The sequence below is a fragment of the Dipodomys spectabilis genome, unplaced genomic scaffold, assembly GCF_019054845.1.
Source record: "Dipodomys spectabilis isolate Male_0828 unplaced genomic scaffold, ASM1905484v1 ptg000096l, whole genome shotgun sequence".
Classification (NCBI taxonomy): domain Eukaryota; kingdom Metazoa; phylum Chordata; class Mammalia; order Rodentia; family Heteromyidae; genus Dipodomys; species Dipodomys spectabilis.
Window position 1 is genome coordinate 23,393,913 of NW_024870773.1, and position 72,089 is coordinate 23,466,001.

General features: G+C 37.7%; 1 long non-coding RNA gene across 1 annotated transcript; it reads right to left on the reverse strand.

Annotated features, from left to right (window-relative positions):
* Positions 1-23,250: 23,250 nt before the first annotated feature.
* LOC122113070 lies at positions 23,251-33,975 on the reverse strand. Its single transcript, XR_006148371.1, has 4 exons — positions 33,964-33,975; positions 29,376-29,378; positions 28,338-28,349; positions 23,251-23,324 (listed from the first exon to the last, which is right to left on the reverse strand). It is a non-coding gene; the product is annotated as an uncharacterized LOC122113070 (long non-coding RNA).
* Between the last annotated feature and the right edge of the window lie 38,114 nt (positions 33,976-72,089).

A 72,089-nucleotide genomic window follows, 5' to 3' on the forward strand; every position in this document is an offset into this window, starting at 1 on the left:
AGAAAAGAAAAAAAAAATAGATCCAGAAATAAAACAGCTGACACATCACATCTATTGAATCTGTGAAACCTTCAAAGTGGATAACTTATGAATTCTCCTCCTTAACAATGGTATTGTCTGAATGTTGCTAGACTTGTCAGGGATGCATAACAGAACAGATACTCCTGTTTAATGACAATATGTTACTAATTCATTCCAAAATAAATCCACCTCCACCATCACTGGCAAATGGAAAGAGTAAAAAAAGACATTTTAATCAGCCTATCTTTTTTCCCCTCAAAGCACCATTTTCAATATGAGATCAAAGTCTTACATGATTACGGATTGCTGTATGTCTACGTATGGGATCTGACATATTGTGATAAATGTAAATATTTTCCCATATGCCTTTAACTCCTTTATATACAGAATTGTACATTCTCATCTACATTGATATAGTGGGTAATTCAAAACAAGGAAGCATGGAAGTTCAATATGTGTAATTATTTCTCACTTTAGGATGTTTTCAAGTTGCAGTTCTAAAGGAGAAACAGGACAATGATTAAAACTGCACCAAATGCTGTAGTGATATGGAACCATAGAAATGCTATCAGGCTGAAGAGCTGATACCCTTCTCTAGAACACAGAGCATGATAAATAAGATGAGTTGTGCTAATGATAACACTGAAATGGTCTCTGCTGACTCCAAGGAAAACAAGTTAATGACAATGTTTTGGAAGTGAGGAAGAGATCGATTCTGGAGGAAGAGAGAGTCAGCAACAAAGTTGCTGCAAATGTCCTTAAATGAAGATGCAAGCTATTTCTGAACCATTTGTTCTTGTATATTAGATGTCACATTGACAGACACACATACATGCTATAAAAAATCAAGAGGTGGTAGTAAAAGTATCAACATGATAAATACATTCCAGAAACCCAGAATTCCAGAATAATTGAAATATTAAGTTAGTGGAATGATTCCACTTGGGGCAAAGATAGAGTTACACAGGCCAGACCTGATTTAGTTGCCTGCAACAACTTAGGAACTGAGAAGCATGTATGAGTATTGGATATGAACAAAGTAGATAAAAATGGCTCCCCCCCCCATCAGAAAAAGACAAATCAAATGAGTAGGAAGGAATTTCAAAACTGGAAAATGGACTTTCACTGACATTTTTCCAAAGACATATGAATGGTCAACAAACCCACGAAAGCTACTCCACATTACTGATAACAAAAATGCAAACCAGAGCCATAGAAAGATGCTATTTTGCATCTATTAAGATGTCAAACAATATAATAAACAAACATGCTGGAAATGGAAAACTTCCACAGCAATTGCATACTTCTACTTCATGGTATATCCCTAAAAGAATAGAAAGCAGAATTTTGCAGACACCTCCATTTGTAGGCCATGCTCAGAGCAATATTGGTCCCAGCAGGTAAGACATGGAATCAACTGGAGTCCCTGGTGATCATAAACGATGGAGTAATAATGTGGGTTATCCACAGAGTCAGGTAACATTCATCCTTTTTTAAATTTAAATTTTATTGAAAGGTGATATACAGAGGGACTACAGTTGCATAAATCAGGTAATGAGTTTATTTCTTTGTGTAGCATTACATATCCTTCATTTTCTCCCACTTTTTCCTTCCTAACTCTCCTCTCCTCCACCCCCAAGCTGTAAAGTCCATTTCCAACATAGTATCTGGTGAGTATCACTACTGAATTGATTCACCCTTTGTCTGACTGTTTCTGCGTTTTTCCTTCCCCTCCCCAACTCAGATAAATTTATATACAAGGCAAAGTGTACAGATATAAAAAACAGTGACCATAGGGAATATACCAAAGGAATAGAAAAAGACAGGAAAAAGAAATACCTGCAAACATTACAATAAAAATATCTCTTGTTTGGGGCTGGGAAGGTGGCTTAGTGATAGAGCCCTTGCCTTGAATGCCTGAGGCCCTGGGTTCGATTCCTCAGCACCACATAAGCAAAAAGAAAAAGCCAGAAGTGACGCTGTGGTTCAAGTGGTAGAGAGCTAGCCTTGGGCTGAAGAGCTGAGGGACAGCGCCCAGGCCCAGAGTTCAGGCCCCATGACCGGACCCCCCCCCAAAAAAAATCTCTTGTTTCCATTCCTTGGATAAGCATCATTTTATATGGTCATATGCACAAAGCTATTGAACCTTTGTGATCCTCTCTTAAGAATTTCCTCTTTCGTTTTCAGTGTGCAAATGCTTAGAGTACTGTTTAATTATTCACATCCAAGTGTAACTATTTATATTTTACTATCCATTGGATTAATGTGTAGACCTGTAGACATATGGGAACAACTTTATTTGTGCTAACTGAAATGTCAGTCATAAAAAAGGTAATAGATACTGTAAGAGTCTACAATTCATAGGAGATGTCTCAAATAATTTAAACCAAGGGAACAAAGTATTATAGGTAGTGGTCAAGAGCTGGAGGAGGACAAATGAACTACTACTTTCTTCATTTGTAGTTTATTTTGGAAATAACAGAGTTTGAACTCAAGACTTCATGTTTGCTCAGCTTGCTTGCTTGGCTAGCACTCTACTATCTGAACTGTGACTCCAGTCAGGTTTTTACTGGTTATTTTGGAGATAAAGAATATACTACCTTAGAAAAGTAGGTGATAGATGCTTGGGTTGGGAGAAGGAAGTGAACAAATGATTTTCTTTTGGAGAATGGGATAATGATAGGACTCGAGGACTATATTCTGGTGGTCAAGCCAGATCACCATGACTTATGGTCATGAGTTTCAGGAAATACCAATCAACATAGATTGTCTCCAGCCAAGTTTAGAAGTACGGGTGCAAATATGAAGTAAGCGTATATCGAAGACTTACCCTGGGGTGATGTTACTTATCAAGTATGTTAAAGCAAAAGAGCAGAATGAGAAGAGGTATTACACACAGAGGAGTGATTTATTCCAAGGACTAGATATGGAATTCCAGCAGAGTAAGGAAGAGAATAAAGACTTGAGTAAGATAAGGAGGAAGATTCCCAAAGTGGTAATACAAAGGAAGGGAGGTATGTGAAGCTCAAAGGATTAATGCTATCATTGAGATGGTAGAGGAGCAATGAACTGTGAAGGATGTAGCAAGAATCGGGATGTTTACACTGAAGATTGTGTTGGAACATTCCACTACTGCAAGCTGCAGTTCCTGGTAGGAACAAGATCTCTCATATAAACTGAGAAGAAAGTGCTTCGAGGAGGCTGAAGATGAGATCCTCGAGATAGTTCGGAAAATGAGAGAGCAAGACTTTGTTGAGAGCAATTTTTTTCAGTTACACAAATCCACTATAATTAAGATGGTTATAGTCTTTAACCCAGTGATAGAGGGCTAAAGCCTAAGCACATGGAAAACTAAAAGATATAGATAAAAAAAACAACATTCAGAGATTGAATATGTGCTTGCGTATGTGTTTGTATGTGTATGTGGGGTTGGGGAAGAATGAGAGATTCTGGGGTTAAGGTGGAAAGTATTGCAGATAAAAATTGCTCTTACGAATTTAACCTCCAAAACAGTAGAATAGTCAATACACAAAAAAATCCAATATTAATAAATAACCATTTTCATTTGTATTTTAATCTTCTTCAAGGTTTAGAACACAAGGTCAATATGTAATTTACTCTAAAAACTGGAGAAATCATGACTAGAGACTGTTATGAATGTATCTTGAACTTTGAGATCATAATCCATTGAAGGGAAGATAGTTTATATGGTTTAATAATTCTTCGGAAAGAAAGAGAGCTCAAATCTAGTTTCAGTGCATTAAAACCGACTTACAAATTAGTAGATTTGAAAAAGAATATCTCGGAGTAATTAGCTATACTGTTTTCTACAACCCCAAACAGTAGAGATGAATTATACTTAGCTAAGATGACTATAGAGAAACAGCTTGGAAGTGATATTATTATTAGGCATGTCAAACAAACATCCTCAAGCAGAGTTGCATGTATTTTAACTCCTGATCTGAGTTCTTTCTATCTTAAGAAAGAGCTAGTGCCATGTTTGCTATAATGCTTTAGGAATGTCCTCCTCCCCTAAGCTGTTCCAAAACTTGTTCCCTGGATAAATGCCAACACCATTTATAAGCAGTTTCTTAAAATTGTTTTGGAATTTAATTCTATCATGGCTCATTACATACAGAAATCACTAGCTAATACTAATATTTATCAGGCTTTAATGACTTGCCAAACCTTGTTGCAAACACTCCATGTTACTTTATTTAATTATTTTCTTTTCATGTTATTTCCATTCTTATTATCATTTTTATAACTTACGAAGAAACTTTTTTTAAAAAAGTCAACTTCTTCAAAATTATTCCCAACATGTAAAATTCATTTTTATAGTTGATAAGCTAAAGAGTTTGCAAAAGTACAGAACACTGGAAACCTCACACACACAAAGAAATACCAATTGGCAAATCAATACACAAAACAGTAGGATAGTATGTAGGCTTGTGAAAGATTCATACACTTAATTGACAAAGCTACTCTATCCTTGGTATTTATCCAAGAGAGACAATTGACCTTGGACAGCTGAATACACATAGAAGATTGTTTATACAGGCAAGGTTAACACTAAACAAAAAGAAGAGACAACTCAATGGCATACAAATACATTTTGGAACAGTGAAGCAATGGAATTCTGTATAGGAATTATGAGTGAATAGGCAGGCACATTGTCAAGTGAACAATCACAATGGTGAGTGAAAAACAACGACAAGATATGAAATGGTGTATGCAGTAGATAAAGGTTAATAACAGGTAAAGAATGCTTCTGTGGGTTGGAAAATGAATGTGATGCCAACAACTGTTGATACTATTATAATGAGAGGAACTTATATCCAGGAGGAAATCCCAAAGCAGGAGTCTGAACAGAGTTTGGAAACCATACTATCTTGACAAGGGAGTTTGCTCTGCAACTCTGGAAATTGTTCACTCTATTATACATTTTATAATTTACAAACACAGGTTGTAGCTAGAATACAAACCTATCTAGCATGTGAGATCGGGCTTACACCATGATTTAATTGAACCATCGTGATTGATTCAATTAAAGAAAATTTGTTTACTTCAGAGACAAAGCAGGCTATAAAATAAACTTTTTAAAAAGCTATAATTTTGGTTGGGGTTTCCTACTGCTATAGAGAATGAGTCGCTGGTACCCCCAAAATCAGTCTGGAATTAACATTACTCCATGTATGACCACTGAAATTTCATTATAATATTCTATCTCCAATTTTAAAGTCAACTGCTTAAGTTCATAAGCTATAATCCCCCAGTTCTGTAACCTCAGATCTTCTTCTACTGAAATGCTTTTCGTATTTGCAACACTAAACAGAGGCTCAATTCCAGCTGGCATACTGATTGATATTATGAGCTTTTTGGTGTACAGCTGAGTATAATTCAGGAAAAAGATTTTTGGGAGCATTCTCTTCTAGAAGGAATTATGTGCTAAGGATTTACTGCTTGCACAATTATTTTTTTTAAGTAGTTGGCTGAAAATTATTTGGCCTTCAAAAGCAATAATTTATACTTTATTTTGCACTGAAATTATGAAAGAATTCTGATACTAATGCTAAATAGTTGTCTTTAGAAGGTTGGAGGAATAAAATAAGTTTCTTTCCCCCTAACATTGTTATCTTTTTCTTTATGCTTCAAAAAAATCATAATTTTAAAATATCCTTGCTCTGTGGTTTTAGGGGCAGGTTTAAGTCATGAATGTTACAGATGATTTTGGAATTTCCTCTTATTGGCACAATGTGATATGCCACAATTGGCATATTTTTAAATTCATCCTAATGAAGCGGGAGCATTTTCTGAAGAAAGTTTTTTGTTGTGAAAATGTCATACTTTGATGAATTCCAATGCAATTTTTATACAATTTTTTGTCTCCTGCAATGAATTCTAATATGCCAAATATTTCTGAAACTGTAATTAACAATATCTTTCAACTCTGTATTATTTCAATTTTTAAATATTCACGTATATAAAATATTTATGTATACATTGTTACTCAACAAGTTAAAATTATCTCATTAAAGGAATCTATTAAGCAGACTATCCCTCAATATTTGGATAATTTAAATCTATTTTTCTATTCAATTACTTAACACATTTTTAAACTGTTCGTATTTGCAATGAACAATGTTGATGTGCAGCATTACTTGTATTTATTTAGAAAGAATAAAGCTAGATTTCTATTTCAAGTGTTTAAGGAAGTTATTGTATGTGAAGCTTAGAGATACTCCTTGAGAAATTCCTCCTGCATCTGATCAAATGTTCACATATTAATAATGAATGATGGGCTAGGATGTAACTCCATGAGACAAAGCTTGCCTAGCATGTGAGAGACCTCAGGTTCAATTATGAGTACCACAAACAACAAACTGGAATAGTGACTTCTTTGAGACCACACAGAAACCTAGAAGCTCAGATACCTTGCTAATGTACATGTTCATAGCTACCAAGTAAATTTTTGGCTATGTGAATGAGTGAATAAAGGCGAACAAAACCCAGAAAAACATTGAGGCTGAGAGGGATCATTGATGACTACATAAGTTTTAATATTGTAAAAATATATGTCATCCATTGAGAAATATACTTGTGAAAATTTCTATTTAATCAAAAAAGAAAATCTTACATTGAAAATGTTGCTAAAACTGAACATGGCCTTTGCCTACCTTTGAACTTACACCGATTAGAGTACCATCTGACTTAAATAGAATAGTTTCCTATGGCATATACTGATGATTTCTATCAATTTTTTTGTGGATTCCATGGTTATTGGTCTCTTATGTGAGTACATGTGACATTCAGTCTAGGCAACATTTATTCACAGCCTTCAATTGGCAAGGAAACCTTGTTTGATGGTTTTTAAAAATAAAGTATATCCCATATGTGTGATTAGCTTGTAAAAGGTTTGTTCATAGTTGATTATGAAATCGGTCGATTTTCTTTGCATGCCCTCAATGTCCAGTGTCCTCCTATACTGAGATTTCAGTCCCGGTGACACTGGATCTTCTTTAGACTGCTATCTATGTCTGTAGCTGTTAAACGTTTTAATGAAGTGTGTGCATGCATACAAAAGTATTACTTGTGTTCTTTATTGCTTTGAAAAGAATGCAAATAAACCTTTTATTATCTGCCAGAGACTCACCATTTATTGTAAAATGGAAGAGAGACCAGGGATCAATGGCTCATGCCTGTAACCCTAGCTACCCGGGAGGTTGGGATCTCAGGATCACAGTTTGAAGGTAGCAACGGTAGGAACGTTTATGAGACTTAATTAACCACTGAAAAGCCAGAACTGGAGCTGTGGCTCAAGTGGCAGAGCATCAGCCTTGAGCTAAAAACTCAGGAGAGTACCCGGTCCCTGAGTTCAAGCCCCAAGACCACTCCCCACCCCCCACAGAGTTTTATACTTTATTTTGAGCTCAATGAGTACATTTCTTTTTAAATAGTGTTTTCACCTTTATATATATACATATATATAGATAGATAGATAAAGATAGATAGATAGAGATAGATAGAGATATAGATATCTACATATCTATCTATATATGTATTTCTTTTCTGTTTCCTCTTTCATTCATTATATTTTGTCTGGTCTAGGTAGCATATAAAGTTATCTTTGGAACTCAGTACTGAAGATAAACTTTAAATTCATTAGTAGAATGAACTTATATGAGAACAAAAGAATGAGTAGAGAAAGTTACAGATTCTCAATATTCTTACCTATATCACCAGAATATTTTTTCTCTCTTGAAACTATTCCATGTACATACTTTATGTAAAACAAATATACTTCTTATTCTTTCAAGTATTTTCTTCCTAAAGTTGCCATTAATAAATTACCACAAACTGTGTGCTCTATAAACAATAGAAAGGTGTTTTTCACAGAGCTACATGTCGGAAACCTGAGGTCAAAGTATTAATAGGGTTGTGTTGGATTAGGGCACATATTATTTCACAATTACTTCTTCTTGTTTACTTTATTAGGAAATGTGTAATAAGCATTGTATATTCACTAGAAGAGGAATTACAAATTCATATATCTTTTGTAGGTGCACAATTCAACTCACTATACTATACAATGCAACCAGGTCATTTAGGTTTCTATAGCCTGTATTATCACAAGCAAGCCCCATTGAGACTGAGATAAAGATTATCATAGGAAATGAAGTCACAATCAGGGTACCACTACTCAGCCATGTAGTTGGCTATGCACATGCCAGATATGTAAGCAAAGCTGGATGAGTTTTACCATGTCAAAGACAAAACCATATTCTATGTAGCAAACTTGTTTTGTTTTTACTCTGTTACTGTATCAGAACTTACAAGGTCAGTTGTTTGGATACTGCTGATAAGAGCATGATTAATAGCCTGAAACATCGCAATAACCAGCCATAATCTAGAGCCTTATGCTTAAAGAATTGTGAATGAATCATTTGTGATACCACTTAAAACATGAAAAGAAGGATGCTGAAAGAATTGATTTCCCTTTGTGTGAGGAGGACATAATGAAGCTAGTAGCACTTTTTGTAAGATAAATTATTGTTGAACTCATTCAGAATCCAACTGCAGAGCTGCCTGGAAACCCTTTGTCCAAGATAGGCTTTAAATGTCAAAGAAAAAATTGATTTAGTTTGCCAATTGTTCTTTAGTTAGATCTCCAAGACAAACAGTCTTCCTCCTCCCTTTTGGATTCTATGATTCTCCTATGAAACTTCCCCAAACACTTCAAAGAGAAACTCATATTTTAGAACAGGTTTTAATATTTTAGTTTAGTAATTTCCTTTCAGAAAAAATAATCATGCAGGAAATTACTCTCTCAAGATAAGAATGTTCAATAGGACTGTCAAAAACAGCTATATTATTTCTGTTAGGATTTCAGCTTCTATTAATAATGACTTCTTTTTTTCCTATAGTTTAAAATCAAATTCCTGAAACAAAAACGTCTTATGGTAAAACATACCTTTGAATCTTCAAATTTACAGGTCACAGGCTAGCCTAGAGGCTGATGACCCTGGGTTAAGGATTCATGCCAATTGCAAACCATCTGATTTCTAGAGAGCAAACAAGAGTTCTTAGCAGTACCATTCAGAAGTGGAACAGTCCATGTTTCTTATTGTTTTAAAAAGGCATTTCTTTTAAAGATGAATTCAATACTTAAGTTTTTGAGGTAGAATCCACATTCTTGTTTATTGTGTTCAGGCAAACTACCCCAAAACACAGAAGTGGTATTGTGGCTCAAAGTGGTAGAGAACTAGCTTTGAGCAAGAGAGCTCAGGGACCGCACCCTGGCCCTGAGTTCTAGCCCCACAACCAATAAAAAAAATAAAAATAAAAACAAATGTTAGATGAGATATTAGATGTTGCTCTTCATGTATGCTAGCAAAGGCAGGGGCCTATTCAATGAAGGGTTTTAGACATGCATTTCATATGTGAAATGTAGGATTGGGTCAACATGGCCTTTATTTGATTTTCTATTCTTTGTTTATAATAAAGAAAAGCAGTTTTTCTCAATAAATTTAAGAAAATTAGTAAAGAGTGCAAGCATTTGTATAAACGAAAAGGCAATAATTACATTGATTAACAGAAGAGTAGTCTAAATATAATGGAAGAGTAGCTCTAGTATACTGGCAAACAAAAGTTGTATAATGTTATAATACTATATGAGGAGATGCTAATGCATTCATGGGAAGATTGATCATTTTTGTTCTTTGGCCAAAGGTGATTTTTTTCTCTCATCAGATAGAAAGAGCCAAAAGCGAAGTTCCCCTACATAAGTAATATAAAATGAGAAGTGGAGCAGTGGATCAAGAAAATGTATATGTCTACATGCTGGAATTTTACTCATCCGTTAGAAAGAACGATGTTGTGTCATTCATAAGGAAATTGAAAGACCTGGAAAAAATTACACTAAGCGAAGTAAGTCAGGTCCAGAGAGACAAAAGGATACATGTCTTCCCTTATATGTGGAAGCTAGATTTAGCTTACACACTTGTAAGTAAATATGTTGGGTGGTTTGTAAGTATGTACAAAGGAATTGGCTGAAATACGATAGATTCAGGGAAGAACTCATATTCAAAATCAAAGTTCAACAAAATAAACACCAGGAAGTGGATACTTGTAAAGGGTGGAGTGGGGTCAAGGGGAAATGAGTAGATGAAGAGAGAAAAGGGGGAGAATGCCTTCAGGAGTTCAAGTGTGTGTCCTACAGCATTAAGAAGAGCACAGGAGGGGTGACCAGAGAAGGATTGGGTGAGAATGTCGGAAGGGATGACACTGATCTAGATAAACTGCTTTGATACATGGCAACTCTTTGTGCACCTACTTAAAGATAAAAATGAAAAGAATCGTGAGGAGAGGAGGGTACAGCACTGCCGCAGTGTGTGCAGTATGACTCAGACCTCTTAGGAGAGCCACACAAATGGATGGTGAGTGAGAACCCTGGGCAGTCATTTCCTTGAGAAATTTAAAAGGGAAAACCCTTCAAAAGAGCTCAACTCCCAGGAGTGATGAAAAAGAACTGCTTCCTCATTTCCTGAACATTTTCTAGCCATGAGTCAAACCCATTGTCCGTGAGGTCAAATCTCCTTGAAATCTAAGGAGAGAGCAGAGCAGATCAAGTTCTCCAGGTTGTCTGAAATGCTTCTGTAGGGCCTGAGCACTAACTAGTAGGGGACCCATAGGTTATTTTCAAGCTAATACAGAGAGAAAGAATAAGAACCCCTTTTTACCCATGGTAGATTCTTGTTTCTTCTTCGTATCTCATAGTCTTATGCTTGGCAAGTGTATGTGTTTCATTGGTTTTTTTAAGATAGACTCTTGTTAACTATTTTGTAATCAGGGCTAAGGTTGAGTTTGTTATCTTCCTGCTGGAAATGCAGATGTGTACCACCACACCTGGCTCCTTTTTCTTTATTCTGCTCCTAACATTGGAACTATCTTTTTGCTTCTGAAAATTCTCCTTGTAACCCTGTATTGATGATTAGTGTTTAATCAGTTTGTCTGACAATGAAAGTGAGCACTGAGGAGAGCTGGAGAAAATTTTATCTTGTTGTGGTACAATGAAAGGAATTGATGTCTAGTTGTGGCATAAATACAACTGAAGTCTTCTTAAATTGTTCAGTCATCAACTCCATCCAATAATAATTAATGTTATTATTAAGTACTATTTTGGTGGTACTGTGCTTGAGTTTAGGGTCTCAGATTTACTAGGTAGGTAATCTTCCACTTAAACCAGCCCCTCCTTTTTTGTTTTTGTTCACATAGGGTCTTATTTCTACCAATCCCCTCTGAGGGCAGGCCTCCAATCTTGATCACCCTGTGAGCACTTAATAAGTAGCTAAGTAGCTAGAGTTACAGACTCGTGCCAGCACACTCAGGTTATTTGTTGAGGTGGAGATCTGACTAACATTTTTTTGCCTCAATTTGCCTATAACTGATATCATCCTCCAGGGTAGCTAAAATTACAGATGCTCACTATGATGCCTAACTTCAATTTTATTCCATTCTGAAAGTAGTTGAACTATGGAACTTCAGGGTATGGTTGGGATTGGGAAAGATGGGGGTGAACGATGGAGGGGTGCCTTGTACGCCTAATCTGACTTGTGGAATTGAAACCCCCCTTGTACATCTACTTAAAAAAGAAAGAAATCAAATGAAAGGTAAGCATTATGAGAAATTATTTTAAAATGTGCAATGCAAAATAGATAAGCTTGTGATTTGGATAACTTTAGATACAGGAGAGCTCTCTGTTTTCCATTAATTTTGTTATAAGTAGAATGTGAATCTATGAACACCAAAGTGACACATGCTGACTTCTAATGGGAAGAACAAAATCTAACTGGGAAGATAATTTTAGACATTATGAATTTGAAAATGGTATCAGAGGAATCTGTGCTAACAAGCTATGTAATCCTTTCATCCCAAGGGATTGTCCCTAGCAACCCAAAGTCTTTCTCTCCTGTCTTGTTACTTTTTTGAAACTTTACTAATTTTTGAAGAGCCCCTGTAAACTGGAAGTCACAGCTGTTGAGAAGTGTCAATTCTCTAGTAATCCATCAGTGTATACGAAAGGCACATGGTAACAAACTTGCTTTTCTCTTACTAATCGGTCTTTCGTTATAGGATTAATTTTCAAAACAATAATCTATAAAGTTTCTTCTTTGTATGGTATTTTCACAATGAAAAATAAAGTAAACAATCAAATAAAGTTCCTTCTCTTGAAAGATGGTTACAAATCACAATTATACCTTCAATTTGGTTCCAAGATTTTTGCCAGTGAAGGAGAAGGAGAAAGATGAGGAAGGGGAGATTGAAGAGGTTGAGGAAGAGGAGGAAATGGAAAAAAGAGGTGGCGTAGAAAGAAGAGGAGAAGGAGGAGGAGAAAGGAGAAGAGGGAGAGGGAAAGGGTTAAGTTGAAAAATGGGGAAAAGAAGGAAAAGGAAGAGAAGAAAGAAGAAAACAGAAGAGGAGAAGCAGGAAGAGGAGAAGGAGAGAAAGGAAGACAAACAGAGATGTAAATTCTATTAGTTTATTTTCCTGACAAGAGGGAAAAAATCACAATAATTTCCCAAGAATCTTGCCCCATCCTGAATTAAATCAAATGTTTTCTAGAAAACTGTCACAGTAGTGTGGTGGCCAGCGTTGTCACAGACCAAGGCAGCTGGGTCTCAGTTGAGCTTAACACTGAACATGGGCTTTTCATATATACACAACATTATAACTAATTCCTGACTTATGAAAGAAGCTGTGTAATTAATGCATACAATTAGCATCTCAAAGTCCTTCTTCTGTAGTCTTAAACAAAGCATCTATGAGGCAATAATGTTTATTAACAAATATTCAAAGTAAAGGTGTCACAATAAATTAGTGATAAGATAATGTAATATAGAAGTAAGTTTACATTAGCATATATTAAAACTATGAGACATTTGAAGACTTAGTTGATTATGCACAAATAATAAGTTTGTCATAAAAAAATCAAAATTCTCTGGCAAGGCATCTCAAATAACCTTATTTTTTTATTTTGCTAGTAGAAAGATAACCTTTTGATGTTTAGTTGCTTACATCAAAGGCTTGGGTATTGATTAGATGTAAAATGGTCTCTAAGATGTTGATATATGTGTTAAGAAGTGGATCTGAAGAGTGTACAAATACAGTCATAAGATGCATTGTACCTATGTGAAAATGGTATGAGGTAACTGGAAGGATGAAGGAGAATGATGGAAGAAATGACAATGATCATGGTGCATTGCCCTTGCAAATTGATATGTTGAGTTGAAACTGTTTTGCACAACTAACTAAAGATTATGTTTTTTTAAAGTAGTGAGTCAAAATATCTTGCCCATGTAATTGTAACCCCTCTGTACAGTATTTTCACAATAAAAAAAATAAAAAAAAGAAGTGAATCTGGGGAGAAAAGAAAAGTAGAAAATAGAATGTGAATGCTTGAGACTGGCAATGTTATATTTTGCAATGGATATAATCCTGATTAGAAAGGGGAAAAATATCAACAGAATAAAACGGAACATTTTCCTAGATTTCCAGGAAATTTATGTTTATTTTGAGCCTGAAATGTGAGAAACCACACAGACTTTGGTTAGCCTTGGGCACATTTCACTCTCTTTGCTCAATCACAAAGAACTAAGAAATCTACATTCTTGTGAAAACATCAGTACTTTGGCTAAATGGAGTTTTAGAGAGACAGTCTTATGGAAGCACTTCTTGCAGTCTGTATTTGTCTTGTTTTCCTCACAGGTGTTTTAGTTTTCCTTCTTTGTGATCCAAGCAACCCTGACTGTTCCCTCACACGCAATGTCATGTGAAGGCTCAATTCTGGCAGTGACTTTGGTTGACACTGCAGACCAGCTGAATGTAGCATAAGCAGCCATTCTAGGGCGGGCTGGCCACAGGTCACTAGTGGAATACAGTAATTAGGAACACTTACTCCCTTGGTACTACAGGGTCAAGGGCAAAGCTCTTGCAAACTATTTATGTGCCTGCCGGAATTCTCTGTTCTCAACATTACCAAGGTTTATATAAATGGTCATTAGGAAAAACTGACTGCATGAAGGAGAGTACATTCTGTACTTAGAAGTGTTTTTGCACGTACTCCAAAAGGGTTGAGAGTAATGGGGGACAAGAGAAGCAGAGTCACACATTTTTGGAAAATTTCAATACACAAGGCTTCCATTAAAGGAAAAAAAAAGCCATGACTGTAATTAATATTTCAAAGCTGTATATATTCATCCCTTTCCCCACACTATCTCAATGTGAGAATGCAAAAGCAAGTCTCTCTGGAGAAGTGGCCTAATAAGGAGTTTTACTATTTTGTCTACTATGGAATTTTATTTTATATGTACTGCAATGTTTGGGATCACCTTGAAAGTCCATTAAGTGCTAGGTGAGCACTCTACCTCTGAGGTAGATGAACAGCCTGAATCAAGAATTCTTGCTATCTCCATTCTTTTCATGATGACTTTATAGATGTTTGGTTCTCTTTCCTTCCTTCCTTCCTTCCTTCCTTCCATTCTTCTTTCCTTTCTTTTTCTTTTTTGCTTTCCTTTTTTCACAACCTTGCCTGCAGCGTTTGTTGTTTTTCTTTTTCTTTTCTTTTCTTTTCTTTTTTCCAGTTGTAGGGCTTGAACTCAGAGCTCTTTTGCTCAAGGCTAGTGCTCTACTACATAAGCCACAGTACAGCTTCCAGATTTTTTTTATTTTTGGTCAGTTATGGGGCTTGAACTCTGGGCCTGAGTGCTGTCCTTCAGTTCTTCAGCTCAAGGTGATCACTCTACCACTTGAGCCACAGCACCACTTCTGGTTTTCTGAGTGGTTTATTGGAGATAAGAGTCTCACAGACTTGTCTTCCCAGGCTGGCTTTGATCTGTGATCCTCAGGTCTTAGCCTACTGAATAGATAGGATTTAAGATGTGAGTCACCAGAGCCCAGCTTACCTTCCAGTTTTTGAATGATTACTTGTAGATAAGAGTCTCATGGGGTCTTTTCTGCCTGGATTGGCTTTGAACCACCATCCTCAGTTCTAAGCCTCCTGAGTAATTAGGATTACAGGAGTGAGCCACTCACACCTGGCCTTGCCTGCAGTTTTAAAATGTAATCAATTGGTATTTTCCACAACCAAAATATACCTTTAATATACTTATATCTTTGTTTCAATTTAAGTTAACATTGTCATATAATCTACTGCTGAAATTTTATCTGCTCATCAGATTTAATATCTCAGTGTGCAAGTTACCCTAAGACAACTAAGATTTCACTGGAATCTCTAGTGATAATTTTTTCTTTTGTTTGGCCGGGTATCTTTGTGTGTACCACTGAGCTACATCTCAGCCCTTTATTTTATTCATTTATTTAGTAAATTAAACCTCTCAGATTGCACTGTAAAGAAGTCTTATGTCTTATACTAATTTCTATATCCAACTAATTTCGGGATGCAATTCTTGGTGCATCTGTGAGTTTTAATGAGTTTAATAATGTTCAAATACCACATAATCATTACTTGTTTCCCTAGAAACTAATAAAATAAACAAATTGTAGATTTGCAGTAGAAAACTAAAAGGCATTCTACTCTGGTAAACAGAACTGCTTTATGTTGAGATAGCATCCTTTATTCTTACAAAAAAGAATATATAGTATATCCGGGTCTTACAATCTCATGATCAGAGGGTCTCACTTTCGTATTGAAGACACTAAAGCAACTTTGTTGCGAAAAATTACTACTTTGTATCTCTGGAATTTGTACCTGAACCTCTCTTCCAGTACCTCCCTATCCTGATCCTATGCAATATAGAAAGAAACCTGGGGTAGGCTAATTATCTAGTCTTCTCTTGGCTTGGCCAATGGGTATCAGGTAAATACTTCTAGACCAGCTAACATTACTGTAGCTTCAAGGGTGGGGTTGTTAAAGAAGAGACAACTCATTTTATGGTTAGATATAAAGCTGAGAAAGCGATGGAGATGGTATAACCCAAGTCATCCTAGACGGAGTGCCAATTTCCTGGAAGACAGTGCAGACACTGAGGGCAGAGAGGACCAGATTTACCACCTGACATTCTAGACCAAGGACAGGGAGCTTCACCACTAGGACTTTGGACTGATGATGGAGAGATGAGTATAGTTCTATACAAGGGAATAGTAGCATAAAATTTACATTTTAAAGGGAATATACTTCTGGCATAAATAACAAATCCTAAGAGTTAATAAAGTTTTTAAAAGGTAATGTTTTTAAATAAGTTTTGTATTGTGAAAATACTGTACAGAAAGGTTACAATTACATGAGCAAGCTAATGAGTACATTTCTTATCAAGCATTGTTGCTCCTCTTTTGTTTTTCCCCTACCCTCCTTTCCCTCCCATCTCCACAACTACACTCCCCCACCACATCCCCTGCCTAAATTGTAAAGTTCGTTTTTTGACATAGCATTTTATACATCTCATTGTTGCAATGGCTCCACCTGTATTCCTTTTTAAATAATTTGTTTTTCACTTTCCTTCCCCTCCCCAAGTTATACCAACATCACATACAGTGAAAACAGGGGTTATACCATGGGGGAGGGACATACAAATCAAGAAAAAAATCACATAGTACCCTATAAATATGTTACAAACAATAGCAAGAAAGAAAAAAAGCACTTGTGTACTTATCTTGGGGTTCATTTTGTTTAAAGTCATCTTATCTGACCTTTTCTGCTTGCCTCAGACATATATTAGGTATTGCAAATAAGGGAAACCATGGGACCTATGTATCTTTGGGCCTGGCTTACTTCACAGAATATACCCAAGTGGGCTTGCTAGCTATGTCTAAAGGTAATGTTTTTTATAACAAGAACCAACCTGAAGCTATTAGGGGTACTTCAGAAGAATGTGACAAGCAGCTGCAGGCTGAGTGAGATCAATAGCATCAGAATCAAGAGAGAAGAAGAGGAGCAGGGGGGAACTGAGGCTAACCACCAAAAGCCCACTTGGGTATTCTGTGGTATATTGGGTATTTTTCCATTTCCTAACAAATGGAGCAATGTCATTCTTTCTGATGGAGGCATAGAATTCCATTGTGTGTATATACCACATTTTCTTGATCCATTCATCTACTGAGGGGCATCTGGGTTGGGTCCATATCTTAGCTATGGTAAATAATGTTGCAGCATACATAGCTGTGCTGGTAGCTTTAGTATAGTCTTATTTGTGACCATTCAGGTAAATGCCCAAAAGTGGGATTGCTGGGTCATAGGGGAGCTTTATGTGGAGGCTTTTGAGGAACCTCCATACTACTTTCTAAAGTGGTTGAACAAGTTTACACTCCCACCAACAATGCAGTAGGGTTCCCTTCTGTCCACATCCCCTCCAGCATCTGTTATTATTAGAGTTCTTGATTCTAGCCATTCTAACTGGGGTGAGGTGGTACCTCAATGTTGTTTTGATTTGCAGTTTTTTATGGCTAGAGAGGTTGAGCATTTCTTCATGTGTCTATTGGCCATCCTCTTTCCTCTTCAGAGAAGTTTCTCTTTAAGTCTTTAGCCTAGTTATTTATTGGGCAGTTGTTTCTTTGAGGATTTGTTGTTGGGGGATTTACTTATTTTTTTTTAGTTCCAGGTATATTTTAGATATGAGACCCTTGTCCGTTGTATGGCTAGTGAAGTTCTTCTCCCAATCGGTGGACTTTCTATTGATCTTGCTAGCTATGTCTAAAGGTAATGTTTTTTATAACAAGAACCAACCTGAAGCTATTAGGGGTACTTCAGAAGAATGTGACAAGCATGCAGGCTACAGCAGGAAGAGTGAGATCAATAGCATCAGAATCAAGAGAGAAGAAGAGGAGAAGGGGGGAACTGAGTCTAACCACCAAAAGCCCACTTGGGTATTCTGTGGATTCCTCTACAGAAGAGGAGAAATGCAGGGAAGAAGCAGGTGTGGGTGTGGGGGATGATGTGGCTTCTGCTCAGACATGAGGATGGTCTCTGGTGTGAACTCACAGAGGTTCAAGCCAAAGATGAACTCACAAATGGAAGAAACCACATGGCAGAGTTAGAAGAGCAGAGAAGGGACTGGAATCCTCAAGGGAAACTTTCAATTAAAGGGAGGGGAGAAGACGCAGAGGCAAATGCAAATGCTGGGAGAGAGACCAGGCAGAGAGAGAGAAAAGTCAGCACCATAGAATGGCGAATCCAATGAAGAAACTACCTTTTGTGCAGAGTCCTTCAGGAGAGTGCTTAGGATTGATTACTGGAGCCCTGGACTCTTCTGACCACAAAGGAAGGGCTCAGAGCAAAATGGCATACATCCTGAAACACACTGAGAGAAAAGAACATACCATCCTGCAGATACCCTAATATGGCATAAAGTGTCTTACATAGAATACAATTGAGAAGTAGCAGATAGAAGAAAAGCTCTCTGCCCTTCTGCATGGGACTTAGATAAGTTAGATATTGAGAAAGGATAGCCTGCTTTCCCCACTAGTGAGGATGGATGATACTCAGCAGAAACAAGGTGAGATCTTCATCAACCTAGAACAGCCCCGACGATTCTGCACGGTGATCTTATTCCCCATGCCAGTCCCTCACATTCACCCCTCTTACTGCCTCTCCAAGTCCCTGTCCTTTATTTTGTCACCTCACTACCTTTTTTATTGTTCTGTTGCTAAGCTGCTATACAATCAGAAATTCTAACTGCTCCTTAGAGTGACTGTTGCTCGCAGTGGTGATCTAACCTAGAGAATCCCAGCTGCCAAAGCTGGGCATGTGGTAAGGAAAAGGAATTCTTTCTCTCCTACATGATCCATGTGGGAGAGTTATTGGACTGAGATGGAGGCTCCCTGGTCAGGGTGGATGATGGAGCAAGGTGGTGAAGATGCATGTGAGTCCCTACCAGGATGCTGGGACTGGATGAGGTAGTGAATGGAGGAAGAGTGTCCAGTTAGGAACATGTGCAAAAAGCAGGGTTTCAGGAAGGGAAGTACAGCGAGAACCTAGCCTGTAAGTCACAACATTAAAATGTGTGATCTTCCTAACATATGTTAGTGTTTTCTTAAGTCCTAGTGCATTTCAGAACTGCAACAGCTCCATGAAAGGGTAGACATTTTTGACAGCACACTCACAGGTCTTGCGAGTGGCACTGACGAGGGGGAATTATGGCTACCCTTTGTCCTCAGGGCCCTATGGAGATCTGAACGTCTTGAAGACTCAAGCTGGAAGATGAGGAAGAAGTAGCTTCTCTTCTTCAATCCTCACAAACTGGGGTCTCTCACCTCACTTCCCACTGTGTATCAGTGAGTGGCTCTAGGCTTCTCTGATGATATGTAAGAAGCTAGGAGTCAACCTCTGACCTTTTATCTCTGTGCCCAGTACATGAGAAGCCTCAAGCCCCACTCATCAGTTTAGCGCTGTGAGGGTGGTTTGTCTTTCAACACCAGTTACAAAGGCTTTCCATGAAACTCTTCCAGAGGTAAATTACACATTACAGGTTAACACCTCGACCCCTCCAATCACTTAATTTTATTTTAGTTCTCAGAGCAGCACCGCACACTAGAACTTACCTTTGAATGTGGCTTGGAAGGGGGACTCTCAAGATCACAGCTTGCCTTATGGCAGTGGAACAAGAATCTGGATAGCTTTGGAGCTGGGATCCTACTCTGTCTGTTCAGCAATCTAGATGGGAGTAGAATTACCTGTATCACCATTCACCACAATAGCAAAGAGAACCATCAATGATTTTAAGACAGGGAAGATACAATCTGTGTTTTTTTTTTTAATTTAATTTAATTTTATTTGAGAACATACTGTACAGAGGGGTTACAATTACATGGGCAGGATAATGCATACATTTCTTACCAAGCATTGCAGCCTCCTCCTTTGTTTACCCTTCACCTCCCTTCCCAGCCTCCCCCCTCCCTCCCACCCAATCATACCCCCCCACCCCCCCCCCACCGACATTGTAAATCTGGTTTTGACATGACATTTTGTACTTCTCATGGTGGTCTGCTGAGGATAGATTCATTTGTTGGAAAGATCAATTCACTGGTTTCTAGAACAACTGGTGGAAATAAGGAGAGACTCAGCTCAGCAAGGCAGTCCCAAAACAGATCAGAAGAGGGAGTGGTGGATGAGCCTCTAGTGATGGGAAGGCACGCACAGAACCATAGAACACTCGTATTTCAGAGCATCTGTTATGTCTCATGGTGGACCCGTAGTCAGTGAATGATCCACTTTGGTTTACAAGAAAACCACAGCAAAAGAGTTAATACAGTTGCTAAATACCAAGGGGGAAAATATCCTACCTCTGTTTACCTGATTCATTTAAGTCTTTTTTGCTACACTCTTACCCCAGCTGTGCCTTATAATGCTGCTGCCACTGAGAAATATTTAGAGGGAAAGCTTTTACAAGTCGTGAAGTGTCACGGCTCCTCGTTAGTGTTTGAGCACCATGGACATTTATGGCTATGGTTATTCTTTTGTCATGAATATTATCCCATTACGTTGAAATGCTTTATACCCTTGGTACAATGGCACTGTGGACTGAAAACCCAAATTACTACTACTGCCATTATTGTTATTATTAAAGTGTTTGCACACTGGTCTCATTAAAGGCAATGTATTCCAAGTTTACTACCTTGCATTTTTTTTCCTCTCGTCTTTCAATGCTTTTGATTTTTGTCCTATAATCTCTGAGTTGTTCTCACTAATGAAAAAGGAACCTATTAAAAGCACACTGGTAGAATATGAGGATATTTAGTTTTAGTTATTGCATTTTAATAAGCTGAGTTCCTATAACAATTTGATAAGAGCAGGGAGCTGATTGTCTATCTACTGCATTAACTCTCTCAATCACATATGGGATTACAAAGTCCCAGAACTGGAGAGCCAGGAGAGTCGGTAGAATCATTTCCAGTTGGAGACCAAAGTCCTGTCATTCAGGTAAACCGATGGTGCATCATCTACTCCAGTCCCAATGTCTCAGCTGGAGGCCAGGCAGAGAGAGGATGTGTGTACTTCTTCCATTTTTTGTCTCTGTCTGGGTCATCCAATAGACTGGATGAGTCTTTCACGTTGAGATAGCTAACCTCACCAGGGAACAAAAATCCTTGGAGATATGCCCAGAAACAACATTCTTCCTAGATGTGCCATATCACAATATGTATCCAGATGATACAAGAAATGAACTGCCACAACAGAAAATCTGCATAATCCAACAGACACTGTGACACCGTAAAGGAATTCCTTTTTACCATCACTGATATACAACATGCCACTCTTTTCTCACTGGGATTCTTCCTTCTCTTTAGTGTATTTTATGAGAACAAAAATGTCTTTAGTAAAAGACTTGAAAAAGACATCTCCCGTCTCATAGCAACCATGATTACTGCTAAATGTGCAAATATTTGAGTATTTTTGGTTCCTAACAAAATACATTTCTAATAAACTTCAAACAAAATGCAGAACCGATGAAATGTCATGTTTTTCCTCCTGCAATTTTCTATACTAATTTTATCAAGTATAATTTCTTCCTTTGTGAAGTTAAAGTTTGGTAGATTTTAATATAGATAACAAAAATGAAAGTCATTTTAATGACAATCTCACATAATGAAAAAAGCTACTCTGTTTGAGTAATTAAGTCCTAGCAATTATTTGATGGAATACTTTGGGCATGTGTGTGTCTATGTAGGACTCAGAGCAAGAGAATAATAATAAGGGGTTCTCATACAGTGCAGTTAAAAACCTAGGTTAAAAACTTGTCTTTGATTTTTAAAACAATGTAAATCTTTTCACCATCTTCTTTCAAAATTAACCGTAAAGATTTTTCTCAGGGGATTTAGATTCTTTTACTCATTTAAATTATTTGTAGTCATTCAAATGAATCTACTGTTTCTGTAAAGTAATTTGTTCACAAGTCTGGCCTTCAGAAATGCCAATACGTGTATTTCAACTTTCCCATTAGACTATTTCTTAATATCGGTCTTAAAAGTTGGGCCCTAGTGGCTCACATCTGTAATCCTATCTACTTAGGGGGTTGAGATCTGAGGATCCTAATTGCAAGCCAGCCCACCTAGAAAAGTCCAGAAGACTTACCTACATGGAACCAGTAAAAAGCCAAATATGGAGGTGTGGCTCAACTGGTAGAATGCCAAATTTGAATGAAAGAGCCAATTGAGAGTGCCTAAGCCCTGAGTTCAAGCCCCAGTACCAACACACACACACACACACACACACACACACACACACACACACACACACACACACACACACTTTTACCTGTATATCTGGCTATGTATCTATGTATCTGTGTATGTATGTATACATGTATTGTGTATGTGTGTATGTACATATGTATGCATGTGTGTATGTATGTATCTGTCTGTCTGTCTGTCTGCCGGCATGCCTGCCTACTTCCCTACCTATTTTACATTTTAGAAGGACAGAAAGCAACAAGCATCTAGAGGTTGAAATAAGTTCCTTGCATCCCAGTGATTTTCCATTTGTATTATTTCATCCATAATTCTATTCATTTATGTCAGTAAGAGTAGAATACAAAATCTCCTGTTGAATCTTACCGAGAAATTTCAATTCAAAGGGTCAAAGAATTCAGCACATGAAGTAAAAGGAACTGGGTTACTCCAACGTATTGCTAGTATTTGCTAGTTTAAAATACATATAAAACAAGCTAAAAGCACAGTATGAAAAAAACACACAAGAAAACAGAATGTTCCAGCTACCCACACAAGACCAAATGTGTATATGAAAGGTATAAATTTTAAGCCATTGAGGAAGAGGTTTTCAGTGCAAGGATACATCAGTCAAGGACCACATAAAACACAGAATAATTTAAGAGGGTTATTATGGAGAACATTAACTTTTCAGGGTTTATCCCCTGAGACCTGAGCAAGTTAGGACAAATGAAAAGTGATAAGGTTTTGTTTCCTGGTTACTGCCTCATAAAACCCTGGGGGGTGAGAACATGGTCACAGGAATTCTCATTTCCTCCACATGGCACTGTGGTCCCCAGAGGGCAATTTGGCCACATCCAATAAAATTGAAGACAAGCATTCCATTTTCCCAAGTAATCTCATTTGTAGATATTTGAAGAAAGCCACAAACTAACTGTAAAAAAGAGAATAAATAAATTATGAAAAGGGAATAAAAGAAACGGGAAAGTAAGACGCAAAAGAAACAGAATCGTACTTTTTTTTATTATCCAAAGAAAATCTTTATTCAACAGAAGGGTTACACTTACATAAGTCAAGCAAAGATAACATTTCCTTTTGGACAATAACACCCCTTCCCTCGTTCTCTCCTGTAATATCGGCAAACATAGGATAAAATGTCAACCTGTGGAAATAAGAACAGAATACCAGAGAAGAGAAAAGGGGATCATTAGTCCATACACAAAGAACTGGGAAGTGTAACATGGTAGAGAAGAAATAAAACATTTTTATAGAGTTCTAGAAGGTTAGAAAATAACTAAGAATGGATAGTCCCCAACTCAGAAAGTGTAGGGGGGTAAAATAAGGAAGAAAAAGATCTGCATTTTGGACTCAGCTAAGTGGCATGATGGAAGATAGATGTCTGGAGGACTATTACAGAAAGAAGGTCAGGCTGGCTGCCAGGTTCAGAGCCACCATACCAGGTTGACATAGGAGAACAAGGGGCAGGGACACATCTCCACTGCCACGCTAATCATCACCCTGGAGTAGAGATGTTTCCCCGTGAGAGCCTTTAATAGCCCTAAGTTCTAATGATAAGTTAACACAATCAGTTCATGCATATAGTATATTATATACTATACATTGTCTATTATCTATGCATCTATTATATATGATATAGAGAGAGATATAAATATACATATGGATATAGATAGAAATGAAATATAAACCTACTTGTCACTCCAAAGAAAGCCATATCTGCCCTGGAACCAGAGCTTGTAGTCTTGGTCATAGAGTCAAATCTGTATTTATGATTTTGGGGGGGGGTATATTTTGTCACTTACAAGAGAAAGGCTGATCTATATGATATTTTATCAAATCTATCCCTGTTCATCTTATGGTCTGAGTGATCGGGCTCAGCCCCGATTGCCTTTCTGTGCCTGTCACTCTAGGAAGAAGCCATGTGGCTCATGTTGGCACAAATTGAAAGTAATATGACAAATTCTTTTCTTATTCCTCTAATATTTATTCCTGTACCTACTTATGTCGGACTTACTTTTCATTTGTAGTGCAGGGAATCAAACCCAGGGCACCACATATGCTAGGCAAATATTTCACCACTGCACTACAATCCAACAGGAGCGTGTGATAGGTCTGAAGTATGTGGTATGGAACTTGAGATCTGATCATCTTACTTCTAAATTTGGGAGCCATCTTTGATCTTTGATGGATTTATATTTCTTTTTCCAAGAGAGAGATAGATTAATGCTAGTAAACTTCCTGTATTACATTTGTGTGCAGAATTCATGCTATAAACAATTTTGGTTATTAGCAGCAGTGAATAAAACAATTCACATTTCACGAAACATCTATATCTATTTGTTCATGTACAAATTAGAGTCTTCTTCAAACTTATTCAACTAAGGAAGTGGAATTGTCTACGCTGTTTATTACACATCTTCTAAATTTCCCCCCATTAGTCCATCTCCTTCTGTAGTAATCTTGAGTTACTACACTCTGCATATTACTGCATCTCCCCTATCCAAGTGGTTGGCTAGTCTTGGACCACTCCTTTCTTTTCTTTTTGCCACTTAACTTGAACTATTTCACTTGAACCATAAATGTAAGTAGGTAGAAATAAATAATGTTGGGACCATGGTCAGAGCAATGGTAGAGTGGCAGATTATGTCAGGTTACTTTGTAAAGAATGTCATATTATTGTCAGAATGAAAACACAATTTACCAACTCAGGTAGCCTCTCAGGATGAATGTAGGCTGCTCTTTCTTCTTGAATCCATGTAACAATCTTCCTAGTTGAGGTTGGGCTTGCCTGCTTGTGAAATTGCTCTGAAATTCTTAATATAATAAGCAACACAAGATCTTCCCACAAATTAAAAAAATACCAAAAAACTAGAGTGCAAATCTTTAAACTGAGCTGGAGTTTAGAGTGATCGAGTGCTTTCCTAGCATGTGTGGGGAAAGAAATGTAATAAAAATAAACCTATGAACTTTACTTCCAATTCTTGAAGTATTGAACACACAACTTGATTAGTTCAATGAAGTAAAAATAGAATTTCTGGTTCCGTTCTAATGAAGGCTTATTTATAGAAGCTGGAATAAGATACTGGGTCTCTTAGTGAAGAGTGCTTTGCTTTCTCCTTGGATTTTTTCCAGATATTACTTTATCACTTGATTTTGTTGCCGTAATCTTTTACTTTTTTGTTGTTTTTTACTTTTGCTTTTTTCTAAAAGATGCACCAATTGGATCTTAAATCATCTAAAAATCTAAGCTTCTTGTCTAATAACTTTCTCCAAAAGTAAAATTTTACTGGAAAACTCACATGGATTTCTCTCTTAAGGTAAGAATATTTTGACAAAGACCTACAATCCACTTGTCATGCTATGGAAAGTTAGTTTTTAACCCTTACTTTTCCAGGAAGAGCTGCTATGATCCTTTTATCTCATATTTTTTCTTCTTAAATTTCCTGAAACAGCAAAAGAAAAAGAGAAAGAGACAGCTACCACTTTTTATTTGAGGAGCATAGAGAAAAGAATATAATTCTTCCTCTCAGGAACTGCCATCATAAACAAAGTATGTAAAATGCAGACAGGAGCCTTGGGAAGATTCCAGCACTCACAGCATAGACTGGAGACTGGAGAGGAAGATGGCAGAGCTACAATTCACGGACAGCTCTCCAGGTTGCTTACGAAGGACTTCTCCGTGCTCTTTGGAAACATTAAGTCACATCCACTGCAATAAGATTTAATGAGCTACCCAAGTCTTGGGGACCACATCGAGGGCCGGCCTGTGGAGTGTTTTGAAACCTAGGATGGAGAGAGTATGCAGAGCAGATATGTACATCCCACTCAGAAGACTCCTCTGTATGGAAATGCCTGGAAACTTCTCTGGGTTCCTCAGCACCCCAGACTCTCTCAGGATATAGGGGGAATGTGCAGTGGAAGTGGATGTTCAAAGTCCAGAGTAAAGCTTCAGAGACAGACATGTCTTCCATCAAGGAAGACAAGGTGTTCATTCCAAAGCAGCATTCTGAGTTCAGGGAAACACATGACAGAAACCACTAATCACCAAAAGGAAAAAGAAAAGAGTAAAGCTCTCCTTGTTTAAACTGGGCAACACAATTCCGGAAGCTAATCAGCGAGCTCTTTCCACTTAACACACAAATTTATCATCCACCTAATCTTCGTCTTTCGTCTTCAGCACACAATTAGTAAATGCACACTCTGCGGGATGCAGAATCAACTACATACCAGGAAAAGCAAGTTGCTCTGTCCATGCTGGACATGGGCTTTGAGTCAGACTCACAAAGCAGCATGTTGGCTTGTACAAGATGATCATACACACACACACAAACACACTCACGTACACACACATACACACTCATGTCTGTGACACACAAGGCATACCCACACTAACTCACAGACACATAGACTCACATAACAGGCATGTTCACACACACAAATGCACACAAACACACTTGTTCATACATATGTGCATGCATGTGCACAAATCACTCCTGGGGTTTAGGACTAGAATGTCTCCCAAAGACACTAGTATAGAAAGCTTGATTCCTAGCTTGGTGGACCAAGCATTAAAGTCCCCCCAGTTTAAGTGGTGTCTAAAGGAGAATCTTTCTGAGGTTTGGCATGTGCTCTCAAAGGAGGTGGGGGGATTCTGGTCTCTTCTTCTTCCCTCCCCCCATCTGGGTCTTGAGAAGATGGTTTTTCGTACCACACACACCTTGCCATAAGGGTTGCCCAATCTCAAGTCCAATGCAAAGGGCAAGTTGAACTGTTATCCAAGCTAAACCTTACTCTTTGTAAGTTCTTGATCTCGGCCTATGTGACAGTAACAGAAAACTGACTAAAATACACTAATAATCTAATGCAAACTTAGGAACTATACTTTACGTTTCATATTAGTATTGATTATCACACCATGTTTATATACTTACATGTAATGTTTTTCAGTATGGATGGCAATGCATGCAAATTGTATATCCCAGTTTCTTTCAGAAAGAAATCACAGTTTAACTGCTCCATAGAAAATCACTACATATAGTACTCTTACATAGAACCTTTTAGTTATGTGATGAATACTTTTTGAATATAAGTGATTACTCACTCAATGCTAATATGTTGAGAATCATTTTTCCTCTATTTTTCTATTAGGTAGGATTACGTATAAATTTTACTTTACTGTCAATCACTATTCTACAACATTCAGAAATTCTCTTAGGCAAATGTGTAAGTTAGCCCCCCCCCCAAAAAAAACCCCAGAACAACATGAAAAATCCCTGATTCTGAGAATAATAAATTCTACAACTTGTGGCTATTTACTAATGAAAGGTGACAGAAACCAAGATTTTAGAATTCAAATGTAATCATCAATGTAGGTAGATTGAAACTCTCTTATTATGCTAAGGGAAAGTCTTTGGGGTATTTAATTAACAGTTGACTGAAAACACTGTGTTAAACAGTATTTGAGTGTTCCTTCTTTCTCTGCCTGCATTGTAATATGTCCAGACTCATGCTGGCTATATAGAAAGAGCTCCAATTATTTCATCCAATTAATAAGTCTCCTAAATCCATGCATCTCCCAATATCTGATTTTAAAAAACAACAACAAAATAAACAACTAAATACGACTTGCAACCTTTGCTAATGGAGGAAACTCATGAAGAATTATCTCCACTTACTCTTGCTCTCTGTCCACCTCCCTGAGTTTCTGTAGAAAAGTGTTAGCAAACAGACATTTTGATGCCTGACCACAAAGAACTTGATAATCCAGTTCCTCTAGAAGCTCTCTGATTCCCTTAGTGTGTATTCAAAAAGTTCTCCATCCAGGAGACACAAATCTCTTCAAGCAGGAAGAGTGCCCCTCTGGTTAATAATGCATGATTCTTTTATAACCACTATCTCTGGGCTCCCTGAAAAGACCTTTAGGCATATCTGACATCCGGTCATTGGACTTTCTATCTCTGTGAGTTCACTCCTTTCTGGAGCTGTGCCTTTTCTTGTTCTTCCCTCACCGCAGCAGCGGGGGGAAGAAGCTAGCATAGGTTGAGAAGCTGATGGATGGTTCAGGAAGGTAATGACCTAGGTAGCTCACCATGGGGAACGCAGGGACCCAGGTAGAAGGTGACCCAGTGTTTTTCCTCCCGCAGAGATTTGCTCATCTATCCACAGTCCCCGAGAACCTGCCAGGAACTGATGAAAACCCTCGAGATCTCACCATCATGGGCATCAAAAAACCAGGCAGTGATGGGTGACAAACCACTGCTTTCCTAGACTGTGGAGCGTGGGGGAAGGGACCAGCAAAGCCAGGTGACCCAGCGCATGTGGCTCGCACTGGAAGCAGAGTCAATCCCAAATCCTGGGGTTCTATGGGCTTTGGAATCCAGTCTCCAAGTGGGTCGGATTGCTCATAGGGACCCAGGCTGCAGCACCAGAACTGCAAATCATATAAATCCCCCCCAACGAGGACTGCCCAGGAAGGGCAGGGAGATTGTGAGAGGAGGGCACCGGGGCAGTGTGGTAGCCTAGGGGCCATCTTGCCCGTGCTTGCTTTCTCCAGGTGCTGCAGGTAACGACCTTGCCTTAGGGTTTGGTCCATGGAGGCTAAGGGACTGGGCTTTCTGATGCTCACGTGGCAGTTCTGGGTTGATTTCCACCTCAGGCACACCCTGGCTGTGGAAACTTTCAGAGTCCAGGAGCCAGAGGGCAATCCCAGAGCCAGGCCGTGGCACAAGTCCGTCTTCCACACAAGGCACAGGCTCCACAGAGCTGGTGCAGAGCTCTGAGCAGGGCTGCGCTCAGCCCTGACAGTGCTGAAACGAATAGGCTAGCGGAGATGCCAGCAAGCAAGAGTTCATCTGGGGTCAAAAACATGCAAGTAGGGGGTGCCACGGGCTGGCAAGAGGCTTGTGTAGTCCAGGGCTGGGGCGGAGCGGAAGGAAGTGCATGCCACAAGGGATGGATGGCACCCCAAGCCAAGGCCAGGGGTTCACATCTGTTTCTACTGCGGTTTCAAACCACATGGGTGTTGCCCAAAGGTTCTTGTGGTAAAGACGTGGTTCCCGGGGTGGTGCTATTGGGAAGTGCTTGGACCTCCAGGAGTTGGGGCCTGGTGAATGAGTCCTTGGGTCCAGTGGAAAGTGGGGTGCTTTCCTGTGACGCTCCACCCCCTTCTGGTCTCATGGTGGGAGCTCAGGCCTGTGCGCCCCTCAGTTGTTCTTCAAGACCTTTACAGCAGCTCCAAGGAAAAGAGGTGGCCTAATTTGGACTGGAACGTCCAGAAATAACCATCCTAAGTCAACCTTGTATTCTTTTTAAGTGAATTCCTTCCTTACAATATGGGACTTCCTCATATAGGTGCTAAGAGTAGTGTTGGGAGTTTATATGTCCTGAAATATTTGTATTTCGTTTTGTAAATAAGAAGACATTCGCAGAGCATACAGTATTTCAAACCATTTACTTTCATTTGTTTTCGATGTAATGAAGAATCAAAACAAAAATTTAGGACCACTGAGTGTTTGTTCAAATACCTTCTATCAATCTATGTATCATCTGTCTATCAGTATCTATGCACATAATGATACACATATGCACAGACTCTTGTATTCTGATCATTCCTGGTGGATTCTTACCTGCTATCAAGTAGATTTACATTTCAAATTGTAGGAGACAGACAAGACAATCAGTTTCTCTTGAATACTAAACATTTTAGCTGTACCTTGTCACATAATACAAAAATGATCTTTTCTCAATGTTTTCATTGAGTATCTCTTTGCAAGACAAATGTCCAAAAAGATTGCATAATCAGCCTCTTGGGTCTAAATGACATATTTTTTTCTCAAATTGTAGAAAATGGCTCACTAAAAATGATAGAAAATAGTTCACTGTAAAATATTGCACTAAATTACATTATTAGAGCACGCTGAACACCAGAGTAACATAATATTTGAGAATAAAGGAATTCATAGCTATGTACTACTTGTAACCTCCAAAATTAAATGTATATGTTTAATGGAAATATGAATGCCCTGTGTTAATTGCTACTATTTTTTTTTTGCCTGCCACATACCAGATCATTTTGACATGAGACCCTGTCTTTCTCTCCATCTACAACTACCCATTATTCAAGAAAGGTCAGGAGGCCTTTACATGACAATATATTCTAGGACAGACTGAATATCACTGTTACTTTGTTCCATGTACCCATAAAAAATAGAATGCCACATCCATTGTTCACAGGTGAAGAGCAGTAGTTAACTGCTTTTTGTCAGTACCAGATTATGTATAAATATCTACTGTAAATACTCAACCACCTGTAAATTTCTCCCACTTTTTGTATTCCACGTTTCTGTACTTATTTTCTTAATAGGCTTCTGTCTTAGGGTTAATATTTATCTTCTACACCTAAAACATACTTAAACATGTTTGAAACCAATGACATATCTCCAATGCATTTCTTTAAGGGTTATGGTAAGTGGTTGATATTCTAAAAGAACTGAAATAAAAACAGTATCATTTTCTTTCCTATGATTTTCAGTAGGATTGATCTGTCTATCTATCTATCTATCTATCTATCTATCTATCTATCTATCTATCTATCTATAGGGTTGAGCTATATTTTAGAATGGTTAGGTGTTTGTGACTTTGATGGCAGCTAAAATAATACCAAGGTCCAAAAAAAGAAGGGTAAAATGAAAGAAAGGAACTAGAGACTATTTAGAAGCAAGTAAACAACAATTCATTTTATCTTTTCTAATCAAAGCCATACTTCCAGATAGTTGATTTCAACATTGTTCTGAACTTGAATAATGCCTGTTATGTATGAATACACGAAAAAATTAAATCTCACAAAAATGGCTCTTGTCATTCAAACAATTAAACCTGATAGGTTGTTCTCTTCCTTTGCAAGACAAAAATAAAGAACATTTTCAAAGACTGAGGATCACAGACCAAAAAAAAGGTTAGTTGGAGTGCCTTCTGCACCCTACATATACCAGGGATTCCAATCCTTTATTATTTTTTAAAAGTAGCCTTTTTTTGAAAATTAGTTTTACAATTTTTATTTCCAAATTATCTCATTTTTTCATTTAAAAAATAAGATTTGTAAAAAAATGTTCAATTGGAACTTTTTAGAAAGCATACTCGTTACTGAAAAATTAATCAGCAAAATCAGCAAGCTAATTTTAATGATGATTACTATTTTAATGGGTGACTATTTTTAGCTCTATCTGGAATGCAAAAATACTCCCTGACTTGGTTAGATTTAAAGTGCGTACACACTGCGCTCTGCCCTATCTAACAAGCTCAGAACATTATCTTAATTCAAATTAGAAAGGTATTTATAGGATAGACTAAATACTGTGGTTCAGATAATGAATAAATGATGCAAGAAACCAGATTCTGGTAAGTGGATAATGAGACTGGCCTTGAATGGCTGTGGCCAGCTCACTGCCTTTGAGCAGAGCACCGGTTTCATTCTCCCGTGTTTCTTATGTGTTTTGAGCAACAGAAACAGAAGTCTGTCCATTTAGGTTAGAGCTGTAAACTACTGTACCGCACATGGTGGTGTTGATTTATGACTCTCCTTAATTAGAAATGAATGCTGTGTGTGTCCAGTATATAGTCAAAACAAAGAATATAATTTTTCATCAAACATAACCCTGTCTCATAAATAAATCCTTTATGAACAGTGGATTGTAACCATTACTGCATGGAAACCCCTCCCAGTAGAACTTTGACCTTGGTACCTGTCAGGTGAACGTCATTTTCTGCATTTGGCTCCACAGAATAGAAGAATGAGATGAAACTGTTATATTCACTGCTACACGTTTGCTTGCTGTCAGTGGATTGCATCGGTGGGAGGTGGGGAGACCTGGGAAAGGGGGAGTGTCAGCACCCAAAGCCCCCATGGAACTCACTTATTTCTAGATTGGACTGGTGAAAAAAACTAATTGCCTTGCAATATTTTCAGAAGAAGCTACTGTTTTAAAGACTGCCCTTATGGAGTTAGAGACTCATAATAATAACAAACATCATCACCATCATCATCATCATCATTACCATCATCATGCATAGGTAGCTGTGCATTGTCTGCACCCTTGCATCTGACCACCGTGACAATTCCTTCTCCTCTTGAAACCCTCCCTGATTAAAGCTGGTGATCCAAGATGGAAAACCTCAATCTACCACCCATGCCTTCTTTTTCTATAGGACATTGCAGATAAGCTAGCAATTAGGGCTTTTGACTCTAGCGGCAAATAGCTTAAACCTAAAAAGATGTCATCTTTGACAACTACCATGTATCATACAGTAAAGAGAGATGTAAGCAGTATTGACTGAACTACCACCTGCCCTGAACCAGCCTAGAACCAGACCCCATGGGTCCTAGCCATTCCTCCTGTGACAGCGAAGAATGAAAGAAAAAAAAAGAAAGAAAGAGAGAGAGAAAGAAATAAAGAGAGAAAGAAATAAAGAGAGAAAGAAAGAAAGAGAGAGAGAGAGAAGGAGGGAGGGAGGGAGGGAGGAAGAGAGGGAGGGAAGGAAGGAAAGAAGGAAGGAAGGAAGGAAGGAAGAAAGGAAGGAAGGAGGGAAGGAGAGAAGGAAGGAGGAGGGAGGGAGGGAGGGAAGGAAGAAGGAAGGAAATAAATTGGAAAACACAGTTTTCTTTTCTCTGAGGGACATTTTGTTAGCAGTGTCTTCTACTGAAAATATTTCTTCAACCTTTCACAATGAATGAAATAGCCACCTTATTAAATAAATGCTCAATTCCATTATCAGTGCTATGATTTTAAATCTTTTGAAGTATCTCATTATCTGCAGAAATACTATACAGCCACTGAGCTGAAGGGTCTTTTTTTCCATACTTATGATTATAGTCATCTCAATTACTAGATGTTATAAACTATAAGTCTACCCATCAGGGCCTCCTGTCCCCTTAATTGAGAGACAGAAATCCACTAGAGAAGGGAACTTTTCTTTTTTTTCTAAGTGTGTACCTAATAGTAAATTGTTGTACACACATGTACACACACATACATGCACACATAGATATATAGAGATACATAGACAGACCTAGATATGAGGAATGAGAATTTAGTGTGAAACTGGAGGGTGGATTTTGGTGAATCCAAATATAGTCAAAAGAATATAATGGCTCCTTTCTCCTTCTCTCCTCTTGAATGAAGGCATCTTGTTTTCTCAGAACAGCAGGAAAAACTAATGTAAGACAGAGTGAGATTTGGAGACCCGTGTTACTGAGCTCTCACATATTGGACGTTTTCTGTGGAGCTTTTACATCTAACATGTGCTGCACACATAGGACCCTATGTATTTACATAGTAAAACATCTCTTGCTTTATAAAAATCTATCATGCTAAGTATTAATAGCCATACTGAAGGCTTTGACAATGAAGTACATTTGTTTCATTTAATTCCCTTCACTCTATTTTTTATTATTTTAGGATTTTCATGTAAGGAGTCTATATTTTGCCCAAACACATGTGTGATTCTAAAGATCATCCTGAGGATATGTCCTTGTCTCAGTTCAATGCCATTCATATAATCAGCCCTTCAAAATGAAAACTTTCTCCAGCCCAATGCAATACCCAATCAATGGAGCAAGGCAATGCAGATGTTCTCATTAATAAGATGTCTAGACCTTTTTTGACTTGTGTTTGTAAATCCTTATATGGGGTTTTCTTCTCATTTGCATTCACTTTGGGTTTGACAGTTCTTTCTACATCTTTTATGGCAAACCTCCCATCTTCATTTGAGTTCTTCCAGAAGGAGAGCGTCAGACAGACTTTGAGTGGAAAGATCTGAAATCATTCCAGGAGAAAACGTGAAGAACAGAGTCCAGAAGAGGAGTTTCAAGGGAAGCCTGCCCTCTGCTTGGTCCTTACTTGTAAGGAAGGGGAGGAGAATGTCTGGAGATAGTCAGGGAGATTTTACACTCAGCACTGTTGTTCCTGGGGAGAAAGCAGGTGGAAAATGTGAGCCTCCAGGCTCTTTGGGAGCCATCCATTGGAGATAATATGGTGGGAAAATGCACAAATTACCAAAAGGGACAAGAAGCAAAACTATGTCTGCTACAACTTTGCTCTATAGCTCATGAACTGACATCTAGCTCCTTCACCTTCTTCTCCATTTTTATTACATATTAAACATGCTCACTATGCCATGTTGTATTTTATGTAGTGGAGACGACCTATTACAACAATGATACTCACGAGACACTATGTTGGAAATGAACTTTATAACTTCGCCATGGGGGAATGGGGGAGGTGAGAAAGAGAGGGGACAGTAGGAGAAAACAGAGGAGGAGGTAACAATCTTCCACAAGACATGTACTCATTATCTTACTCAGGTTAACTATAGCCCCTGTGTATAGCATCTTTACAATAAAATAAATTTTTTTAAAGAATAAGGAAAAAAAACAGAAATACAGGTGATTGGTTGTTATTTGACACTTTTAATAAACTGAAAGACTCTTGCTTAGAAATTAGAAAAAAACGAATAAGAACTTAACAATTCTTAAGAATCTTCTAAGAGAGTTAGAATGTGGAAGTTAGTTCATGTCCACTGTGGTGATTATAAATGAATTGTGCTTTCCATTTATTGATGACTAGACCAAGGCTTAGAAAAGATTTGCCTAAAGCCATATAGCTTCCCCAAAATAAAACTGAGTTTCAGTTGTAGGCATTACTACTTGTGAAAAGACAAGTTGGTCTTAAAAAAATTATGCTATTTACATTCTAAATCAAAAGGAGGAAGGTGATAAGCATCAAGTGAAAGGAAAATATTACTCAGGATTCTCATCTTCAAATCTGTTATGTTAGCCTTAATTTACTAAGAAAACTTAACCAGAGACCTAAGACTGCTCTGGCCTCTGTCAAATCTTAAATTGATGACAAGCTATATATTTAAAGTGTGCTTTTACTGTTAACTATGTCAAACTCTAAGCCATGATAGAAACTTATATTACAAAGTTGTAAATGGCATGCATTTTCATTCACTCAGTTATATATTCATTCACTAAAAAATTATTTAGTGTTGACTATGTTTCCTGAGACCTGGAAATAAAAGCTGATTGCACATGATAAAAAAGAGCTTCTTGTGTAGTGTTTTGTGGTCACATAAGTTAATAGGATGCCCTAGGATGAGACATAGAAAATGTTCTGTATACAGAACATAAACAATTCAATGGTCACTTCAAAATGGGATGTTCATGAAAGTCTTCATAAAGATTATGTGTAATCAAATTTTTTATAGTTAATAAGATATGTATCAGACCCAAAAACAGAAAGGGGATTCTAAGAGTTTTGTGTCCATTTGTTACAGTATCTGGCATTACCCATACTAGCCAGCAGGTAAGTTTCATTCAATTAAATTAAAAGAAAAAAGAAAAAATAATTTAAAAGAAAAAAAAAAAAAAGACTAGGCACCAGTGGCTCATGCCTATAATCCTAGCTACTCAGGAGATATGAGGGTCTTAGTTTGAAACCAGCTCAGGCAGAAAAGTCTGCGAGACTCTCATCTCCATTTAATCAGCAGAAATCAGAAGTGAATCTGTGGCTCAAAGTGGTAGAGCACTAGCCTTGAGCAAAAGAGCTCAGGGACATTACCAAGGCCCTGAGCTCAAGCTCCACAACAGATGAAAAAAAAAATAGAAAGGAAATGCTTTACTCTGAGGAATCTTAATTTGGTTGCCTGTTTTTGAGAACAGAGAGGACTGAGAATGCAGACTCTGAGAAGGAGGAGATGAGGTTATAGAAGTTTGCAGAAATGTGATGTCATGTATGTCCTTTGTTCTTGTCAAGTGTTTGGCCTATTGGTTGTACAAGGGTGATAACTGGTGATCATAGAGCAGGAAAGAAAAACATGATAACATTTTGGTTTCAAGAACAATAATCAGCTCTGCAAACTAGAAAAGGGGACACAGCAATGAAATGAAGTTTTAGATTAAAAGACTGAGGCAACAAAAGTAATTTCTAACCTCTTCTAGGTCAAAATAGTAGGAATTAAGGCAAGAGAAAAAGAGAGTATGGGGATGGAGTAAGTGAGCAACTGTGTAAATAAAATTATTAAGATCTGGTTGAACCTGGGAAGAAATAAAAGACATGATGGTAGACACAATAAAAAGATACAATGAATGGAAGATGTCAACAGGAGACAGTGTGCAGGAAGAAGGGAGTGTTTTGGAATCCTAAGTAGTTTACATTCAAATATGCTAGAAATATAACCCATTCATTTAAAAAATGGCAACAGATGTTTATGAGCTATTGGTAGCATATATGGTTAAGATGGGACTATAAATTTCCAGCCTGATTTATGCTTTCACTTACAGAGATTAACATGTTGCTTTGTATTTTGCCAGCATACTGCTTTAGTTTCAGAGAGAGGGAAGGAGTTGAGAGACATTGTCTTACCATGCACTAAGGACTGCAATCTTCTAATGCAAATACTTGATCCCTGTCCCTTTAAATGCCACAAACTAGCATTAGAAAAGGCAGGCAGACAAGCAGCAAGAAGAAAGAAGAAAGACAAGAAGGAAGGAAAGAAGGAAAGTAGCAAGGAAGGAAGGAGAGAAGGAAAGAAGGAAGGAAGGAAGGAAAGAAGAAAGGAAAGAGAAGAAGGAAGGAAGGAAGGACGCTAACTTAAACAGAAACACACACACACACACACACACACACACACACATACACACATACAATGTCAATATAGTTGGCAACATAGTATTACATGCCTGCAGTCTGAGCCTTTAGGAGGAGGAGGAAGGAGAATGGAAGTTGCAAGTCAACTTGGAGAACAATAGCTAGTTCCAGGCAATCCTGAGCTATTTAATGAGCCTATGTTTTCAAAACCCCAAACTTCAATCTAAAACCAACACTAAAAACCAATAGCCAAACAAACAAAAATAGAAATCTAAAAGCAACAACAGGAACAAACCTCACTACAAGCCGAGCCTTCACAACTTTGTTTTCCTGTTCACCGTACAGAAACAAAGGAAAAGTCTTAGTGACTTAACTGCGATCTCCTTCCAAGAGCAGGAGAAGCTGGCAGTGAAAACCTCTATTCGCTCCAATACCTTCTCTGTCTGTTGTGGGATCAAGCAAAGGCCCCGGGCCAAGCTGAGAACTCACTGATTCCTGTCTTGTGCCATCGGGAAGGCCAGCCAGGAGGATGGGGTCAGTAGTCCCACAAATGCAAACCACCTGACATCTTCCTCCCTCACTTTTCTGTAGCTACTGACGGAGGAGGAGATTTGACTTTTGCAGCAGCACCTCCCAAACTGTGCTGTTGGGAGTGAGTGAGCCTTTCCAGACCACACAGCCTGGATCCAATTTCAGACAAATATTTCCCCTCTGTAATCACTACTGCTGCCCCTAGAGCTGGAGAGATGGAACACAGAGACAGGACAGGAAGCCAAGAGAGTTGCACATCCATCTACCCAGGAACAACAGCTCCCCTTGGTCCATGGCCCCAGACCAAGGAGAGGCAGGTTATCCAGCTGTTGAGATTTCTCAGTCTTCCTCGGGAGACCGGACAGGGCTGCCTTAACCTCCATTCAACTGAGAAATGTGTCCTTGGTTCTTCGTTTTGGCTGCTGTTCTCTGTGTTAGCAGATAAGAAGCGCTCCTATCCTAGGCGCCACACTCACTGGGTATCAGTAGCCAACAATGTCTTCAGATGTTCTCTGGGCAGGGCTGGGGAGGTGGAGTTGATAGGAGGTAGGTGGGAGATGTCCCTAACGGTAGGGTGATTTATTTTGGACAGGGCATTTCTTATCTTCGTTTTTCACTTTTCTATTCGAATGGATTCTTCATTCTGTGATTTGCAAAGGAAAAACAAAACAAAACGAGTGCTGATTCTCATCTGTTCAACACAGAGCACCTATCACTGAGTTTTACCAAGTTGAATCTGCTAAGACCACCTCAGATTCCTACATCAAACAAATGAGTGTCCGGGCTCTAAACTAAAGTGGCGTGGATGTCTACAAAATTGCATCAGAATAATTCAAATAAAAAGCTAACGTTTATGATTCATTGAGAAGCATATTCCAAAAAAGTGAGCCTTATTTGACAAATCCACCTTTTAAAAAATTTTTATCCAGGACTCTGATAGTTCCACTAAAGATAAATGATTTCTTCTCAGGGGGGAAATTGAAGCAGTTTAATCTTGGCTTTCTATTGCTTGAAACTATTCCACCTCTGTGAACTCGTTCCATATTTTAAGCTTCTAAAAAAAAGGACTAAAGAATTTAGCAAATTCCCATGCGAGCACATATTGCTAATAGAACAAGTTGTAATTTTAAAAGAATTCCACTGTTCTGAGAATACATTCAATATTGGCTACCATAGGATAGATTTTGGTGTAATTCAGCCCTAAGTTTGATCTTGTTCCGAAGCATCATACTCATTTATTCATTGATTTGGATTTGCTTTTTTGAGACTATTTATTTTAAGCATTAACCTAGCCACTGGGAATGAGTCTTTGAAGATGAAGGATGATGGATAATGGAGTTCTATCTATGGCTCACAGTGTTGAGGAAGGCATCTCAGTAAACTGGTGACTGAATTCACACTATAAGAGTTAGAAAGGAAGGTCTTCCTTTGTGAAACTAAGAAAAATGAGTACTGCACAGAGTACTGATCTATAAATGTCAATGCTATTGGAATATCAAGGAAATTGTCATTGAATTTTGTGGTAGGAACAACATAGTTGACTTAGAATAATATTGTAACTGTGGAACTTCATCCAGGGTTAAAGGTGTGGAAATTAAACTAAAGTGAGTTAAGGAGTGGGAAGATTGTAAGGAAATGGAAACATAATATAAAAATGTGGTTTTGGAGAAATATAGACAGGGGGAGATGCGTCACTAAGAAGGAAAGAGTTTTGTTTGCTATTTTTAAAAATTGTATTGTAAAGGTGATGTATAAAGTTGTTTTCTCTTTTTTTCAAATGACTTAATAGAGATATTTTGGAAATATTAGACTCATATGTTTGCAATCACATCCTCAATAAAATGTGTTCTTTGACAGCTTTTCAATCCTGACAATTCTAGAAAATTAGGAGAAGAAACTACTTCATACAGATGTAAGGGAAGCTCTAGACAGAATAGAAGCACTAGAGAATAGGCCACCTTAGGCACAGAGATGTAGGTAGGAGGGAATATTGAGACATATTTCAAGCTCTCACAAGGGCAAGAGTGTTTAGAGATGGCTTAAAGGAAAAGGAATATCGCTTCTCTGTTGGTTTAAGGTAGAAGACGGACAGCATGGCTGCTGGCTACTTAACCTTCTTCTAATTAGACTATTATAACAGAATGCCTGTCTGCAAAGCAGAAGGCAGGTTGGTGAGGTGCAGAGGTCTGGACAGTTCTTGCAGAGTTCACTGCAGTCTGGGGAAGCACATCTTTTGTCAATGGGAGTAGCAGAGAGCAGTGAGTATAGAGCCAAGGAGATTGCCTGAAGGTACTGTGAAAAATAACCAATGTCTACAGGGAGGGATGAAGACAGAATGCGGTCTGAGCTGGACTGCAGCACCTATATAATGAGCACAATGGTCTGGCTGGGACTCGAAGAGCTCAAGTCAACCATCAAGTCAAATCTCCTAAATCCACCAAATAGAGAACTGGAATCCACCAAATCCACAAGATACAGAATGGAAATCAACAATCACTTGAGAAGCCAACAGTAAGAAAGGCAATGCTTACTTTGTGACTATGCACAGAGCTAGGGACCAGCAAGAGGCCCATGAGTCCCTGTCTAAGATTCTTCTCCTTCTTATCAGGAGCCCAAAGAAAGACAAAGACACTGATTTACTAAATAAGACCAAGATGTTAAAAAAAAAGCACATTAAAATTCCAACGTCATTCTTCAAGAAAATAGAAGAGGCAATCCAAAAATTCATATGGAACAATAAAAGAACCCTAATAGCAAAAACGATCCTCAACAGAAAGAACACTACTGGAGGAATATCAATACCAAATTTCAAACTCTACTATAGAGACACAGTAATCAAAACAACATGGTACTGGCACAAGAACAGACCTCAGGAACAATGGAATAGAATTGAAAACTCAGAAATGAACCTATAGACCTATAGCCACCTAATCTTCGATAAGGGTGCTAAAAAAATAGAATGGAGGAAAGACAGTCTCTTCAGTAAATGGTGCTGGCAAAATTGGTTAACTACTTGTAGAAAACTTATAGATCCTTGTAGATCCTTATATATTACCCTGCACCAGAATCAACTCCAAATGGATCAAAGACCTCGGAGTCAAAGCAAACACTCTGAAAACATTACAGGATGGAATAGGAGAAACCCTACGTCTCCTTGGCACAGGCCTAACTTTTCTTAATAGAGACCCAGAAACACAACAAGTCAAAGAAAGGTTGGACAGATGGGATTGTATGAAGTTGTAGAGCTTCTGCATGGCAAAGGACATAGCTAGCAAGATCAACAGAAAGCCCACGGATTGGGAGAAGATCTTCATTAGCCATACAACGGACAAGGGTCTCATATCTAAAATATACTTGGAACTCAAAAAATTAAATCCCCCAACAACAAATCCTCAAAGAAACAACTGCCCAATGAATAAGTGGGCTAAAGACTTAAAGAGAAACTTCTCTGAAGAGGAAAGAAGGATGGCCAATAGACACATGAAGAAATGCTCAACCTCCCTAGCCATAAAAAAAATGCAAATCAAAACAACATTGAGATACCACCTCACTCCAGTTAGAATGGCTAAAATCAAGAACTCTAATAACAACAGATGCTGGAGGGGATGTGGACAGAAGGGAACCTTACTTCATTGTTGGTGGGAGTGTAAACTTGTTCAACCACTTTGGAAAGTAGTATGGAGGTTCCTCAAAAGACTTCACATAGAGCTCCCCTATGACCCAGCAATCCCACTTTTGGGCATTTACCCAAATGTTTACAAACAAGACCACACTAAAGCTACCAGCATGACTATGTTTATTGCAGCATTATTTACTATAGCTAAGATATGGAACCAACCCAGATGCCCCTCAGTAGATGAATGGATCAAGAAAATGTGGTATATATACACAATGGAATTCTATGCCTCCATCAGAAAGAATGGCATTGCCCCATTTGTTAGGAAATGGAAAGGCTTGGAAAAAATTATATTAAGTGAAGTAAGCCAAGCCCAAAAAAACATAGGTCCCATGGTTTCCCTTATTTGCAATATCTAGTATATGTCTGAGTCAAGCAGAAAAGGTCAGATACGTTGATGTTAGGGAAATGAACCCTAAGATATATATTCAAATGTTTTTTTTCTTTCATGCAATTGTTTTGAACACATTTATATAAGATTATTTCTTTGTTGCTTTGTATGTCCCTCCCCCACAGTATAACCCCTGCTTTCACTGTATTTGATGTGGAGGGGAAGGAGAAAAACAAATAGTTTAAACGGGGATACAGGTGGGCCCATTGCAACAATGAGATGTACAAGGCGTTATGTCGAAAACGAACTTTACAACTTTGGTGCGGGGTGGGGGGGTGGAGGGGGTGGGAGGGGGCGGCGAGGAGGATGGGAAGGAAGGAATGGGAAGGGGAAACAAAGGAGGAGACTACAATGCTTGATAAGAAATGTACTCATTATCTTGCCCATGTAATTGTAACCCCTCTGTATAGTATTTTCACAATAAAAAAAAATTTAAGATCAGCTAGGCACTGGTGGTTCACAGCTGTAATCCTAGTTACTCAGGAGGCTGAGATCTTAGGATCACAGTTCAAAGCCAGCCTGGGTAGGAAAAGCAGTGAGACTCTTACCTCCAATAAACCACCAGAAAACAAGTGGCACTGTAGCTCAAGTGGTAGAGTGCTAGCCTTGAGCTGAAGAGCTGAGGGACAGCACCCAGACCCAGAGTTCAAGCCCCACAACCGACCCTCCCCCCAAAAAAGTAATAAGATCCATCTTAACTTTCCAAATTAGATATTAACAGGGAATTTTTATTACCTTTAAATGAACAAATAGACTTACATTCCTCATCTATTTGAATGTAATGTGTTTAACTTGGATATCTCTGTAAAGTAAAGCAGCAAAACACAATCAAGAATGAGCCATGTAAAGGAAAGCTGATAAATATAATGATAAATTTAAATATATTTCAACCACATGATAGTAAAACACTGAATACCAGGATATTTAAATGTCTCATCTAAACCCCCTATCCTTCCTTCTAAACCATCACCTTCTAAAGAATTATTTTGAGACAGTCTGACTAAGTACTTTTTCCATTCCAACACCAATGCCATTTGCCTTTCTGACAACAATTACTTTAAAGTCCTTCTGGCTCAAATCTGGTCCTGAAGAAGCTATTGTGCTGTGTGTGTCCACTGCCTGGAAAATTTCTGTGAAGTCAACTTTGGCAGTACAAACATGAGCCACAGACTTATCTTCTAAAAGGCTGCTTCTAAATACCCTTTCTTGATCCAAATCCTACCAAATGGAAATGACCTGAAGCCCACTCTATTGACTTACAGATCATGAATGACTACTCTGTAATTTTGTTACACCACAACCTACACAGCTAATCAGTGGTGTCTCACAGGTGAGAACCTTTTGTGTTCTCTATATCAAAGCAAATACCAGGGCAAGGCAAAACACAGAGCCCATTTGTTGGAGGATATTCTTCAATCTTTGTCTTCTTTGAAAGGAGAAGTAGCTCTCCTTCCCACTTGGGGAGGAGAGGAGGAGGTGGTTAGCTCCTGGGTCCAGGGCACCCCTCCCACCATGGTATGTACCTTGAGAGTCCTGCCAATCCTTCTCAGAGTCTATTCCCATTATTGTCTTCCCATCTAAACCTGTAATTAGACTCAAGTCCCCAACTTGCAACGGAGGGTGATACACCCCACGATTTATAGTAACTGCCAGAATCACATCAACAGAAGTCAGAGGGCTGAGAATGGCAATGTATCTTCAGGGTGTGGGATTTACAATGGAAAGAATAGAAAATTGGTCCATGCTGAGTGTTTGGATAGGAGTTGGACTGACTCAGTGTTTGAGCTTGAGGGCTAGGCATGGCTCTGACAAATTGCTTGCTTGATGAGCTGAGTCACAGAGCCAGAGGCAGCCTGCACAAGATGAAGCTGAAATATCAGAATGTTCTTGGTACGTAGTGAAAATCAGAAGCTTGGAGAGACCGGAACACAAGAGTGGATCACTTCTGGGGAATGGCCATGAATGTGCCCTTTGCCCCATCAAAGTCTTCCAGACACATCTTTGATCATGATCTAAAAGCTACTGAAGAACCTGACAACCCACCCCAAACTGTTGTGTCATACACCAAACTATTCTGTATTTTCCATTTTCCAAGGACTTCCTTATACCCAGTTATGACAGTCTAACAGACAAGATGGACTCTATTCTGAATTTTCTGAGTTGAGAAAATGAAAGGTCACTTGAGATTATGCACTTTGTTTTGTTAAAAGTAGCCAATACATCTATCTACTTATCCCTCCTGATAGCTCAACAGTTAAGCTAATAATAGATCAAGAGTACATTTATTCCATCGTAAGGAATATATTTAATGGCATCTATGGTTAATTTTTGAGTACACAGCTCAAGTTACAAACTTAAAAGAAGTCGAGCCATTAAGCATACATCTGTGCTAAAAAACGCATTCCATAGAGTAAGTGAGATGTGTGGGAAATTACTTTTATTAAAGGGCACAGTTCATTGGGGGGAAAAAAGATAGTTCAATTTCCTCTCTCCAAGTTGTCTTTTAAAAATAACATAACATAACACACATTTTGACACAAGTCTACATGACTCAGAAGACCTTCTTAAAATAAGACCAGACCACATTCATGGAGGCTGACTCACCTCTAACCTCCCCCAACCTGACAGGGTTACTAATCAGAACATGTTTTCATTCCTAAGATAGTATGGGAAAGTTCTGGTTTGGACAGTTAACCTAACATTCAGTCAATTATGTTGTTGCTTTCAGGGCGAACAAGTTTTCTTTGTCCTCTTTTCTCACTGCCTCAACCCAGATGAAAAAGAACTCGTTTTAAAAAAAAATCATGTGTTTTCCAGTATAAATAAAAATTACACATTTCTAGAAAATAATGTTTTCTGACACTATTTTTAAAAGGAAAAGAGCAAAGATGCTCATAAAAGTAAGAAATGCATCCCCATTAAGACCTCCCACAGGGATTTTAGCTATGAGGGATATCATAATCTTGGAGTTAATTAGACCAGAGGAAGGGGGAAATTTCCTTGTTCAAGACTAGAGAACAGTTTTTAATAAAAGTCAAACAAATTTGTAACAAAGCCTTACAGACAGGTATAAACAGTAAATCTTCTTTGGCAACCTAGAACTTATTGTTGAGTATGAGATTTTGGTATGTGTAAGAAGGAATATGATTCCTATAATAGTTGGCAATGTGGGGTTTTTTAACAGGCAGGTTGGCTCTGAGAATAAAGTTGATATAAAAGCTGAAAAAAAAGTCAAACAAAATGTGTGATTTTTCTACTGATTCAAATGGAGGGAAAAATATTTGTTGCTAAGATGGATATCCTAGTCTAGAAAGCATTACATATCATGGTAGGATGATGTTTATGATTGTAAGATTTCATGATTCTGTAAGAAGTGAAAATCTGTGGATTATAAACAAACAGCTCCAATATGTAAAACCTGAACTTGAAGTCTTGGAAGACCAAGATTGGGCTTTATTTTATTTTTCTACTAAGCTCTCTCTCTCTCTCTCTCTCTCTCTCTCTCTCTCTCTCTCTCTCTCTCTCTTTCTCTCTGTCTCTCTCTGTCTTTTTCTCTCTCTTTCTGTTTTTTACTTGAAAAATAAGATTAGGTCTTATTTGCCTTAAATGTGAATAAAACAAGCTCATTCGTATGACTATTTTTCAGGTCTTGTGCAGTTTGTAAGTGTGATGGTTCATACAGGGCTCTCAAGGATTGGCCTGAGCATTGCAAGAGCTGTTTGTTCCCTCACTGAGTGCTGCCTTAGTGACAGAGACCAGATGATAAAGAATTGTGATCATTTCTTGTGAGAGTTTCCCTCTGATTGTGTGCCAAGCCACATTTATGGTATCAATGTTTAATGCTTTTTATTAGCAGAAACTAATTAGACAAAGGTGTTCCTAAGATATTTACACATATTCATATAATGTACTTGGAGCAGATCAACCCCCCTTCTCCTTTGAATAGTTTATGGCTTCATTATGCTATTTACATACACATACTATATTTTGATCATATTCACCCCTGTTTACTCTTTCTTTGATCTATCTTCCCTGCCAATACTTCTCCCCAAACAGTCCTTCTTTTATAATATTATTATTATCAATTATTTCTAGATTCCATATGAGCAAAGACATGTAATATTTGACTTTCTGAGCTTGGTTTAGTTGTTTATCTTGATGAACGTACTACTTTTCTTTTTTTTTTCTTTCTTTTTGGTACCAGTTCTAGAACTTGAACTCAGGGCCTGGGCACTGTTCCTGGATGTTTTTGCCCAAAGCTAGCACTTTACCACTTGAACCACAGCACCACTTCTAGATTTTTTTTTTTTTGATGTCTACTTGGAATTGAGTCTTGCAGACTTTCCTGCCTGGGCTGACTTTGAACCATGATGCACAGATCTTAGCCTTATGAGTGGCCAGGAATACAGGTGTGAGCCAACACAGCTAGCAATAGTACTATAGTACTAACATTCAAGCAACCACCTTCCCAGGTACTTGGTTTGTCAGCCTGGGAATGGTAATGACCTTGATGCCTGGATACTGCTCTCCACACCCCCCCACCCTCCCTACCTCCCCACCCCCACCCCATTCTCTATCTCAACCATGCCAAAAAAAATCATTCTTGTTTTTTTTACTTTAGATGTGTATGTGTATCTCTGAGCCCTTGCCACATGCCAGCTGTGTAAGTCATCCAGTAGGGGAAAAATCACATCTTCCAGGTATCTTCCTGTGCAGGTGCTGTGCAGGCTGGGAAGGAAGCACGCCATCCTGGAGGGAAATGACTTCGTGTTGTGTTTGTGTCCAACTCCCGCTGACAGGAGCCAGTGCTGCAGATGTCCTGAAGTCCTCACCACAGTAACCTTCATCCAACAAAACAAATCTGAGCGTTGTGGCACATCTGATCTGTTCTGCTCCTGGGAAACTCTCTCTCTCTCTCTCTCTCTCTCTCTCTCTCTCTCTCTCTCTCTCTCTCTCTCTCTCTCTGTATTTTGTTTCAGTGGTGTGGTTGTGCTTCTAGGGGCTTATACTTTCACGTGTCCATCCATGCTCCCAGTACTTCCTGGGCAGAGTGACTCCATACATCCTCCTCCCCCTTCTGTCTGGTCCCTTCCCTTGAATCATTTTCACATTTCTCTTCCCACCCATGTACGCTGAGTGTTCTTGCTGTATTTGTCTCCCATTCCCTTTCTCCTGCATCCACCTCTATCAAATAGCTCCCTCATGAAATCTTGTTTCATCTTCCCGATAGATTTTTATTTTTCAGTCCATCTGTCCTGGCCACAACGTCTGGTGGTCACAGGAATCGCAGCTTTCATTCCTCTTCCCGCTTCCTGCTCCCCAGTCCAGAGTGATGGATTTTTCCATCGTGGGGGCACAGTTTCTGACAATGCCACGTGTGAACGGATTTCTATTCTTTGTCTCTGTCACCTGCCCTCACCTAGCCGCTGCCCGTCTCTAATTTATGCAATTGTAGTAATCAGTTTGCCCTGGAGGCTCATTCCCCTCTCCTTCCCGGCCCCCCGCCCCCCCACAGTTTTAACCTTACTACTCTGGGGAAGAAATCCAACATGAAAAACCAAAATCAAACTCAAAGCCAAATCCAAAAGCAAACAAAACAACTCCCCTTCCCCTGCAACTGATACCCACTGAGCAAATAAATACATGCACACATGCACAAAGGCTCACTGTGGTTGTCCGACCCGGATATTGGAGAACAGCCCTGAGCAACAAATGTCTGGCTGGTGAGACAGTGAGATAGGAATAAACCCACAGGCCCACATCTGGGAGTGCCAGTGTGTGAATATGGCTGAGCTGGCCTCCCACACAACAGGAATTCCACCAGAAGTATGCTCTCTGTATGGGAAGACCGAAAAAAAACAAGTTGTGTTTAGAATATCGCTAAGGAAACCCAGATACATTATCGCTGCCAGAACACAGAAGACAGTAGAATTAGTGACCACTTCCAAATGATTAAAATAAAGACCACACTGAGGTGATGGGGCTAGAGCCGCGGGAAAAAAGGAAGACAAAAAGGTTGAAAATACTTTTACTGCGCTTAAAAACAAAATAGAAGCACAAGCCTTCTTTTCATAGAACGGAAAAAGAGACTTTGTCATCTTTTTGTTTAAAAAAAAATTAGCAGAAGTTAATTATATGAGGGGCTTTATTTTGTTGCGATATTCACAGTCATCCTTGTCATGTAGTTTGATTAAATTCACTCATATGCGTTATGTCTAAACCTTGACTTCTCGCTCCTCTTTTTTTTTCAACAGCTTTAAGGGGTGTGTGTGTGTGTGTGTGTGTGTGTGTGTGTGTGTGTGTGTGTGTGTGTGTGTGTGTGTGTGTGTGTGACAGTACTGAAACATGAGCTCAGGGCCTTCTCCCTTATCTTTATTGTTCATGGCTGGTGCTCTACCACTTGAGCCACACCTCCACTTATGGCCTTTTGTTGGTTAAAGATAAGAGTCTCATGACATTTCTGCCTTGGCTGGCTTTGAACCTTGATCCTCACATCTCAGCTTCCTGACTAGCTGCACTTTCACCAGTGTTAGTGTGTTTCATTATGCTAATTTTATATACCTATCAATATTTTGCTCCTATCATAAATTCACTCCGGGCACCCTCTTCTTTCCCCACAAGTGGCATGGCTTTTACAATCACATTGAGTTACTACTTTGGGGGTGAGGACAGGTCTAGATTTTGAAAACATGCAAAAACATGTGGTATTTTCATTTTTAGGTTTGATTTATCTCACTCAACATGATATCAGTTCCCTGCAAATATAATAATATAATAATTTCATTCTTCTTGATGGCTAAAAAAATACTCTACTCTGTGTGTTTATTATTATTACTTTGTCTGTCATGGGTCCTGAGCTTTGGGCCTGGATTCTGTCCCTCAGCTCTTCAGCTCAAGGCTAGCGCTCTACCACTTGAGCCACAGTGCCACTTCCGGGTTTTTCTGCTTATGTGGTGCTGAGGTATCAAACCCAGGGCCTCATGCATGCAAGGCAAGCACTCTACCACTGAGTCACCTTCCTAGCCCTACATTTTTAAAATTCAGTCATTAAGTGTTGGACATCTAGGCTGATTCCATAGTTCATCTGTTCTGAATAGGGCTGGATAATCGCAAGTATGCATGTGTCTCTATTGCATACTAATTTACTCCTATTCTGTTGTTTCTATGTTCTCATTTCTGTGACTTTTCATAGGAAAAAAGAAAAATTGTGTGTGTGTGTGTGTGTGTGTGTGTGTGTGTGTGTGTGTGTGTGTGTGTGTGTCGTGGTGTTTGTGTAGGCATTCACACAAAACACAGGGTGCTTTGAACTGTATTCAGCACCTTAGTTCCACTTTAATCCCAGTTAAATTTTAGCATGACAGCCACATAGTAAATTACTCTCTAAAAATAAATTGAAATATACTCATCTTGGTAAAACTTAAGCAATAGAACTGTATCTTCAATAGCTTTTAACAGATTCCCTACTACCAAGAGGTAAGAAGAGTGGTAATTTGTTCTACCACAATAACTTTCTCATTGTTTCTCTATGAATCCAACTGACTTCCATCCATTGTGCTTCCTAGAATCTGCCCTTTTGCATGTGATTATAAGAATCAATGATACATTATGGTGATAATGTTTTAAAAATTAGACAATGAAAATGGAAAGTATTAAGTTTTTAAATGAGATTATGCCTCTTAATTATATTTTGACAGTCTCCAAGTAGCTGTACAAAGGGGCTACCATGTCAGTTTATGAGTGCAATGCATTTTGTTCAATGTCATCCCTCTTTTTAATCTAGTGAAAAAAGTGATTTGAATCTTTTAAGCAAAGATACTCACATTGTGAAGGAAAGATTTTTATTCTGGCTGAATGAAGTGTGTTAAAAGTGCTATGATTCTGTCTCTTGAAGCAACAATAAAAATCGTGGTCCATTTTATACACATGCATTCACATCTTTTACCGACTAGACTCCTATTTGTTTGATGGATTTCTTTTTTGTGTTGTGGTTCACTGTGTGAAACAGATGTGTTCTAGAAAACAGTATGTAACCCCTGGGACTCAAAAATAAGAACAGAGTCCAATATTCTAAACCTTGCTCAGTAGGAATATTTGGCTGTTTTTATTAAAACATATGGAAGTTAATGTACATCACAGCAATGAATTATTTATTGATTGGCTGGAAAGAAGAAATGATTCCTTGAAGGTTTGTGAGCATGTTCAATAAAAAAGAATATGAAATCTACAAAAAGAGAAATTGTAATTTTCAAGAAGTAAGCTAGAACGATTGGACAAACTTCACAGCAAATAACATTCACAAATTTTAGATTCGAGGATATAACTTTCTACTGGTTTAAGAAAAATTAAAATGTAAATATTCCAGGAAAGGTCTCTGAAATTCTAATAAAAGAAACTATATTCATTATCACTTACTTTCAAACTATTAAATATCGACATTGCCACACTCACAATGCACATTGGTTAGTGGTAGGAATTACAACAGATAATTCTGAAACCTTACTTGAAAGTCTGTAATCTAGTGAGAACACGAAATCTAGAAGCTCAAGATGAACTTTGTTTTCAATTCTAACCCATGTTGGACTATAAAGATGGTAGCTTCATAATCTGAGAGAAGGTTTACATCATACATCGCTAGATAAACAAGAGCAGTCTGGCTTGGAATCAAGACAATTATTTCTGGGGGCTGGGAAGGTGGCTCAGTGGTAGAGCACTTGCCTTGCATGCATGAGGCCCTCAGTTCAATTCCTCAGCACCACATAAGCAAAAAGAAAAAAGCCGGAAGTGGCACTGTGGCTCAAGTGGTAGAGCACTAGCTTTGAGTTTAAGAGCTGACGGACAGCGCTCAGGCTCAGAGTTCAGGCCCCATGACTGGACCCCCCCCCCAAAAAAAAGACAATTACTTCTGAACGAGTCTTTACAAAGTCCTCAATAATCTTATAACCCCTAGGACTCAAAAAGAAGAACAGAGGAGGCAACAATGCTTGATAAGAAATGTACTCATTATCTTGCCCATGTAATTGTAACTCCTCTATACGATATTCTTACAATAAAAAAAAATAATAATAAAAAGAAGAACAGAACCCAAAACTTTAAACTTTGCCTGTTACCAGGAATTTTTCTTAATATCCCCAAGACCTGATGTCTTGCTTTTGTTTTTGTTTTCATTTTTTATTACTGTCAGTTGTGAGGCTTGAATTCAGAGACCTGGTGCTGTCCCTAAGCTGTTTTGCTCAAGGCTAGTGCTATACCATTTTAAGATATAGCACCACTTCTGGCTTTCTGGTGGTTAATGGAGGTAAGAGTCTCATGGACTTTCCTATCTGGGCTGGTTTTGAACCAGGATCCTCAGATCTCAGCCTCCTGAATAGCTAGGATTAGAGGCATGAGCCACTGGTGCCTGATTTATATCTTACTTTTTGTTAGTGTGCCCTACTAGGTGTATCCAAGGAGGTGATAATATACATCCATTAATATAATATTCCTAACAGTAAGCAGGTGGAAAGTATAAGCTCCCTTGATTTAATTACATTATAGTTTCTATGTCACCATCTTCGAAGTTTGCCATGAAGTTTGCCAGATGTGGTGATATGCACCTGTAATCCCACTGACAAAAATTAGAAATTGTGGGAAAAATATATCACAGTTTGAGGCCAGCCTATACAACAAGTTAGCAATATGCAATGCATAATCTCACATGCCTGAGCTCCAGCACTCAAGAGGCAGAGATTAGGAGTGGTCCAGATCAAGAATAGACTGGGTATTCTAAACAATCAAGCTGGTCCTGTGATGTCTGCCTCAATTCTCACTATATATGAGGAATAGGTTAGTAAAATCACCATCACAGGCTAAATCCCGGCACAAGCCTGAAACCCTAAAAGCTAACTAAAAAGCAGAAGAGAGTTAGGGCCACGGTTCAAATGGTAGAGTGCCTGACTGAAAGTACAAGGCTCCTAGTTCAATATATGGCATATGTATATATGTATATATGTATGTATTATGTATTATGTAAGTATATATAGAGTATATGTGTGTATATATATATATATATATATACATATATATATATGTATATTCTTATTTGTTGCAAGACATCAAGATATGCTGAAGTCAGCTTTTCCAAGGGAGATGTGATAAGTCATCAACAATATTGGCATGTTTCATAGTGATTTCGAACTGTTCAAGTGGTAGAAGCTGGCCTAACCAATCTCTCTGAGACTGTAATATGTCAGAATTGATGAAGCTCACTGTTCTTTCCTTGAATGCTCATGGTTACTGTCAAATCTCCCATCCTATCAATAAGAGCTTTGCTAAACTCTGAGTCAGTTTTCTTCCCCACCCAGAAGGCTGGTACTTACACTAGCTATTTTTCTAAACAGACCTCCTGAAGGGAATGTCTTCACAAAAATCAAGACATTATGCCAAAAATCAAACTTTCAAATCATCCACTTTGTTTGAAGATGGACACAATGTGTATGTTGTTAGTACCGTTGCTCAATTATACAATTATCCTTCTTCGATCAGAAGCTGCCTGCTCCCGTTGTCAGCTTGGGGCTGCCTGATGCAGAATGAAGGGTTAATTGCCTCCTACTTATCATTTATTATTACTTGGATTGTTTTTATGCCTGATTAGTGATGGTCTCTGATAGTGTGTTGATGTGATTTGCTGTCAGGAAAGGAGAAAACAGATGTTCTGGAGTTGTGTTACAAGGTTCGAAGAGGCAATCTGGAAGAATAAGACTTGTCAGAAACAATCAGACTCACACTGGAGTCTCTATTAGCTGTGAGTGAAGACATCTTGGCAGATTGGAAGTGGAGAGTGGGCTGACAGTGCCCTCTTACAGGTGACAATAGTGGAAATTCAGCTGTCATAAATACTAACCACTCTGATCCTAAAAGCAGAGGAGAATTTTTTCTGTTGTTCCCTTAGAATGATTCCAAGATTCACATGCTAACGATGTTGCTGGGATTGCTTTCAAAGGCAGACCCTCACAGGCTAATGCATTTCCAGGGCTGGGTGAAGTCTCAGTCAGTACACAGAAGGTTGAGATACTATTTTAAGCAATGCTTTACTTTATAAATCGCCGTACATAGAACTTCTCTCTTGAACATGCTTTTTGTTTGTTTGTGTTAGGTTAGTCATTAGGCTACCCAAAGGCCCAAGTTTGGCCCTCTCAAATGGACGTAAAATGATTTCAAAGGTTAAAAGGATGTCAGTCTGCAAAACAATCCAGCCAGCATTTAAGAATAGACAGTACAAGGTTTTGGGTTATAACCTGGTCAAATGCACTTGAAATGCTAGGAATGTGACCATGATAACGTCCATTTGTTTGATACCAGAGGGAAAGAATTTACTGAAGTCTGAAAAAATTGTTGTTCCACTTAAATCTGACCCTTTGCATTAACGTCACTAATTTTCTGGGCTGTCTGAGAAGGTGTCACAGAGCGAGGGGACTGTGGATAAAAAAATAATAATAACAGTAACAGTACCAACATTTTGACGAGTATTATATTTTAAAAATATCCTTGAAAATAATCCCTTCAAGAAATATATTTCATATCTGGCAATACAATTTCCACAAATTTGCTGCATCCCAAATAGATGCTACACCACAACAAGGGTTTTCTACTTACAATTCCCAAGGGGGTTATATTTTACTCTAAATATGGATCTTTGCAACAAAGTCAACTGCATAGTTTTTAACTTAGTGTTTAATTTAAAACTAATAATTTCTTATTTCTTCTTCCCCTTCTCTTAAAAGTAGGTGATATCTTGGAGCTAGAGTGTCTCAGTGCTAGAGAGTTTGCCTAGTAGACTTCAAACCCCGGGTTTCAACCCCAGAACCACAAAAACAAGTGAGAGCAGGGGGCTGGGAAGGTGGCTCAGTGGTAGAGTGTTTGCCTTGCATGCATGAGGCCCTGGGTTCGATTCCTCAGTATCACATAAGCAGAAAAAAAGCTGGAAGTAGCACTGTTGCTCAATGGTAGGGTGCTAGCATTGAGCTGAAGAGCTGAGGGACAGCACCCACGCCCCTACAACTGACAAAAAAGAAAAAAAAGAAGCAGCAATAATTTTGTAGTAATACAATGTTTCCTCCTAGAGTAAGAGATTTACTTAGCAGCAATAAACCAGGAAGTATTTTTCTGAAATGTTTTGAAAGGGAGAAGCAAAGCCACTTCCTTATTACTTATGCTGTCATTTGTCTGTTAGGACACCTTTACAGATAGCACTGATTGGAAAGGTAGAGAGAAGAACTACCTCAAGGGATGGAAGATATTCCCTTCTCTTTCTTCTTAGAAGCAGGTTCAAGCCTGACATCTGAGGATTCTCATCTTACTAGGAAATCAAATAATGTATAGAGGGGAAGGGCAAAAACAGATCATTTACATAGGGATACAGGTAGACCCTTTGCAACAATGAGATGTACAAGTTGTTATGTCGAAACAAACTTTACAACTTTGGCCTGGGGTGGAAGGAGTGGGGGCGTGGATGGGAAGGGATGGGAAGGGGAAACAAAGGAGGAGGCAACAATGCTTGATAAGAAATGTACTCATAATCCCCCAACAACAAATCCTCAAAGAAACAACTGCCCAATAAATAAGTGGGCTAAAGACTTAAAGAGAAATTTCTATGAAGAAGAAACAAGGATGGCCAATAGACACATGAAGAAATGCTTAACCTCCCTAGCCATAAAAGAAATCAAAACAACATTAAGATACCACCTCACCTCAGTTAGAATGGCAAAAATCAAGAACTCTAATAACAACAAATGCTGGAGGGGATGTGGACAGAAGGGAACCTTACTTCATTGTTGGTGGGAGTGTACACTTGTTCAACCACTTTGGAAAGCAGTATGGAGGTTCCTCAAAAGACTTCACATAGAGCTCCCCTATGACCCAGCAATCCCACTTTTGGGCATTTACTCAAATATTTACAAACAAGACCACACTAAAGCTACCAGCACAACTATGTTTATTGCAGCATTATTTACCATAGTTAAGATATGGAACCAACCCAGATGCCCCTCAGTAGATGAATAGATCAAGAAAATGTGGTATATATACACAATGGAATTCTATGCCTCCATCAGAAAGAATGACACTGCCCCATTTGTTAGGAAATGGAAAGGCTTGGAAAAAATTATATTAAGTGAAGTAAGCCAAGCCCAAAGAAACATAGGTCCCATGGTTTCCCTTATTTGCAATATCTAGTATATGTATGAGTCAAGCAGAAAAGGTCAGATATGTTGATGTTAGGGAAATGAACCCTAAGATATGTATTCAAATGTTTTTTTTCTTTCATGCGATTGTTTCTAACACATTTATAAGATTATTTCTTTGTTGCTTTGTATGTCCCTCCCCACAATATAACCCCTGCTTTCACTGTATTTGATATCGATATAATTTGTGGAGGGAAAGGGGAAAAATAAGTCGTTTAAATAAGGATACAGGTGGGCCCATTGCAACAATGAGAAGTACAAGTTGTCATGTCGAAAACAAACTTTACAACTTTGGTGGGGGGTGGGGGAGGATTAGGTTTGGGGGTGGGGGGAGGGAGGCTGGGAAGGGATGTGAAGGGTAAACAAAGGAGGAGACTACAATGCTTGATAGGAAATGTACTCATTATCTTGCCCATGTAATTGTAACCCCTTTGTATGGTATTTTCACAATTTAAAAAAATAGTCTTAATATCACATAGGGAGGAAAATGAGGATTTTTATAGTATACATGTAAATGAAAGCAAGATTTATCTGCAACAGGAAATTTTCAGTGATTTGAGAAGGAAAAAGAAGGAGGAGAAGGAAGTGAAAAAGGAAGAGATGAAGAAAAGGAGGAAAAGAAAGAAGAGGAGGAATAGAAAGGGAAAATAGAAGAGAATAAAAGGAGAGGAAAAGAGGAGAGAAGAAGAGAAGGAGGAAAAGGAGGAGAAAAAGAAGGCAGAGCAAGAGGAGGTGGAGGAAGGAAAGGAGAAAATAGAAGGAGAGTAGGCAAAGGAGAGAAGGAGGAAGAGTATGAATAGAAGGAAAGAAGGAAGTAGAAAAAGAAGATTAAAAGAAAGACACTTTCTTGAATAATTTTTTCAGTAATAATTTAGTATGTTTTCATATGAAAGACAGCTGCATCTTATTAGGGGATGCTCTAAAGCCCCACATTTAGCATCATTATTGGGAGGAAAACAACACTTTTATAGTACACATGTAATTGAAAGCAAAATTCTTCGGTACTGGAAGAATTTTTTCAACTAAATAAATAGAAAAATTATTTACTCAGATGTGTGATGTTCTTTATAAAACTGGAGATGATTGCCAAGGGTCAAGGGTGGCTTTTGGGGGTGAAGGAATATGGACTATTTCTCAGATGCAACAGGGCAGCAGTAAATTGTGCAATTAGTCTTTGTTCATTACGAATGGGTGATATAATCAGATTTAGGGCTAATAGTAAACTATGGAAAGAGCGATTTTTTTGTCATATTAAATTGATGAGAAGAACTATCCTTTAAAGAGACCTTAAGACATATTAATAAATGGGTATAGTCTATAAAGGAATATTAACAAAACCTGTCTAAACTCTCTTATAAATTTCCAGAGAGGTTTTTAATTACTCATGACTATCGGATACAGAAACACAAGCTACTGAATAGCAGTTGTCAGACTTGCTGCTATATGTCTTAAAAATAAAATCCAAGATAAAGACAGTGCATAATTAAACAAGCCGTCAGATACATTCCTGGCTAGGTTCATTTTAATTGTGACTGTGAAATGTATGTGGACCAGACAAAACAATATTGGCTCGAACTGAAAACCTAGTAAAATTGTGAGTATGCTGGCATGTAATGTTATATAAGAACAAATACATTTGCTATGTAGTTACTGCCTTATAAGATTTGTTTGTCAGAACTACAAACTTCCATGGATGATTAATAATTCAAATTAGAAGCTAGTTTCCTTAGCCACTTTGTTGATCCTTGAAAGACCAACCATGACAAACGTATCTAGAGAAAGTATTACATGTCAGCCATGACTCTGATGGCCTGAGATTTATGGTCAGTCTTCAAAATATGACGCTAAACCCCACAGTGAGCCGGACATGGCAAATAACAGCTCACTCATGTAGTCAATACTTATTGAATCACAGGTTTGAATGCAGGCAAAAACCTGTATCTAACTTTGTTTTCCAAAAGGAACCTCACAGATCATTCTAGTCTGTCACCTGACTCACTTGGCCAGGAAGTAATCTCAGAAACCTCATGTTTCCCATGAAACCTTGGGCAAGTCATCAGACAACTCAACATTTGACTCTGGATGTACTGATGTTTTTTTGTACTCATCTCCTTGAATCTACTGAGAAACAAGCTGGATACACTTGTGTGGATGAGATGCTTTCCTGTTTCCTTTATATATGAGTAATATTAGGAAGAATGTATTTTTTTCTCCAAGAAAGAATTGGCAAGGGAGTTGCATACAGAGGTAAGAAGTTGGCTAATGTTTGAAGAGAGCAAGAGGAAAGAATTAGTTCATGCTTCAAAAGTAATTAATGTAGAAAAAAAAGTCTTGCATTAATCTGTTTCTGACCTGGTGGACATACTTATCTTTTTGGTTCAATAAATATTTAATAATGCTATGTATCATATTATTTTGAGCTTCTTATTCACTTTAATTTGATCCTCATCCATGTCGCTGTGATTCCTCATTTAAAAATATATCTTCATGGTTAAATAACTAAAATCTTCAAAGCTCTACAGCCAAGAGTCAGGCACTGGAGTAATTATCTAGAAAGACCATGGCAATGAATAGAAAGCTAATTGAATTATTTATTATTTGAGTTTAGTATGTTCAGTTATGAATATTCTTTAAGTACTTATATTATTTATATCAATATTTGTTCTTTAATGAAACAATCTACACATTTGTCAACAATGTGTGTGTGTGTGTGTGTGTGTGTGTGTGTGTGTCTGTGCGTGTGCGCACGCGCATGTGCATGTCTACTGGGGCTTGAATTCAGGGCCTGGGTCTTGTCCCTTAGCTTTTTCACTCCAGGTTGGTGCTCTACCATTTGAACAGTTCCACTTTCAGGGTATTTTTATTTGTTTGTTTTAGTGGTTAACTAGAGATAAGAAGCTCATGGACTTGCTGCCTAGACTGGCTTTGAGCATGATCCTCAGATCTCAGCCTTTGAATAGCTAAGAGTACAGTTATAAGTCACTAGTGTGCCAGGCTTAGTTGTCAACAACGTTCAAGCAAGAAAGCTAGGAACACATCTTTATAACTTTCAGTTTAAGAATTTTCTTATCCAGAAAACACTTCCCACTATATTTGCACCAAAACATTTTTAAAATGCATTTATTTGAATATTGTCTTACTGCTTATTCTGCTTATTATCAGATAAGGCCTAAAACATCGAAGATCTGGCTGTTTCATTCTCTAACATATCTTTGAATGTAAAGTTTTTTCTGGTACATGGAAGCTTACCAATAAATGTAAATACAATGGACAATAAATGGAGGGAAGATTCTATGGTGTGAGGCAAGTGAATACAGCAAAAGAAATGGATGGACGGATGGATGGACGGATGATGGATGAGTTAGACATAAAAAGACTATATATGGAATGTGCTGATGAGAGGGATGAGCAGATGACTGAATGGATGGATGAGTTGGTGGATGAGTGAGTAGGAAAGCATATGCATAAATGACACCTAATAATAATCGCTCAACATTTCAGCTTGATATATTCATTTAGTAGTATTTGCTGCATCTTCATTTTTAAGCAAAAGTCTTTTTTTTTCAAGAAAAATTCTTCTAAAACAGAGCACTGAGTAGGAAGAATTATCCATCCATACATCTATTGATCTTAACTGATCCTAGATTTTAGTGAAAGTGGTTTCATTTTAATTTTTGATGCGATAGAAAGAAATTTTAATCCATAAAGTACTACTGATTGACTTTTGACTTGAAGATGTTCAATGAGATTGTCATTATCTATTCAGATCAATTACAATTAATATTTAGCCTAGCAATCGATCATGTAGGCCTTAAAGCTGTGCTTCTAATGCCTTCATGACTTAAGTTTCCAAACATCTTCTTGCATGTGGCCTAGTTCAGTAGAGCTCCTTTTGATGCTTATTTGAAAATACTTCTAAATACTTGTAGGAAACACATAGACCCTGAATATAGATATGTCCAAAACCATTGCAATCTAGACTAATTTTTACATTTGGGTTCTGATGAAAGATGTATTCAAGTTGGAATAACTCCTGATTTTTTTCTCTAAGATATTTATTGCATGTGGAAAATAAGAAAAAATTAAATAATAATAAAATAATTCTCAATGCTAATTTCAAAATTAATCTATTTTATTAAAAGCTGCTTTAGTTATTATTTTTTGAGCAAAGTATATTAAAGTCAGTTTCAATCATTGCTTTGCATCAGTTTGGCACTACAGTTTTTTAATATGTGACTTGATTGACATACTTTCAGCTGTTTGGTAGCTACTAGGCTAATTTTGCATTTTATTAAGAAATCTGATTATTTTATCTATTTTTTGCCATAGCATACACATTAATTGATGGAATGATGTCTATGTTGATTAGCATTTTCTGCATATTCTATATCAGTATTTCTTAAATAGTTGAATTCAAATAATGCATACTGTTGTATTTATTAGGGCTTGCTTGATGGAGAAATTATATCATACAAGAAATTACAAGAAATTATATCATAAAATCAGAGTCTGTTAGCAAGCCCAATAGGGCCAGCATTCTGGAGAACAGGAAGAGATACTATTCCAGTGTAAAAGCCATCTGATAGAAAATTCTCTTGTAGCTGGACAAGTCAATATTTTATTCTATACAATCCTTCAAGAGATTGAAGGAATCTCAAAAATATGGGGAGCAGTATGCTTTACACTGTAGAATAGAAGATTAGTATTATCCAAAACACATGAACAGAAACACCAATTGTAGAGGAGGTACATTGTTCAAGATGCATGATTCTCATAAACAGACAGCTTGGATTGAAACCCCTTTATGCAATTACTTACAGGTAATTGGAAAAATTTAAAAGGCATTGCATATGTGAATGGACTTACTGAATGGAAATCACATTGTACAACTAATTGATGTTAATAATAATACTACAATATTGTTACTGAATAATGTTGAATCAAACATGAAATACACAGGCATCTTTTGGCTCTGCCATGTTGACAGGCATATTAATTAATTGTCAAAATTTAGTTTTTAAACTCATTCTAAGAACTTTGATCTTTTAAGAATTTTTACTAGTTTTTCACTCCTCAACGGAAAGAACACTGCTGGAGGAATATCAATACCAAATTTCAGCTCTACTATAAAGCCATAGTAATCAAAACAGCTTGGTACTGGTACAAGAACAGACCTCAGGACCAATGGAACAGAATTGAAAACCCAGAAATGAACCTACAGACCTATAGCCATCTAATCTTTGATAAGGGAGCTAAAAAAATAGAATGGAAGAAACCCAGCCTCTTCAGTAAATGGTGCTGGCAAAATTGGTTAACTACTTGTAGAACACTGAAGCTAGATCCTTATATATCACCCTGCACCAGAATCAACTCCAAATGGATCAAAGACCTCGGAGTCAAAGCAGACATTCTGAAAACATTACAGGATAGAATAGGAGAAACCTTAGGTCTCCTTGGCACAGGCCTAACTTTTCTTAATAGAGACCCGGAAACACAACAAATCAAAGAAAGGTTGGACAAATGGGATTGCATGAAGTTGCAGAGCTTCTGCATGGCAAAGGACATAGCTAGCAAAATCAACAGAAAGCCTACAGATTGTGAGAAGATCTTCACTAGCCATACAACGGACAGGGGTCTCATATCTAAAATATACTTGGAACTCAAAAAATTAAATCCCCCAACAACAAATCCTCAAAGAAACAACTGCCCAATAAATATGTGGGCTAAAGACTTAAAGAGAAACTTCTCTGAAGAAGAAAGAAGGATGGCCAATAGACACATGAAGAAATGCTCAACCTCCCTAGCCATAAAAGAAATGCAAATCAAAACAACATTGAGATACCACCTCACCCCAGTTAGAATGGGAAAAATCAAGAACTCTAATAACAACAGATGCTGGAGGGGATGTGGACAGAAGGGAACCTTACTTCATTGTTGGTGAGAGTGTAAACTTGTTCAACCACTTTGGAAAGCAGTATGGAGGTTCCTCAAAAGACTTCACATAGAGCTCCCTTATGACCCAGCAATCCCACTGTTGAGCATTTACCCAAATGTTTACAAACAAGACCACACTAAAGCTACCAGCACAACTATGTTTATTGTAGCATTATTTACCATAGCTAAGATATAGAACCAACCCAGATGCCCCTCAGTAGATGAATGGATCAAGAAAATGTGGTATATATACACAATGGAATTCTATGTCTCCATCAGAAAGAATGACATTGCCCCATTTGTTAGGAAATGGAAAGGCTTGGAAAAAATTATATTAAGTGAAGTAAGCCAAGCCCAAAGAAACATAGGTCCCATGGTTTCCCTTATTTGCAATATCTAGTATATGTATGAGTCAAGCAGAAAAGGTCAGAAAATGTGATGTTAGGAAAATGAATCCTTAGATATGTATTTAAATGTTTTTTTCTTTCATGAATTTGTTTCTAACGCATTTATAAGATTATTTCTTTGTTGCTTTGTATGTCCCTCCCCCACACTATAACCCCTGCTTTCACTATAATTGATGTCGGTATAATTTGTGGAGGGGAAGGGGAAAAACAAGTCGTTTAAATAAGGATACAGGTGGACCCGTTGCAACAATGAGAAGTACAAGTTGTCAGGTTGAAAACGAACTTTAAAACTTTCCGGGGGGGGGGGGGGGGGGTTGGGAGCGGGGGAGGCTGGGAAGGGATGTGAAGGGTAAACAAAGGAGGAGGCTGCAAAGCTTGATTAGAAATGTAATCATTATCTTGCCCATGTAATTGTAACTCCTCTATACAGTATGTTCACAATAAAAAAAAGAGAAATGCACTCTTTACTCATGTAATCCCTCTGTACAGTATTTTTACAATACAACACACACACACACACACACACACACACAAAGAATTTTTACTAGTTTTTATTTTAAAAGTGATGTACAGAGGGGTTACAAGTACTTAAGTAATGAGAACATTTCTTTTTGAAAAATTCACCTCTTCCCTCGTTTTCTCCCATTTTTTCTCTCCCAACACCCCTCCCCTGAAAGTTGTATAGTTCATTTTCAGCCTAGTGTCTAGTGAATATCACTGCTGCATTTGTTCACCCTTTGTTTAACCATTTCTGTGCTTCCCTTTACCTTCCCCCAAACAGAAAACTCACATACAAGACAAACTGTACAGAAATCAGACACAGTAACAAAGGAGAGAGTGAAAAAAGCACATTAACAAAATAAAAACCCTCTTGTTTCTATTTCTTGGAGTTCATTTCAATAAACATGATTTCATTTGGTAATATTCACATAGTGATTGAGCCTTTGTGATCCTCTTCTAAGAGTATCTTCCTTTAGTCTCACTGTGTGAATGTTTAGAGCCCTCCTAAATTTATCATGTCTGTAATTTTTTGTTGTTTACTATCCATTGTGTTTACTTGTAGATTTATAGGCAAATTCTAATTACTACAAATGAGAGAAACATTGCAATCTATGTTTCTTAAGTCCTGGCTTATTTCACTTAATATAACTTTTCCCATGCCTTTCCATTTCCCTATGAATGGGACATTGCTATTCTTTCTGATAGAAGCATAGAATTCCACTGTGCATATTTACCACACTTTGCCATTCATCCACAGAGGGGGATCTAGGTTGATTGCATATGTTAGCTATGATAAACAATTCTGCAGTGAACATGGTTGTGGTGGTAACTTTAGTGTGGGTGGGTTTGTGGTCATTTGGGTAAATGCTCAGGAGTTGGATTGATCAGTCATAGGGAATATGTTTGGTCTTTTGAGGAACCTCCATACTGCTTTTCAGAGTGGTTGAACAAGTTTACATTCCCACATTTCCACCAGCATCTGTTATTGTTAATTTTCTTGATAATGGCCATTCTAACTTGGGTGAGGTAGAATCTCAATGTTGTTTTGATTTGTACTTGAAAAATTATTTTTAAGAAACATTGACGAAACATATTTCTTTTGTGACTGCTTTTTTAGATTGTTTTTGCTTTCTCTTCCCTTATCTCCATTTGGATTCTTTCCTTATTTGATCACCTTTGTCTTAACTTCTGGAGGTTGTTCATTTAATTTGTGGTTGACTCCCAGGAATTGTGATGCCTCTACATTTAAAAAGCTTTGTTTTGCCATTGATTCTATATATCAACAGCAATGCTTGTCTAAAAGAAGTTGTTATACTTGTAATTTTCTTAAAAATCGATTGGGACAATTCATGTATGTATTTATACTGATTTACTTATTTATTTACTTTCCTATTTACATGTTTGCTTATTTTTGAGATGATTTCTCACTATGCTGATTACTCTGTCTTCAAACTCCATACTTCTTTTTCTGCTCCAGCTGGGGTTATAGGTGTGTACTCATTGGCTTTTCTCAGGCATGACATATGGCAATGCTGTGGCTACATTTCCCTTCATTTATTTTCTGTAGCTTTGTTAAATTATGAACTGATCAATGAAAAGCTTTGGCTATCATAGCAAATGTTGTACCCAAACAGAATAATCACAAGGAATCAGTATATCATGATAGTTGTTCATTCATTCATTCTTTCCAAAATGTTTGTTGAATACTGTTCTAACCATTGAGAATAAATGATTCACATGATCATTCAGGCTTCTTACTATGCTGGAAATTTAGATTATTGTTGTTACTATTTTATTTACTTAATTTTAAATTGAGTCTACCATAAATACCCTGGGAAAGTAATGAGGCTATAAGGTTTTTTTTTAATTAGTTTTTAACTTTATTTTCCCCAGAAAATAATATACCTATTAAAAGAATATAGTTAATATAAACTTAATATTTTTATCCACTTAAAGCGCAGATTAAGTATATATTTTCTTCAGGTGTACATTAGATCAATTGATATTTGATCCATACATGAATGCACAAAATATTCCCATTATTCTCTGAAATCTGAATGAAAACAAGAATATAATTGCATAGTTAAGACAGATTGTTTCCATATTTTAGAATAAATGAATATTTTTCTACAATGATTTGTAACAACAGAACAAAAATTATTCTTTAAGAAGGGAGTCTCTTCTAAGAAGAGTTGATAAAAATTTCATTCCTGTTGAATTTTCTAAGCTTCCCCAAACCCTTTTGAAGTATATTTTAAACTTACGATTGAATTTTTAATTTGACAGATCAGTGATACTCAGCAAATATATTTACATTATTCTGTTTACATTTTGCTAGCTTTGACCAAAATATGTGTCTGATGTAAGTAAAAAGCTTTTCTTTTCTTTTGATATGACATTTTTCATATGTGAAACTGGGAGTCTACAATCATCAGTGCTTGAAAAATTTTCTTCATTCACTATGGATTTGTTCATCCCTCCTTCTCATCTGATTCTTAACAAATCATAAGATGTTCCTATGGATTGAGAAAATTGTCTACAATAAGATACTTCATAGATTGCTGACCCAAAAAGCTATTCAAAATCACTATATTAGACCTTTTAAATGAATGTTTCAACCAAGTTAACCAGCCAAAGTTGCTTTGGTTATGCCTTTAAACAGATATTATTTAAAATCAAATCATATAAGCCTTAGTCACTTTCTTGGTTATGAAGGAGAGGCAAAGTGTAATCATTAATATATTAATATATTAGTATAAGCCTGTGTGTGTGTGTGTGTGTGTGTGTGTGTGTGTGTGTGTGTGTGTTGTGTATTCCAGCCTCCAGTAGCTAGGATTACAGGTGTCAGCTACTGGCACTTAGCTGATTGTGCACTACTTTATTTGAGAGATTTATTTCTTTTTGGTTTCATAGTGAAAGGTACAAGTAGGTACTCAGGAACTATTTGTCGAATGGATTCATAAGGATATATTCAGAAAGAAATAAAATATGCAATCACTCAATTTTTGAGAAAGGTATATCAATGTTGATAGTATTTCCTTAGCAGAAATATATAGTAATAAACATATGTATAAATATATATCTACCTCTGTGTATATTTACTTTGTTTCTTGCCTTTCTTTCCCCATACCTGTCTAAAAGAACTCCTATTTGGATGATTAGGAGTAACATAATTATGTATCTCCTTCTGCCATCATTATGAGGCTGTTTCTACAGGGATTTTCTGCAGTCCCTTCTGAAATTCCTCATCTATATTTTATTATCAATCTACTCATGTTTGGAGACCTCAGAGCAATAGAAGATCAGGAATTGTTTGTTATATTACTTAAGCTTTCATGCAGGCTATGTTTTACCTGCACAATCATCAGTTGCATACTTTAATTAAGACATTCAACAGGGACAACAAGGAAGAAAAGCAGAATCAGCTCCAGTCCCAGGAAAGTACCCAGCTTGTCTAACTTCTTTCTTCTTCAAATAGCCAGGAAACTTGCCTTCCTGAGAGATAGAATGAGAATCGACTTAATTCTTTAAGCAAATGAGTATGTATGACTGGACTTCTTTTGTGAATTCCCTTTTAAAAAAATTTAGTGCTGAAGCTCAGATTCCAGGCCTTGTGCTGTGTTTGAGTCATATCCACAGCTCCTTAGTGTATTGATTAGTTCTATGGTAGGGTCTTGTCCGATGCTGGAGACAGCCTGGGCAACAGTCCTCCTATTTCTGGTTTTACATGACAGGCACACACCACTGCTCCCAAGCATTATCTGTACCTAGGTAACAGCCACGTGACACTGCATTCAGGCTTTATCGTCTCATGAACTTTGTTTTGCTCTGGCTGGCCTAAGACTATTATCCTCTGACCTCTGCCTCTCAAAATACTAGGTGTCCAATCTTGAACTGCCATGTCATGCAGGTTTGGCTTTTACCTTATATTTGGCAGTACTGGAGATTGTACTTGCTACCTCTTGCTTTGTAGGTTGGTGAGTCCAGCTCTTCCTTTATGATTGATTAAAAAACCAAACCAAACAAAAATCCTAACAAACAAAAACTATACAGGAAGAATTTTCTGTGAATGCCAGCTCTGGTAGTTCTAGATGACATCTATAAACTATACATTAAAAGCACTTTAAAGGTAATCACAGTTAACATTGAAGAATGCTATACACTTACATGAAGTAATTTACCTTTGAAAATCTATGCACATAGGAACTAATTCTAATAATATTGGTCATGTAATAAAACATCACAAGGCTCTGTACTATGTTACAGGGAAGACTGGCTCAAAATAAGAGTGAAATCTCTTATAGAAAGAGGAAAATATGTTTGTGAGGACAATTTAAATCAACAAAGTGTAATAAGGTAGGTCTGAAGGCTTAAAGATATTAACTCATTGTATCAATTCCTGAGGGTTTTATTGAGATTTAAAAGAAAAAAAAGCTGGTTTCTTAGTATGTGATACAATCCAGCTTCAATCTCTAAGCAAAGTACAAAGCAATAAAGCTCCTTCAGAAACAGCCGAATAGACAATAGTGTCAACTTGAAGTTTTACCTTGACTGGAAGTTCAATTACAATAGAGGCTTCTCATTGCCAAAAGGCAGATGGGGTCTCATTTAGAAGTCTTCATTTGCTCTACAAATCACAGTAAGGTTCAATTCTTCCCTCAGGCTGACTATTCTGTTTACACATCATAGAAAGCCTGGACTATATATGAGTAGAGGATTTTTGCTCAGCCAAATAGATGCATGGTGTAGAAGAAGATGGGTAAGTAGAGGCCAGTGAAATATCAAATCTCCATTGCACTGACATCAGTGATCTCACAGGGATCTCAAATGTCTCCCCCCATGACTTCTTGCTAACAGAGCACCCATCAGAAATAAATCTCTATTCTCCTTATCAGCTAGCACATAGCAAACACTATTAAGTCTTAATATTCTTCTAAGGTTGAGGGGTCTTGATATTTTATCCTAGATACTCAGACAGAGTTTAGAGTAAAACCAACAGTGGCTTTAGGGTTCTGACCCCTTGAATCTGAGTTGCCATCTCCCTAGACACAACCTGTGATTCACACATTCAGACAGAATAGACCCAGAGAAATGAGGCTGCTCCAGTCCCAGAGGGCAAAAACAAGAGCATGGTGCTGATCAGATCCTTAAAATTTCAAAGATTAACAAGGCAGAAGTCTTTTCTCTCTCTTGACAGACAATGCAAATACATCACTTGATATTGGTAACAGTGCCTATCAATCACAATCACACAGAATCACAGGTCAAGTGTTAGACAATAATGGCACAGGGAAAGTAGTAATGAGGTGGCCCAGTTGAAGAGGACCAGTCTCCTCTGACCAAGGTGGAGCAAAGTCAATGAGCTGCACTTGACCTTCAGAGAGCTAATGGCTTGGAGTATGTAATACTTGGCAACAAGATGTTAGTAATTACCTGTAAGATAAACTTTGGTTTTATGCATGAAAATCATCTCTGATGATGTGCTATCGTATGGTTCAGTAGTTTGTGCCTTAAAAACATATGCATTTAAGCTTCAATAATTCTTCTGGTTTTATTTTCTTTTCTCCCCTTTTCTTTTTCTTTTGGCGGTTAAGAGTTGGAATTCAATTCTAGCTCTAAGCTTTAATATATTTTGAAAACATTGCTCAAAATTATTTGAGTAAAGAATGATTAACATTGAATTTACTGTTGTTTTGCTACAGAGTATTGGCAAATTGCCTGCCTTATTAATAAAGTTCCATTTTGCAACTATGAACTACCTCAGAAAATTCAGTCATTCCAACAATCTCAGCAGAAGACTAAAAGTCTAGGGAAATATAAGTGAATCTTAATGCCACTTTGATTTTTAAAGTTCAACAAAAATCAGATATGGCCTTACTATCATTCATGTTTGGAAGATAATCTTTTTTGTTAAAAAAGGGATTTCTTATGAAGGAATGAACATATGTTTTAAATATTACACATTATTATGACCATTATTATAATTGTCAAAATAAAGAAGAAATACTTGAGAGAGAAAAAACCATAGAAATTGATTTTCCTTTGAAGACATTTTCCTTGTAGTCAGTGTGAAAGAAATCCAAATGTATATTTATAACTCAGACAAGGCAGTTAAAATAACTAAAGGCAACTTTACCTCTTGCTATGCTGTGTTTCTTCCCTTTCCTATTTCAGTTCATCATCTTTCTTTCATTCACAAAGAATTGTTGAAAGCCTGGCAGGACCTTGACCCTTTGCCAGACACTGTGAATTATGTAGCCATGCAGATGCATCTTCCTACCTTTGTGGGTGCCCCAGTTAGACAGAAGCGCTGTAGGAGACGTTTTCCTTAAATTCTGAGCACAAAATGTGTTATAGTAGGGAGTTTTGAAACACTTTTTAGTGGAATGACAGTTCAGGGCTCTTGACTCTCAAGCTATGGGTTCTTTACTCTGCCTATGAGTAAGTCAACTAACACATGTATTTGAATATCTAAAACGAGATTCATTACAGACAGTATATTAATGAATAACATCATTAGTGCTCATTTTGCCATTCTAATCAAGGCTATTCAAGGGCCCATTGTATAGTAATGGATAGACACTGGTATATCTTGAGAAGGAAGAACAGTAGATTATTAAGCTCCGAGTATCTACAGGAGCTTTAAGGAATAACATTAGAATAATCATATTTAGCAAAATCATTACTTAAGGACATGAAATTAAATATGTTCTGTATCTACTAGTTCCATATTAAATTTTTGAATCATTTTTTGCTAACTACACTATTATGATAATGTCTTGAGATAATTCTAATTCATATGTATATAACATTCCCATTTTGGTGAGTCATTGCAATTAGATCAGTAAGTGGAATAAGATGGTGTTCTCATTGGAAAGAGGTAGGACATTAGAATGAATCCATTCTCCTTATATACTTCTAAGATGCATGTGATAGTCTTTGTTTCCTGATCTCTGCTTTCTATAAGCAATGAAAATACTCATGGACATGGTGTGTTCTATGGCATAATTCAATTGCATGTAATCAGATAAGAAATGCTTGAGAAAAAGGACAGGGAAAGTAGGGAAATAACAGGGCAAATATATGAGATAGATACATGAGGTAGGTAGATAAATGCCAACATGATAACGAACTCCAGGAATGTGGGAGGCTGACCTAACTTTCTCCAAACTATGTCTGTAAGACAAAGTTCACTAATTCTCCAATTACTGGGTCTGATTTGGAAAACTAAACTCACAGCCCAAATAGTTGTTCCCCTTGAGTTCGCCATCACATATCTGCCTTTGGATTTGAGAATTATGATTGAGAAAAGGTTTAGGGCTCAAATCATTGAAAGAGCTACAACCTGTGCAGTCAAAGCTCATGCTAAGATTTGACATACAAAGTTTTCCTTGATGCACACAGCTCTGACTTCCACTTAACGCTGACCTCGCTGGTCTCCCTTCCATCCCTCAAGACACGCCATTTGTCTTTGGCATTTAATAGAGATGGAGTGAGTGGCTCTGATGGCATGGCCTAGAAATAGAACTCCCTGATTGCAGGGAGAATAAAAATGTATGCATGCACTAGGTGTACCTCAGCTTATTTGCAATAAACATTGCAAATCCTCTCATAAGAGTATTTCATATTGAATAAGATGAGATTAAAACACAATTGTATGTATATATATATGGAAGGCACACAAAAAAAGAGAAGAAATGGAAAGCACATCCAGGACTTGTAGAAAATTAACTTACTGACTTGTGCAACAACTTTGGATACTTAGAATAATATTGTTTCCCTTTTTGTCTTAGGGCTTAACTCAGAGCCTAGATAATGTCCCTGAGCTTCTTTTACTCACATGAGCCACAGCATCACTTCTGTCTTTTTTTGAATAGATTATTGGAGATAAGAGTCTTGTGGATTTTACTGCCCAGGCTGGTTTAAATTGCCATCCTCATGTCTCAGCTTCTTGAGTAGCTAGGATTATAGGCATGAGCTGTGCATGACTATAATATTAAAAATTTAAAGAGTTAGTATGTTCTTTGTTCTTTTTTGAAAATTATAGACATGGCAAGAGAATTTAACAGGGAATTCCAAACATAATTTTTTAAAAAGACAAGGTCATATAGCTATGCCTATTTAAAGGGATTAGCTAAATTTTGCATTGTCTTATTTCTATGTGTTTACCCCACTTTGACAGAGATTAATTATTTATTTTGCAAATTCATGTTTCTCTTCTGTGTATCTAATCCCCAATGCTAGAATATAGAAGACTGGTCTTGACTTTTCAATTTTAATATATAGTAAAAAAAAAAAAAAAAAGAACAATAAAAGGGAGGAGGAAGGATACTGTAAAATTATTATCTAAACCACATACTTAACTATGTAGTGAATACAAGAAATCAAAGTTAGCTTAAAATAGTGATACCTGTACACCTGTGTTATGTGAAGTATTGTTTATGACAATCTAATCGAAGAGCCAGTTTAAGTGCCCATCAACCAATGAATGAGTGAAGAAGGAAAGGTAGTACATACACACAATGATACATTCCTTGTCCATAAAAGACAAAAGCATTTCATCTTCAGGACACTGAATAGAATGAGATAGCATTGCATCAATTGAAAGAAGACAGAATCAAAAAGGTAAATATAGCAGATTTTCTTTCATATGTTATTATACAAATTTAAAAGGAAAAGGCATAAAAGTAGAAACAAGACTATGTGGCTAAAGAAGAGGGGTGGGTTAGTTATGGAGGTGGGAGGGAAAGGAGGGTACTGGAAAAACAAAGGAGGAGGTAACAATGCTTGATAGGAAATGTAACTGTAAGTGTAACCTCTCTGTACAGTATTTTTACAATAAAAACATATTTTTTTAAAAAAAGAAGGGCAATCAGTAAGTTCAAGAGAGGAGGAAGGGCATAAGGTGTGGTATATGTCTGCTGGTGGTGGATACCATCCAATTACTTTGTATCTATGTATGAAAATGTCATTTGGTACAATTAGTAGATACTAATATAAAAGGAGAAACACAAAAATTCCAAATCTTCCATAACTCCAGATCACAAACCTATACTTAAAATGTAATGACATTAAAGCAATCACTACAGAGTCCTGTGGAAGGAAATTTAAAAACTCTATTAAATCAGATTCATAAGCTAAAACAGTTTCTAGCACTTTGTCTGTAATTTTGATCTTCATAGATTAGAAATTTCAACCATAATGAAGGTTCTGTTTCTTGGCCAGGTATCTCCTATGATAGTCATTATACAGGATGAGAAATCAGAAGACAGTAGTATTTCCTGTGTGCATTATTTCTCTGTATCTTACTTCCTATATTTGCAAACTAAGGGCAGTTTTAGAACTTATTTCCTAAGTTATGAGTTTAATGGGTCCTGAAAAATACTCATAGGTTGTATTTGAACATAAGGTCTTGGGTCTTTGTATTTGGACTGTAGTATATGGACCTAAAAGGTCTTTATAGATGCAAAGTAAACTGGGGACATTTAAGGGAGACTTAGCCTGATATGACTACTGTCCTTACAAGAAGACATCGAGCAGAATGCAGAGAAAATGCCTGATGAGGATGATGACAGAGACCTGTTTGATGTTTCTACATGGGAAAGAAATGTAAGGATTTCCAGCAAACAACCAGATTCCAGGGAGAGCTCCTCAATAGTCTTTTTCAAAGTTGTAGAAGGAACTAACCAGCCTAAGAACTTGACCTTGGACTTTCAGTCTCCAGAACTGTGGGACAATAAATATCTACTATGTATCACAGTTTGTGGAGTACTATTATTTTTTTACATCAGTGATAGTAATCTGATACAAGGTTATCATAAAGTTTATGGTCTGGTAATCGTAAACAACTTAGAAGCATGCCGGGAGCAAGATGTGAACTCAGCAAATGGGAGCTAGCATTGTTGTTATTATTAGCACTGTGCCTCTGGTCATTTTAAGTTTTAATGATGCAGTTCTGTGTCTGTTTCCTGAAAGTAATGTAGCTTACCTTGGGTCAACTGGCTTCTCAGTGTTTCCTTACGAATGTGTGTTTGAAAGTTGGACAAAAACCTATCAGTGAATGCTGGTTGGAAATTTATACAAAGTTGAATGTGGGTGGTGGTGGGGGTGGTATGGAACTAATTGGCCTAGATTCCAGAAAATCAGAAGATCCAGATTCGCAGGCATTCCCATGGGATTTATTACCCAGAAAAGCACAAGAACTTGTACACAAACATGTACACTACTGTACACAGGCACACTACTGCAAATGAAGCTAGTCAGGACTCTCATTTCCAAGAAATACTATGGAATAAAGTAGAAAAGCTAAGAGTACCAAACACATGGTCTGCCCTCAGTCCACAAGAACAGGATCAAGAGAGAGGATTTGACCCAAGGCTGTTCAATGCAAACTCTGTAGTATGAAAGCCAAAGCTTACTGCTGAGCTACTCTAGAAATGGAAGGGAGTGCTCTGAGAGGCCCATTCATGCATGAGAGTCCCAGTAGTACATCCTTGCCTAGTCATTGAATATTCTATGACTTCCTGCATCCATTAACAGAGCAGCCTTCATTAATGAGTATAGACCATTATC